This window comes from Ceratotherium simum, chromosome 28, assembly GCF_057802395.1.
Source record: "Ceratotherium simum simum isolate JZ-2026a chromosome 28, ASM5780239v1, whole genome shotgun sequence".
NCBI lineage: Eukaryota > Metazoa > Chordata > Mammalia > Perissodactyla > Rhinocerotidae > Ceratotherium > Ceratotherium simum.
In genome coordinates this window covers 10238194-10310282 of record NC_141927.1, presented here as the reverse complement: position 1 = coordinate 10310282, position 72089 = coordinate 10238194, and the positions used below count along the sequence as shown (strand labels likewise).

At 36.0% G+C, this 72089-nt stretch overlaps 1 long non-coding RNA gene across 1 annotated transcript; it reads left to right on the top strand.

Moving 5' to 3' along the window:
- The first annotated feature begins 17547 nt into the window (after positions 1-17547).
- On the top strand, positions 17548-63032 carry LOC147913317 (uncharacterized). The gene is made up of 4 exons (XR_015548793.1): positions 17548-17666; positions 32227-32300; positions 35351-35409; positions 61597-63032. It is a non-coding gene; the product is annotated as an uncharacterized LOC147913317 (long non-coding RNA).
- The last annotated feature ends 9057 nt before the right edge of the window (positions 63033-72089 follow it).

The window sequence follows — 72089 nt, the reverse complement described above, 5'->3', positions numbered from 1 at the left end:
GTATAACAAGAGCAACTTAGAAGGGGAAGAGGAAAGTGACTGAATTGACTTAGTATAAGGAAATAGGAGGCTATCAGATAATGGACTATCTCATACACAAGATTTTTTGCCCAAACCTCAAGGTAAACACTAAACAAATAATCAAAGCAAAACCACATATGATAAACAAAGAGAAAACTAGAAGAATCATAAGACAGAACAACCAAACTGAATTGGCAGTCCAAAACAAATGGGACAAGAAACAAAGGAAATGCAAAAGAACCAGAAAATAAGTGACAAAACAGCAACATTCAGCCCTCATATTTCAATAATTACCCTAAATGTAAATGGATTGAACTCTCCAATCAAAAGATACAGAGTGGCAGGATGGATTAAAAAAGCAAGACCCAACAATATGCTGCCTTCAGGAAACACATCTTAGCACTAAAGACAAGCACAGGCTCAGAGTGAAAGGATGGAAGACAATACTCCAAGCTAATGGCAAACAAAAAAAAGCAGGTGTTGCCATAATCATATCAGACAAAGTAGACTTCAAGATAAAACAGGTTAAGAAAGACAAAGAAGGGAAATATATAATGATAAAAGGGACACTCCATCAAGAAGACATATCACTTATAAATATATATGCACCCAACATAGGAGCACCAATGTACATAAAACAACTATTAACAAACCTAAAAGGGGAAATCAACAACAACACAATAATAGTAGGGGATCTTAACACCCCACTTACAGCAATGGATAGATCATCCAGATAAAAAGTTAATGAAGAAATATTAGACTTAAATGAAAAACTGGATGAGATGGACCTAGTAGACATATACAGAGCACTCCACCCAAAAACAGCTGACTACACATTCTTCTCAAGCGCGCATGGAACATTCTCTAGGATAGACCATATGTTGGGAAACAAAGCAAGCCTCAATAAATTTAAGAAGATTGAAATCATAACAAGCATCTTTTCAGACCATAAGGCTATGAAACTGGAAATGAACCAGGAAAAAAAAACTGGGAAAGTGACAAAATGTGGAGATTAAACAACATGCTACTGAACAACCAATGGATCATTGATGAAATTAAAGGAGAAATCAAAAACTATCTGGAAACAAACGAAAATGATAACATGCCATATCAAACCATATGGGATGCAGCAAAAGCGGTCCTGAGAGGGAAACTCATAGCGATACAAGCCCACCTTAACAAACAAGAAAAAGCCCTAATAGGCAACCTTAAACTACACCTAACGGAACTAGAAAAAGAAGAACAAACAAAGCCCAAAGCCAGCAGAAGGAGAGAAATAATAAAAATCAGAGCAGAAATAAATGATATTGAGACCAAAAAAACAGTAGAAAGGATGAATGAAACAAAGAGTTGGTTCTTCGAGAAGATAAACAAAATAGACAAACCCTTAGCCAGGCTTACTAAGAAAAAAAGAGAAAAGGATCAACTAAATAAAATTAGAAATGAAAGAGGAGAAATTACAACAGATACCATGGAAATACAGAGGATTATAAGAGAATACCATGAGAAATTATATGCCAACAAATTGGACAATCTAGAAGAAATGGATAAATTCTTAGACTTATACAACCTCCCAAAATTGAACCAAGAAGAAATGGAGAATCTGAATAGACCAATCACAAGTAAAGAGATTGAAATAGTAATCAAAAACCTCCCAAAAATAAAAGTCCAGGACCAGATGGCTTCTCCAGTGAATTTTACCAAACATTCAAAGAAGATTTAATACCCATCCTCCTCAAACTATTCCAAAAAATAGAGGAAGATGGAACACTTCCTGAATCATTCTATGAGGCCAACATCACCCTGATACCAAAACCAGACAAAGACAATACAAAGAAAGAAAATTACAGGCCAATATCGCTGATGAACATAGATGCAAAAATCCTCAACAAAATATTGGCAAACCGAATACAACAATATATTAAAAAGATCATACACCATGATCAAGTGGGATTTATACCAGAGACGCAGGGATGGTTCAACATCCGCAAATCAATCAACGTGATACATCACATCAACAAAACAAAGAATAAAAACCACATGATCGTCTCAATAGACAACAGAGAAAGCATTTGACAAGATACAACATCCCTTTATGATAAAAACTCTCAATAAAATGGGAATAGAAGGAAAGTACCTCAACATAATAAAGGCCATATATGACAAACCCACAGCTAACATCATACTCAACAGGGAAAGACTGAAAGCCATTCCTCTGAGAACAGGAATGAGGCAGGGCTGCCCACTCTCACCACTCCTGTTCAACGTAGTACTGGAGGTTCTGGCCAGAGCAATTAGGCAAGAAAAAGGAATAAAAGGAATCCAAATAGGTAACAAAGAAGTGAAACTCTCACTATTTGCAGATGACATGATTGTATATATAGAAAACCCTAAAGAATCTGTTGGAAAACTGTTAGAAACAATCAACAACTACAGCAAAGTTGCAGGGTACAAAATCAATCTACAAAAATCAGTTGCATTTCTGTATGCTAATAATGAACTAACAGAAAGAGAGCTCAAAAAGATAATACCATTTACAATTGCATCAAAAAGAATAAAATACCTAGGAATAAATCTTACCAAGGAGGTGAAGGACCTATACAACGAGAACTACAAGACATTATTGAGGGAAATCCACGATGACATAAAGAAATGGAAAGATATCCCATGCACGTGGATTGGAAGAATAAACATAGTTAAAATGTCTATATTACCTAAAGCAATCTGCAGATTCAATGCAATCCCAATCAGAATCCCAATGACATTCTTCACAGAAATAGAAAAATGAATACTAAAATTTATATGGGGCAACAAAAGACCCCGAATAGCTAAAGAAATCCTAAAGAAAAAGAACAAAGCAGGAGGCATCACAATTCCTGACTTCAAAACATACTACAAAGCAATAGTAATCAAAACAGCATGGTACTGGTACAAAAACAGACACACAGATCAATGGAACAGAATTGAAAGCCCAGAAATAAAACCACACATATACGGACAGCTAATTTTCGACAAAGGTGCTAAGAACATGCAATGGAGAAAGGAAAGTCTCTTCAATAAATGGTGTTGGGAAAACTGGACAGCCACATGCAAAAGAATGAAAGTGGACCATGTGTTATCACCATTCACAAAAATTAACTCAAAATGGATCAAAGACCTGAAGGTGAGACCTGAAACTATAAAACTCATAGAAGAAAATATAGGCAACACACCATTTGACATTGGTTTTAAAGGAATCTTTTCGGATGACATGCCTACCCAGACTAGGGAAACTAAAGAAAAAATAAACAAGTGGGACTTTATCAGATTAAAGAGCTTTTATAAGACAAATGAAACCAGAATCAAGATGAACAAACAACCAACCAGCTGGGAGAGAATATTTGCAAAACATACATCTGACAAGGGGTTGATCTCCATAATATATAAAGAACTCACACAATTGAACAACAAAAAAACAAACAACCCGATCAAAAAATGGGCAGAGGAAATGAACAGACACTTCTCCAAGGAAGATATATAGATGGCCAATAGGCACATGAAAAGATGCTCAACATCACTAATCATCAGGGAAATGCAAATCAAAACAACACTAAGATACCACCTCACGCCCGTTAGAATGGCTATAATCACCAAGACAAAAAACAACAAATGTTGGAGAGGATGTGGAGAAAGAGGAACCCTCATACACAGCTGGTGGGAATGCAAATTGGTGCAGCCTCTATGGAAAACGGTATGGAGATTCCTCAAAGAATTAAAAATAGAGATGCCCTATGATCCAGCTACCCCACTACTGGGAATCTATCCAAAGCACCTGAAATCAACCATCCAAAGAGGCTTATGCACCCCTATGTTCATTGCAGCATTATTCACCATAGCCAAGAAGTGGAAGGAAACTAAGTGTCCCTCAACTGACGATTGGATTAAGAAAATGTGGTATATATATACAATGGAATACTACTCAGCCATAAAAAAAGACAAAATCGTCCCATTTGCAACAACATGGATGGGCCTGGAGCGTATTATGTTAAGTGAAATAAGCCAGAAAGAGAAAGACAAACACTGTATGATCTCACTTATATGTGGAATATAAACCAACACATGGACAGAGAAAACTGGACTGTGGTTACCCGGGCAGTGGGGGTGGGGGGTGGGCACAAGGGGTGAAGGGAGTCATATATATGGTGATGGACAAACAAAAATGTACAACCCAAAATTTCCCAATGTTAGAAACCATTAAAACATCAATAAAAAAAAAAAAAAAAGAAAGAAAAAAACATAACTGGTGTCCAGGGGAAGGGTGATGAGAGAAGAGGCAGTGACCTTGAAAATCTATCAAAGTTATTACTTAGAAAAAAATTTTTAAAGTGAACAGTCTCAGGTACCTGTTAGATCATATCAAATACCTTAACATACATGTAGTTTGATTCTCGGAAGGACAGTGCTATGGGTTAAATAGTGTCCCCCCAATATTTATATTTTAAAGTCCTAATTCCCAGTACCTCAGAAGGTGACTCTTTTTGGAAATAGGGTGGTTGCAGATGTAATAAGCTAAGTTAAAATGAGGTCATTTTCAAGTAGGGTGGACTTCTAATCCCATATGACTGGTTTCTTTATCAAAAGTAGAACTTTGGTCACTGACATGCACACAAAAAGAACACATGTAAAGATCAATGCAGAGATCAGGGTGATGATTCTACTAGTTAAGGAAAATCAAAGATTACCAGCACTTTTAAATTAATGTGAAAAGGCAATGAACTTGCATAGCCAAAATAATTTTTAAAAGGAGAACAGGTGGGGGACCCTTTCGACTTGATTTTTACATTCACTCTAAAGCTGCAGTAATCAAGAGAATGTAGCACTGGTGAAAGATGGCCAATGGAACCAAGTATATAGATAAGAAATTGACATACTTATATGGTAATTGATTTTGACAAACCTGCCATGGTCATTCAATAGGGAAATTATAATCTTTTTAACAAATGGTGCTAGAATAAATGGATATTTGAACAGTAAAAATTTAGTAAGTAAATTTAGTAAGAAAACTTACCTCAAACCATATGCAAAAATTAACTGGAAATAAATGAATAGTAGGCCTAAACATAAAACCTAAAGCTAAAGAAGTTCTTAAAGAATACTTAGTATAAGCGTTTATGACCTTGAGTTATGAAAGATTTTTTATGCAGGAAAAAATAGCACAAACCATAAAAGAAAAAAAAATAGATGGAATTTTCAAAATTCAAACTTTTGTCCTGCTAAAGACAAATTAAGAAAATGAAAGGCAAGCTTTAGAATTGGAAATATTATTTGCAAAATATATATCTGACAAAAGACTTGTGTTCTAAATATCTGGAAGACCTTTTCAACTCAATAAGACAACAAACAACTCAGAAAAGGGTAAACATTTTCAACAATTACTTTACAAAAGAAGATATATTAATGGTCAATAAGCATATAAAAAGATATTTAAAATCACTAGTCATCAGAGAAATTCAAATAACACCTCAGTGACACACCATTATGCTCCACTTTGGGTAAAATTAAAAGATGTGTTGGTGAGGATGTGGAGCAATTGGACCTCTCATAGTTTGTTGGTGGAAAGAGAAAATTGTACAGACATTTAGGAAAACGTATTAGCATCAGAGATAAAGTTAAATCTAAAATTACATATTGACCCAACAATCCAATTACTAGAGATTTACTCAAAAGCAATGAAAATACATATCCACACGATGACTTGTACACAAATGATGATAATAGCATTGCCCATAATAGCCAAAAATTAGAAATAATCCAAATGTCCATCAACTGATGAATAGCTAAACAAATTCTGGATCTTCTGTGCCATGGAAGACACGCTACAATAAAAAGAAGCAAAGAGCTGACACACGTAACAATCTGGATCAATTGCAAAACATCATACTAAGTGAAAGAATTCAAATACAAAAGAATTCATGTTGCAGGATTTTGTTTATATGACATTCTAAAAAGAGTAAATAACACTGACTGAGAGGAGATCAATGATAGTTAGGGTTCAGGGAAAGAGGGTTGACTGTAATGGGGCTTAAGGGAACTTTTTGAGATATTGGTAAAATTTTGTATCTTGACTGTGGTCATTATTACGTGAATATATATAAGACTCTAAAACTCATCACATCGCTCATTTAAAACAAATGACGATTACTGGTGGTAACTTATGCCTCAATAAAGCTGCTGAAAACCAAAACAGAAGAAACAAACCAAGTCGTGGACTTAGTAAGAGACCCAGTTCATATGTAGAGTTGGCCACTAATTGTGCTGGGTTTTTAGTAAGATGTGTCAATGAAAAATAAAACTATCCAGTACTTATTTTTATGACCTGTGGGAAAGAGAAAAGATGACTAAGACTAGGTATCAACCACCAAACAATATAGTAAAACTAAAAATAAAAACATGGTGGCAGTGGAGGATAATGGTGAGGAGCACAGGCTCTGGATGTATAGAGTCTGAGGTCAGATCTAATCTGTGCCACTTACTGTGTAAACTTTGGAAACTACATGACCCCTCTGTGCTTCAGTTTTCCCTTCGATAAAATGGAGGTAAAAACCAGTTTGTTGTGATGATTAAGTCAGTTTCTCCACGTAAAGCACTTACGACAGCCTCTGCTTTAATCTGAGTAAACAACAAACAGTTATTGGTAGAAAGCATCCATGGCTTTACTTACGTAGCTAACGTCAGTAAGTAATACGCGAAGGAAGCACACGTATAACCAATTTAAATCAAATTTGGTTTTAGTGTCAATACTGATTTAGTTAATTCAGGCCAATAAAGATCCAATTTTTTCTCCAGGATTTCATATTACTCACAACTTAAGGAATTCCATCATGTGGCTGTGAATGACTTTTTTCATGACATTGGTTAAATATCCATTTTAAAGTTATTGAATACATTAAAAACCAAGAATAGGGGCCAGCCCTGTGGGCTAGTGGTTAAGTTCAGCGAGCTCTGCTTCGGCAGCCCAGTTTGGTTCTGGGGCACGGACCTAGACCTCTTGTCAGCGGCCATGCTGTGGTGGCGACTCATACAAAATAGAGGAAGATTGGCACAGACGTTAGCTCAGGGCAAATCTTCCCCAAGCAAAAAGAGGCAGATTGACAACAGATGTTAGCTCATGGCAACTCTTCCTCAGGAAAAAAAAAAAGAATATACTTATAAAGAAATTTTCAAAATGTAGTTCAAGAATAAAAGGTATTATATAAATAATTGAGAATGTTTGCATTACATTTGAGCATTAATCTTGACATTCCTGTGAATGAATTTGCTGATGGGCAAACATATTACCTACCAAATAAGCCTTTAATATTTATTTAAAGCGATTATTAACAAAACATATTATAAAAATAACCTTTATGCATACTCACAATGATGTTAAACATGGAAGTTATAAGACTGAAGACAGAATTTTCAAAATTACTTTCTAAAATACTCTAAATACATTCTTTGTATTCATTGCCATAGAAAAAAAGAAAGAAAATGATTGTGGCGGGAACGTGAACTCCACATAGGAGATGAACTATACAGAATAGTTCTTGATTGTATAAAAACTACTGATTCCAAAAAGTCTGGTCCTCTATAGCAACGATTATACCTTTTTAAATCAATGGGAATTTTAGAATGCAGCAAAAGGATTGAATTGAGCCCTGAGCAATTAATTAAAATGACAAATTGTATAAATGATGAATATAGACCATTGCAATTAGAGACTCACCAGGTGTAGTAAATATGCTCTACTTTCCATTTTCAAAATTGCTTATAGCTTAATGGTAAGATGATTTTCCAGGCTCATCTGAAATCCCAACTCCCTGCAGACAATGGGGGATCTAGTTAGTTTCCCTTGCGACAGTGAGTATGCATCTAAAGACTTACAGAGGTGATAAAAGAAATGTTTAGAATGGCCCCAGAGAATGAGAAATCTCTGTAGGAGGTAAAGAGGTGAATGGCATAATTAACTTGGGGTTGAGAGGAAAGACAATTCATATTTTGCCTTGAGAACAAGGTTAGCTAAAGTATTTGTACCTTTTTTTTTTTTTGGAATTTTCAAAATGTTGCCAAAAAAATCTGCTCAAAGCTCTCCTCTTTTCAAAACTTGAGATTTGTCCAAATGTGATTAATTTGATCACTTAGCCTACCCACTTTTACAAAGTGGAGATTCACAGCTGTTACTAATTACAAGTGTACCCTGTGTAAAATAGTCCAATTAAAAAAATCCAAATTCGCTAGAAGGTTAAGTTCAGATACATTGACTTGAATTAACAAAGGATACTTCTTTTTGTTTTTTATTCAATCTTTAAAAAAAAAAAGAATTGCGTTAATATGCTTAACTGATTTGGAAAATATTTTTAAAATAATTTTGATGGAGGAATTTAGAGAGTAGATATACAGGTAACTAAAACATTATGAATCGTTGTTATTGAATATAAATGCAAATAAAACATCTAGGGGCCAGCCCTGCACCGACGCACTGCTTCGCAAGCCGTGCTGTGGCGGCGTCCCACATAAAGTGGAGGAAGATGGGCACGGATGTTAGCCCAGGGCCAGTCTTCCTTGGCAGAAAGAGGAGGATTGGCACATGTTGGCTCAGGGCAAATCTTCCTCACCAAAAGAAAGAAGAAAACATCTAAAATTCTGATAACGAATGGATTCCTCTTCTTGAAGCATTACAGTGTCAAAGTGAATATTTCCCTCAGCTCCCGTAGGTTGGCTTAAGGGGCTCTACTTAGGATGCACAAAGTTAATTTGATACAATCCCCAAATACATAGCCTTTTATTTTTTCTTTGAATTCAGAGTTTGTATTTTAATTATATAAAGATGAGAAGTCAGTGTTGTAACTTAAAAATACTTATTAAAATCATATTAATACCTTCATAAACTATACAAAAAAGATGAGAAAAATATGTGCATTTATAGAACTGCATGTCAGTCATGCCAGATCCCTGCAGAGAGAATTTCCGGCACGATCTCGTTTGTCTGTGAGGCTGCAGAGCAATCCTTGTTTAGATATACACATACATCTACTTGTCCAGCATGGTCAACCCTCCACTTCTTGATGATTTCTTCCTGCTATGAATGTGCATGTCCTGCTGTCTGCTTCTTAAAGTAGACATTTACCTTCCTCCTTCACTGTTGGTTCTTAAATTGTGCCCCCGTACACAGATGGCAAGGAGAGACCAAAGAAAGAGGTAGACAATTCCATATTGGTAGGTGGCAGGTTTAACTCAGCAAGGGAACTTAGAGTGGCCCCAAGATGAGTAGATCTCTGCACCCGTCCACCAGAATCTTAAAAGTTTGTGTAGAGGCCTTAACAGGGTTCAGTCACTATATACTGTCCAGATGATCTCAACAACACGTTGCTCTCTCAAGACAGCATCCTTGAAAATGGCTCCCACTGTGGGGGCAGAATGTACATTCCAAAGGTAGGAGAAGGAGTAAGAAGCCTCCAATTGTCCAACCAAGTCTAGCTCTAGGGTCAACTGGTGGTCACGTCCTCTCGATGACCTCCTCCAACATCCACCAGCCACTGGAGGAGGACTAGGGCCATGCAGATGGTTAATTTGACCCATTCTTCTGGGGAGGTTTTATTGTCTACTACTTTAAAGGTAAAAATTCTTGAACTGTTAACTTGTTTGGTTTCACGTAGTCAGTAAGTACTGTAGCGAAGATTCCGACAACGGCATGTCTAATTCCAAAGCCTACACTGCTTTCTCAGGTGGACGTCATCCTTAGATATTCTCATATCTCTTAGTGACACTTTGGTATACGCCCCAGGGCTGCTGTGTATGACCACACCAGATGTAAACTGTGCAATTGCCAGGTGTGCCATTCACATAGACAAAAATGTGACTGCTTCTGGGAGTTGCCTGGTGCAAAGGCTCCTATATCTTTAAATGAAACATCTAATCCTTCACCTTATTTACTTTTGATCCCAGTCACTTTTCTACAGGAGATTACTTTAGCATCCAGAACTTAACTACTGAGTGCGTTTTTCCAGAGTGACGTAACACCTATCTGTGATATAAATAATACATATATGATAAATAATACTTATCATATAATGAATATTCACAGGCATTTTCTTTCACACAAAATTTATTTAATTGATATTATCATTTTTCATCGTGCCTTGCATGTAAAAAAGACTAAAATATTTGGTCAACAAATAAATAAATGTTTATATTCTATAGAACTAAACTCTTGGCATAGTTTTACTAATTTATTAATGTATGTACGTATATATGCATGTATATAGATGTGATTTATTTGTGGGGATTTAAAGTGAGCATGTAGCCATGGTATATCTCATTTTTTAATAGAAAAAATGCCCAATTACAAATAACTGACTAATAAATAAGCTTTTAGATAATGATCTGTCTTATACCAGGTAATTACAGAATTCTAGAGAATATGTTGTATAGTAAATCATAATTCATTTTTAAGGAAACTTGAACTTTCTAGGGCAAAGCAAAGGCTGGTTGGAAGAAGTTCTAAGAATATAATGTTTAATGCAGTGTTAAGATCTTTGTAACAGCGAGACTTGTCCAATAATGGTATCAGCTTCTTGGGAGGAACTGACCCCACTCACCAAAAGCGGGAAGATATAGGATAGAGATCAGCTTTTTGGTGTCTGTATAAATTAGGATTCTTGCTCTAACAGCTGGGTGCTGGCTTAAACATGCTCCAGGCATAGTTGAACTCCAGTTCAAAGTTTTGTGATTTTGTAAATTGCTATTATTTTCATGAATATCATGCCAATTTATATATTTTTCTTTTAGGTCGTTGATTGGTTAGAATCAATTGATTGGCTAGAATTGGGAGAAATTTAAAAATAAGCTTTGACCATGTGATTTTCTAAAAATGAAAAAAATCCTTATTATTAAATTCTTTTATAATGAATTTTTCTTATGGCTTCTTTTATTGATATTTAACTTCGTACCTTTCCTTGAGAATAATTCCCAGTTGTCACAACAATGGATTTTTCAATTTCTCCATAATTAACACTCTTTCACCATCTTTCTTGAAGTCTACTGGAATACTATTAGATTCTCTAGTGCTAAGATATACTGTCATTGTTAAACATTTATAGATAGGATTTCTGCCAATTAGATAACAAGGGAATGAATATATATACATAGTAGCCCTTTGGTATCATTTTACTGTCATAACTCTCATTCTTTGAAAGTCAATTTCAAAGACTTTTTGAAGACTTTTCAAAGACTTTTTCTACTCTACTTTTTCTACTATATCTACTATACTATAGTAGAAATATACAACTGGTTTTTGAATGTTCTGGAAAGAAAGCAATGTAATTAAATTCTTGGTAGTCATGTTGAGTCAAAAGGCAAAATCTAGAAAGCTATGGTTTTCCATTTCTTTTAAATATTCTTTTTTTTTTTTTTTTTTTTTTTGCTTTTGTTTATTGCAGTAACATTGGTTTATAACGTAAAAATTTCAGGTGTACATCATTGTACTTCTATTTCTGCATAGATTACATCATGTTCACCACCAAAATACTAATTACAACCCATCACCACACACATGTACCCAATTATCCCTTTCACCCTCCTCCCTCCCCTTCCCCTCTGGTAACCACCAATCCAATCTCTGTCCCTATGTGTTTGTTTATTGTTGTTATTATCTACTACTTAATGAAGGAAATCATACGGTATTTGACCTTCTCCCTCTGACTTATTTCACTTTGCATCATGCCCTCAATGTCCATCCATGTTGTCACAAATGGCTGGATTTCGTCGTTTCTTATGGCTGAGTAGTATTCCATTGTGTATATATACCACAGCTTTTTTATCCATTCGTCCCTTGATGGGCACTTAGGTTGCTTCCAAGTCTTGGCTATCGTGAATAAGGCTGCAATGAACACAGGGGTGCATGTACCTTTGCAAATTGGTGTTTTCAAGTTCTTTGGATAAATACCCAACAGTGGAATAGCTGGATCATATGGTAGTTCTATCGTTGATTTTGAGGAATCTCCATACTGTTTTCCATAGTGGCTGCACCAGTTTGCACTCCCACCAGCAGTGTATGAGAGTTCCCTTCTCTCCACATCCTCTCCAACACATGTTGTTTCCTGTCTTGTTAATTATAGCCATTCTGACGGGCGTGAGGTGATATCTCATTGTAGTTTTGATTTGCATTTCCCTGATAGTTAGTGATTTTGAACATCTTTTCATGTGTCTGTTGGCCATCTGTATATCTTCTTTGGAGAAATGTCTGTTCAGGTCTTTTGCCCATTTTTTAATTGGGTTGGTAGTTTTTTTGTTGTTGAGATGCATGAGTTCTTTATATATTTTGGAGATTAAGCCCTTATCAGATGTATGGTTTGCAAATATCTTCTCCCAATTGTTAGGTTGTCTTTTCGTTTTGTTGATGGTTTCCTTTGCTGTGCAGAAGCTTTTTAGTTTGATGTAGTCCCATTTGTTTATTTTTTCTATTGTTTCTCTTGCCCGGTCAGATGTGGTGTTTGAAAATATGTTGCTAAGACTGATGTCGAAGAGCGTACTGCCTATGTTTTCTTCTAGAACTTTCACAGTTTCAGGTCTTACATTCAAGTCTTTAATCCATTTGGAGTTAATTTTTGTGTATGGTGTAAGGTAAGAGTCTACTTTCATTTTTGCATATGGCTATCCAGTTTTCCCAACACCATTTGTTGAAGAGACTTTCTTTTCCCCATTGTATGTTCTTGGCTCCTTTGTCAAAGATTAGCTGTCCATAGATGTGTGGGTTTATTTCTGGGCTTTCGATTCTATTCCATTGATCTGTGTGTCTGTTTTTGTGCCAGTACCATGCTGTTTTGGTTACTATAGCTTTGTAGTATATTTTGAAATCAGGGAGTGTGATACCTCCAGCTTTGTTCTTTTTCTCAGGATTCCTTTAGCTATTCGGGTCTTTTGTTGTTCCATATAAATTTTAGGATTCTTTGTTCTATTTCTGTGAAAAATGTTGTTGGAACTTTGATAGGGATTGCATTGAATCTATAGATGGCTTTAGGAAGTATGGACATCTTAACTATGTTAATTCTTCCAATCCAAGAGCACGGAATGTCTTTCCATTTCTTTGTGTCTTCTTCAATTTCTTTCAGAAATGTTTTATAGTTTTCGTGTACAGATCTTTCACCTCTTTGGTTAAGTTTATTCCTAGGTATTTTATTCTTTTTGTTGCAATTGTAAATGGGATGGTATTCTTAATTTCTCTTTCTGCTACTTCGTTGTTAGTGTACAGAAATGCAACTGATTTTTGTATGTTGATTTTGTATCCTGCAACTTTACCATATTCGTTTATTACTTCTAAAAGTTTTCTGGTGGATTCTTTAGGGTTTTCTATATATAAAATCATGTCATCTGCAAATAGTGACAGTTTCACTTCTTCCTTTCCAATTTGGATCCCTTTTATTTCTTTCTCTTGCCTGATTGCTCTGGCTAGGACTTCCAGTACTATGTTAAATAGGAGTGGTGACAGTGGGCATCCTTGTCTGGTTCCTGTTCTTAGAGGGATAGCTTTCAGTTTTTCACCATTGAGGATGATATTAGCTGTGGGTTTCTCATATATGGTCTTTATTATGTTGAGGTACTTTCCTTCTATACCCATTTTCTTCAGAGTTTTTATCATAAATGGATGCTGGATCTTGTCAAATGCTTTCTCTGCATCTATTGAGATGATCATGTGATTTTTGTTCTTCATTTTATTAATGTGGTGTATTACGTTGATTGATTTGCGAATGTTAAACCATCCCTGCATACCTGGAATAAATCCCACTTGATCATGGTGTATAATCTTTTTAACGTATTGTTGTATGCGATTTGCTAGTATTTTGTTGAGGATTTTCGCATCGATGTTCATCAGTGATATTGGCCTGTAATTTTCTTTTTTTGTGTTGTCCTTGTCTGGTTTTGGTATCAGGGTAATGTCAGCTTCGTAGAATGAGTTAGGGAGCTTCCCCCCCTCCTCAATTTGCTGGAAGAGTTTGAGAAGGATAGGTATTAAGTCTTCTTTGAATGTTTGGTAGAATTCACCAGGGAAGCCGTCTGGTCCTGGACTTTTATTTTTGGGGAGGTTTGTGATTACTGTTTCGATCTCCTTACTGGTGATTGGTCTATTCAAATTCTCTACTTCTTCTTGATCCAGTTTTGGAAGGTTGTATGATTCTAAGAATTTATCCATTTCTTCCAGATTGTCGAATTGGTTGGCATATAGTTTTTCATAGTATTCTCTTATAATCTTTTGTATTTCTGAGGTGTCTGTTGTAACCTCTCCTCTTTCATTTCTGATTTTACTTATTTGCGCCTTCTCTCTTTTTTTCTTGGTGAGTCTAGCTAAAGGTTTGTCTATTTTGTTGATCTTTTCAAAGAACCAGCTCTTGGTTTTATTAATTTTTTCTATTGTTTTTGGTCTCTCTTTCGTTTATTTCTGCTCTGATTTTTATTTCCCTTCTTCTACTGATTTTGGGCTTTGTTTGTTCTTCTTTTTCCAGTTCCTTTAGGTGCATTGTTAGATTGTTTATTTGAGATTTTTCTTGTTTGTTGAGATAGGCCTGTATTGCTATAAACTTCCCTCTTAGAACCGCTTTTGCTGTATCCCATAAATTCTGGCATGTCGTATTTTCATTTTCATTTGTCTCCAGGTATTTTTTGATTTCCTCTTTGATTTCTTCATTAACCCAGTCGTTGTTCAGTAGCATTTTGTTTAATCTCCATGTATTTGTGGCTTTTCTGATTTTCTTCCTATAGTTGATTTCTAGTTTCATACCTTTGTGGTCAGAAAAGATGCTTGGTATTATTTCAATCTTCTTAAATTTATGGAGACTTGTTTTGTGGCCTAATATGTGATCAATCCTGGAGAACGTTCCATGTGCATTTGAAAAGAACGTGTATTCTTCGGTTTTTGGATGGAATGCTCTGTATATATCTACTAGGTCCATCTGTTCTAGTGTGTCGTTTAAGGCCAATGTTTCCTTATTGATCTTCTGTTTGGATGATCTATCCGTTGGTGTAAGTGGAGTGTTAAAGTCCCCTACTATTATTGTGTTACTGTCTATTTCTGTTTTTATGTCTGTTAATAATTGCTTTATATATTTAGGTGCACCTACATTGGGTGCGTAGATATTTACAAGTGTTATATCCTCTTGTTGGATTGTTCCCTTGATCATTATGTAATGCCCTTCTTTGTCTCGTTTTACAGTTTTTGTTTTAAAGTCTATTTTGTCTGATATGAGTACTGCTACCCCAGCTTTCTTTTCATTGCCATTTGCGTGGAGTATCTTTTTCCATCCCTTCACTTTCAGTTTGTGTCTTTAGGTCTGAAGTGTGTCTCTTGTATGCATCATATATATGGGTCTTGTTTTTTTATCCAGTCAGCCACCCTATGCCTTTTAATTGGAGCATTTAGTCCATTGACATTTAAAGTAGCTATTGATAAGTATGTACTTACTGCCATTTTTTAACTTTTTTTTTTTTTCCTCAGTGTTTTAGTAGTCCTTCTCTGTTCCTTACTTCTTCTATACAGAATTGATGGTCACTTTAGTTTGACCTCTGTCTGAAAGCTGTACTCTTTAACTACCCTCCTCCCTCCTTTTTTTGTTTTTGATATCATATCCAACCTCTTTTTGTGCATTTGTATCCATTACGTTCTAATCGTGGAAATAGATAATTTTTCCTATTTGTGGTCTTCTCTTTTCCCCTTAAATCAGTCCCTTTAACATTTCTTGTAACACTGGTTTCTTGGTGACAAACTCCTTTAATTTTTGCTTATCTGGGAAAATTTTGATCTCTCCTTCCATTTTGAACGATAACCTTGCTGGGTAGAGTATTCTTGGCTGTAAGTTTTTTCCTTTTAGCACTTTAAATATATCATGCCATTCTCTTCTAGCCTGTAAGGTTTCTGCTGAGAAGTCAGCTGATAGCCTTATGGGGTTTCCTTTGTATGTAACTTGACATTCTCTTGCGGCTTTTAGGATTCTCTCTTTATCTTTAATTCTGGACATTTTGATTATGATGTGTCTTGGTGTGGGCCTCTTTGGGTTTATCTTGTTTGGGGCTCTCTGTGCCTCCTGTACCTGGATGTCTGTTTCCTTCCTTAGGTTAGGGAAGTTTTCATCTATTATTTCTTGAAATAGATTCTCTGCCCCCTTGTCTCACTCTTCTCCTTCCGGGACACCTATAACACGGATGTTAGTGCGCTTGATGTTGTCCCAGAGGTCCCTTAGACTGTCCTCACTCTTTTGAATTCTTTTCTCTTTTACCTGTTCACCTTGGGTAATTTCTTCTAGTCTTTCTTCCAGCTCACAGATCCGTTCTTCTGTATCCTCTACTCTGCTTTTGAGTCCCTCTAATGAGTTTTTCATTTCCAGTATTGTATTCTTCATTTCTGATTGGTTCTTTTTTATATCTTCCATTTCTTTGTTGACATTCTCACTGAGTCCATCTATTCTTCTCCCCAGATCAGTGAGCATCCTTAACACTCTTAGTTTGAACTCTCTGTCGGGTAGGTTGCTCATTTCTGTTTCACTTAGTTCCTTTTCTGGGGTTTTGTCCTGTTCCCTTACTTGGAATGTATTCTTTTGCCTCTTCATTTTGCCTCTTTCCCTGTGCTTGTGTCTCACGTATTAGGTAGGTCAGCTCGGTCTCCTGCTCTTGGATAGGTGACCTTATGTAAGTGATGGCTTAGGAGGCTTCCAGTGTGCTTCCCTCAGTTCTCAATGTCCCAGGGGTGACCCCTATGTGGGCTACGTGTATCCTTCTGCTGTGGCCTGTTTGCCCTCCCTGTAGGCGCCCAGGGAGGCTGAGTTATGCTCCTGGCCAGCTGTTGTAATGCTCAGCTGCTTGTAGTTGTTGTGGGCCCTTCAGTCTCTTTATCAGCTGTGGGGAGCCCCAGCACAGTTGGCTGCAAGTTCTAATACCACATTTGTGTTGCAGTATTTCTTTTAAGTGAGTAGGCCCCCACCGTGGCAGGTTGTTAGGCTCAGGGCCTTACAATTGCTGTAAGCCTCTAGCCTATTAGGTCTCTTGTCAGCTCTCTGAGGATTGCAGCTGGGTGGGGCTGCCCTCAGGCACAGGAGCACCCAATTGTTTCAGGTTTTGGAAGGTGGAGCAAACCTCCTATGTGGGTCTTTGAGAAGTACAAGTCTTCTGTGGCTGAGAAGCCCTGCTGCCCACAGGTCCACACACACAGTCAACACAGTCCTGCCCCGTGTGAGCGCCCCGACCTCCCCAAGTGGACCCAGTCTCTCCAGGGCGGGAGCCTCACACACTCTGCCACCGCCCCACACTCTCCACCCGCTCCTTGTGCACACCCTGCCCCGCTCAAGTCAGCTCAGTTGTCAGGCTGCAGAGAATCCAGTCACCAATCTATGCAGGCCCACACGTTGCCTGAGGGCTTGTTGTTGGGTGGGGCTAGTCTCTAGGGTGGGCTGCCTGCCCTGGCTGAGCTGGATTAGATTGGTGCTCTAGCGGGTGGAGCAGACCCTGGGCTAGCAGGTCTCAGGGAGAACTCCAATGGCGTCTGTGTCAGCACGCTCACACCAGGCCACAACAATGGCCGCCGCCAATGTCCCAGTCCCTGGAGAGGTCTCACCCCTCACCGAGATGCACTCAGGGCCTATTAGGTGAGTCTCTTGTCACCGAAGCACTGTGCACCTTTCTTTCTGGTGATTTTAGAACACTTTCTGGAACGGGTGAGTTTATGCGCGGGCCCTTTAAGAGCCAGTTTTAGTTTCTTTGTGAACCGGGTTTTCTGGGGGTGCTACCCAATGCTTTAGTAGCAGGCAAAGTCAGATATTATGCCACTGGTCTCAATTGTGCTGGGTCCACAAAATGTCCACAGCGGGGGCGCTCCCCGGCTCAGGGCCCCGCGCCTCCAGGGAGGGTGCGTACCTGTGAGCTGCTCCCGGCGGCCGTGAAGCTGGCGGCTTGTGACGGCGGCGTTTTTCCTCTCCGGAAGGGAGTCTCTGCCTCTTCTACCCCAGTTAGGATTGTCCGTTGTTGCAGGAGTTCCTCTTATCCAGTTTTCAGTTCTGTCTCAGGGGTAATTTTTCCACGAGTAGTTGTAAATTGGCTGTGTCCACGGGAGGAGGTGAGTTCAGAGTCTGCCTACGCCGCCATCTTGACTCCCCCTCTAAATATTCTTGATTTTAAATCCTCTGACCCTGAATCAGGCTTTCTCTCTTTAGGTTGTTCAATAGTAATACAATGCTAACTGCAAGCTGCAAAACTGGGAGAAAATTGGTATTTGCTTCATATTAAGTCTTGGTGGCTTGGGGTTTTAATGATAAATCAATTGTTAATTAGAGAAGATATTTTTTGTTTCTCTTTTACGCAAATATTGGAGTTTGAATGTCATTGCACATAGGATTTAGTAATGATACTCAAATTTCAAACTTTCTATTCAATAGCACTAACAAAAGGCAATATAACTATGTGGAGATTCATTTGGATGTCTTTTATTTCACTTATATATTTATCTTATCTTACTCTATCTTCTGTAAACTTGAGCTTAGGGGAAAACAAATGAGCTACTGTAAATTAAGCAGTATGAATGTGATTTTTCAATGCTGTCTGAATATATCACTAATGTAAAATAGTGAAGTAGAGAAAAGTTTCATTAGCATGTGATATTTTCGGAAAACAATTATGTACAATCCATCAAAGGTGTTTCCCTTAAGTTATAGTTGCTTTTGTGATTGCTGTTAAGTGAGTATTTGGGGGATACATTTTAATCTTGATTTGCATTTAATTAAACCAAAATATAAACAAAAACATGTGTTTGTTGAATTTAATTCAATCGCAGTTAATTACCAAACCCACATACTTGGCTATTTTCTTCTCTAAAATTAGTAATTTGCAATTGATGGAACTGCCTTTATGTATATTTCACCACATTTCTGTCACTTTGAGTCCTATTAGCCTCCTTTATCAAGAGAGAAGACTACTTTTTTGGAATACATGAGCACATTTAATTTTTAACCAATTGAGTTGATTTAGAGGCCTACCTAAAGAAGTTTTAAAGTTCACTGCAGTTAGCTGCTCATGTGTCAGGAAGCAGAGCTCTATTGGCTAGCTGACTGCAATGGCTGCAGACAACCTCTTAGAAGTCCATGAGGGAAGACAGCATGGACAAAATCAGTCTTTGTAACTAGCACCAAGCCTGAGTGTAGGCCCCTGGAGAACTGGGCTCAGGTATAAGGGAGCCACAGGGCTGCTTTTCCTAGAGGGCACAGGTGTACAGGTAAACTGAGGCCGCTTACCAAGTGGAAGGTAGCTACAGCCACAGTTTTCTGAACCAACTGCCAAGAAAGGAAAGAATCCAGGAAAGGAAATCTTAAAATGATATTCCCAAGAGACGTGCCGAAGCAGACCACTAAGCAAGAACAACGTTAAATATCCCTATCATTGAGCGATAAAATCCACCACTCCCTGATATATTACTCCTTAATTGTCCTCTTCTATGAACTCCTCCTAAGATTTGAAGATTGTATCCAACTTTCCCTGAATGTTGCATAGGAGTTTATCCCAGCCATGAGTTTTTATTTTGGCAGAGAATGTGTTGTGATTTGAGCTTATAGTCCTCCCCAGAAATCTCTATTTCTGGTCTTAGAATCCATTCTTTCCTTCTTTAGACATTTTAAAATCATCTCTTGGTTTTCCAAACTCAGTAGGTTATGAGCTTTTCAAGGATAGCAGCATGACTTATTTATTTTAATAACTCCCAAGCCGACTATAATTACTGTCATATTTAAAAATTCAAACTCTCAAGTAAGTGGTGAAACATTAAGTTAGAACCCCTTGCTGTGAGTTTTTTTAATAGCTAGTTCGGTGATTGAGAGAGAGAGATTGAGTTTAAAGGCAGAAAAAAGGTCACAGAAAGGGGAAGCAGACATCCTAAAAGCAACATATTTCTTAGTTCTTCTAGGCACAAGATCTCTGGATCCTTAAACACATTCTCCCCATGTCACACAGGGAGGGGAATGTATAGGACAGAAAGAACATGAATTGCTGTGTGAACACGCTCCTCTCAGCTTGCTTTGTTGAGCGACTCTCCCTACAATGGTTTCTCCTTGGTCACTATCTTCAAAAAGATATCCCCCTGCTGAGAACTCATCTCCCATTATTTTAAATGCCTAGGAGACATAGTCTGACCTCTCGTTTTGTGTAACTTCATCTTTTTCTTTAATATTTAATCTGTACCTTAACCTCATGTTCATTTCAAACTACTTTCTTCATATTTCATTGGAACAAGCTGGGAGCCCTTTGGTTCCTACTGCACTGTATCGATAAAATATGTCCTTTATTTTAAATCTATGTTTTATAAAACCAGAAATAGTTATGCAAAACATATGGCACTTATTTATTTTTAAAAATCTACCCAGTGCTCCACTTATTTCATATGTGTGTGTGATTATTTATTTTTATAAAAACATATATTCCTAGTTTGGTCAACATTTTATCAGCAAAATTCCTCTTTTTCTAACTTCCTTGGTTTCATTGTCCTTTAAATCTACCAGATATCAGCCGATTTCTCCTTGAATTTCTATGCATGTAGATTTATATATATTCCCTTCTCGTGTAAACTCCCTGGTCTATATATGGTTTTTGTTTTTATTGTTTTACTTTGTATATGATTTTGCTGAAATATACTCACATACAGAAAAATGCAAAAACTATAAAATTCAACTCAATGAATGATCATAAAATAAACATATCCGTGTGACCTCTAGCCAGATCAGGAAATAGAATATTAACAAAACTCGGACTCCCCTAATTCTCTCTTCCAAACATTAACCTCTCTTTCTTCTCTATCATGGCGTCTAACACAAAGAAGTTAATTTTGTCTCTTTTTGAAAATCTTTCATCTAGAATTACACAGTATTTTCTTTTAAATAGTTTTGTGTCTGGCTTCTTTTACTCAACGTAGTGTTTGTTGAATTCTCTCCTGCTGTTGTGTCTTATTGCAGATATTTTTGGTTTTGTTTTCATCTTTTCCTGTTTAGCTATTACTGCATAGTATTCTTTTGTAACAATATCTTGATTTTATTTACCCACTTTAATGCTTATGGACATTTGGGTTTTTTCCAATTTTGGCTATTTTGAACAATGCTGCTGAGAGCATTTTGTCCATGTCTTTTGATGCACATATATGTGTATTTGTCCTACGTATGATATTGCTGAATCCTTGTTTGTGCTTAGATAACCCTAGTAGATAATGGCACCCAGCTTTCTAAAGAGGTGGTGTAGATTTCAACTATAATTGCTGCACATCCTCCACAAAACTGGGTATGATCAAGCCATTCAATTGTAGCTATTGGAGTTTGTGTGTCTTGGTGTTCCACTTTGGTTTTAATTTATGTTTCATTGATTTTGAATGAGATTGAACAAGTTATTTGTATAAGCTATTAGGACATCAACGTTTCTGAACTACTGTTCTTTCTTCTAGCTCTTTTTTTCTTACTCTTAATTGCTTATTTTTCCCCACTATCAATTTTCATTTGGGTATCTTCTAGTCTGTCTCCCTGTCTTACTATCTTTCTCTGTCTATCCTTGTGTTTCTAACTCTTTTTTACTCTATCAATCTTTTCCTCTCTTTTCCATGTACACTCTCTCTCTAAGCCTACTTATTAAAAAATGATACTATCTCTTCTAGAAAACTTTCTACTTGTGATTTCCAAATCATAATTCTCTAATGTTTACAGCAGTATCTTTGGACCAGGAAGCTAGTTTGAAATTTTATGAGTTACCTTATAATATTTATACTATATGATTTATACTATAATAAATATTCAATTTCACAGTATTTTAACAATTTTCTTTTTAACTGTTAAATGATCACTTTTAATCATATTACATTAAAATGTTATTTTAGTTGTATATCACATACATATTAATACTTTTCTTCCAGTACTCTATGGTCATAAGGTTATAAGTTATGAATGTGATGTTTAAAAAATATATAGAAAAAATATCACCTAGATAAAAAGTACACAATTTATGATAACAAGTACTACTAAATGATAGCAGAACTCATAATTTTAGATGTCTGATAAAGTTGATTTTTTTATCTTGGTGAGTGACAGAACAAAAGCATGTTAACATTAAGAAAAACATAGTAATACAAAGTATATGTCTGACAAGCAAAGGAAATCAATGGCAAAAGAAAGTTGCAGAATAACAATGTTCTTATTTTAGAAATGATTAAGAGATATCATAAAATAAATGGCTATGTGAAGAGAGATAAACTAGATGGCTTGGTAGAGGCTCTTTTAAATTGACAAACTCTAAGATTCTGTGAGAAACTATCCATCAAAAACTCAGGCTCAGGTGGCTACAATACATTTCTCCTCAAGAAATTGAAAGTAATGAAGAAGAGCGTATACTCAAACGACAGAGATGGAGAGCCATTCTTTAGCGAGGTTTTCTTCAAAAATAATAAAGCAAAGGAAAGGCTAATACTGATGATAAAGGAATTTAAAAAGAATAGATCATAGAGTCTACATGCAAGAACAGAATTTTAGGTTTTACTATTGATCCCTCAAATACTGATTTTCTAGAATATGCAGTGGGGGAGGTCCTGACATGGTAATTTTGCTTTTTTTCCCCCCCAATCGTTTGAGGGAGAATATGACTATGATTTAATAAATGCTTCCGTTGAAATATGTTTCATTAGAATGTCAAGCTGTTTCAAAATTTAAGAAAAAAATTACATGCTCATGTCCTGTGATACATCTTTCAACTTATCTAAAAATAAATTGACACACTACTATACACTCGTCTTTGCAAAGTTTCCCTCCTTACAATGAAATTGAGGTCTATTTTTCTAATTTTTTAAAACTAGAATGATCTTGCTTTTTATGCCCAACGGTCAAGCAGGAAAAGATACAAAGATATGTAGATCGTGACTTTTGACTTTTAGTAAATTGCTTAACTTTTTACCAAAATTTACCACAATTTTCTCCTCCATAGAAATTAATATGATGTAAATTCATGATTTGAGTTTTCAGCCTTCTTATGGGAGGGGAAGATCAATTTAAGAAAAGGAGGAAGTGGAATCTTTATGGATTATTGCTGGATAGAACACAGCAGGATACATTTCCTTTTCCTTGACCTTTTCCTGGAGTACCTAAGGGGTATTTGACACAATGAAGATTTGGGGAAAAGTTAGGGAGACACAAGACCAGTGACACTTCTGTATCCTATCAGGACAAGGTCTGGAATTATTTTCGCACCTGCCTCTACTGGGGTGGTATATGATGGTGTTTTAGGAGACACTGATATCTATATACATTTAATGCTAATAGCTAAGATTTTAAAAATGAAAGAATGCTGATGTAACATTTGACACCTTAAAAATATCCTTGAACTTTTAGAATTTTTCATTAAATCAACTTTCAGTTCCCTATATATGTTGTTACTTTGCAATATAGTCAAAACAATTTAGGTGTTTAAAGCGTAGGGATGTGAAAGTAAAATGTAAAATTTGACTTTTCTTTAGAGGAACTAGATGGGGTTGATGACAACCAAAATGCTAATATCTTGAAATGTAAACTCATTGAATGCAAACTTCTTTTTTACATGTCAGATATTTTTTTATTTGTTTTGGTTTTGGTGTGTATACAGTTAAAAATTTTTATAAAATTTAAATCAAATATGAAGACAAAAGTTTCATCAAATTGAAGGGTTATGGAGAAATATCAAAACATACTTGATTTTAAGAAACAAAATTGAAAAGAAAAAACACTGACCTATAAAATAAATACGTTTAAATTTTTGGCTTCTTTCATAGCACTAACTTTTACATTTATATGGTCTTTCATACATATTATTTAGCATTACCTTGCTGAATTAAAACGACATCAAAAAAATCACGACTGGGGCCAGCCAAGTGGCGTAGTGTTTAAGTTCACGCGCTCCACTTCGGTGGCCCAGGTTCGGGTCCTGGATGCGGACCTACGCACTGCTTATCAAGCGATGCTGTGGCAGGCCTCCCACAGAAAATAGATGAAGATGAGCACAGATGTTACCTCAGGGCCAATCTTCCTCAGCAAAAAGAGGATTGGCAACAGATGTTAGCTCAGGGCTAATCTTCCTCATCAAAAAATAAGTAAATAAATAATAATACTGTTGATGATAGCTAAAAATTTTTAAGAAATTATTATCCTTATTATATGACTGAAACTGTTTTAAGTACTTTATGTTTAATCCTAATAGTATCAATATAAATTAGGTACAATTATTTTTTCATTGTATATATAAGGTAATAGAAATTTAGAAAAGTTAAATAACTTGTCTAAAGTCACATGGATAGGATGCTATGTAGCCCAAATCTGACTTCATACCCTGTGTACTAAATAAGTACACTATGTCACGTTATGTTGTATTCTATTGTGTTGGTTATGTTAAGCTACATGTTTACTATAATGAAATGTAACATTAATATAATTTCTGGAATAAAAAACTACACATGATCAAATTCGTAATCCTTGGGTATGATTTTGAACATATTTGAATAGTTTATAGTTTTGCAAAGGGCTTGGCTTCAACACCACACAGGAGCAGAATTGGAGGAGGTGTTGGACTCCTCCACAGGTGGCAGGATTCGTCACTGAGATCATCTGCTTAACGTAGCAACTTCAAAGGGCTACGTTATCCTTCAGAAAAGAGCTGGAAATTTTTCCCCAGCTCAGGGAGAGAACAAAGATGCTCTCTTTTGAAGAATTTCTCTTGCAAATTAAAACTTCAGTTTCCCCCCATCATAGGTTAGCAATTCAAATTAATACTAATTGATGCAAGAATTTTGAGCCAAAAAATGTCTTGAAGATTGTTCATAGGCAGGTAACATTTTTGGGGTACTTAGAGACATGAACACAGAAAGCAATGTGGATCATGGCTTCATATGTAGATTTACAGACAGGGGCACGTATGGGGCAGCAATAACCCGACTTGTTAGGTGAACCCAGGCCTGACTAGCTTGCTTTTGAAGCAACTCTTCCTGCAATGGCTTCTGCATTTAGATTTAATTTAGTCTATAATTTTGAATCTTTGGTAGTCAACCCAACATATAAAATTGGAAATCGCCTTATGTAGTGCATTATTTTTTCTTACCCTTTCAAGGTAACTTTATTTATTTAATTTAATTAATAGTTTGTTTAATTCTTCTCTTTTTTATCCTATTATTAAGTATCTCCCCCGATCTGTGCAGCTAATAGTTAACAGAACTAGTTGCTGCAGATTGGCCATCCAGGAACAAATGTTTTGCCTGTGTTATTAAAGTTTGGGAAAATCCTTAATTATAGGCCTTAACTTGGCTCTAGACCAGGGTCTAGCAATCTCACAATACCGTCGGATTTGGCAATTTTACAATGTGATATTTCTTTTTCTGAAGAAAGGCTGAAGAAAAGGTAGCTCATTTAGAACATCAGGTAAAGCTGAGTAAAAAAGAGAGAGATGGAAGGAGGGTAAATTTCAAAAGTTACAAATCATTAAGAGAGACTTTCTTGAAGCTAGAACTTTATTTTGAGGTCTCAGTACTCCAATTAGGTACTGTGACCTTTGGGTGCTTGGTGTTTTATCCTCTAATTTTTATAGAATTCCTCATAAGTCTATTACTCCATTAATTTTTACATGTCAGAAGTTCTCCCTTAAAGACCATTGATATTCTATGTTGAGTTTGTTTTTGGCTATTTATCAAGGAAAGTGCAAGAGTTAGGATTATAATGAGACTTCAAATAGAAATCAGTTTTTCTTTAAGAAGGAGGTTGAGACCTTGACAAAGACAAACCCACGACAAATAAGAAAGCAGAACCACTACATTTGGTCATCTTGTAGACTTACAGATGTTGTCTTGGGTTCCCCAACAAAGAGATGCTAGAAAAGGGTCATGTGATCTACAAGCTGACAGGACAGAGCTTGCCCCCTGCAGGTTTTGTAAGGGACATAAGGCAAAGTTTGGCTACTGTGTTTTCATGACTGGTTACTGGTCCGACGGTTCCCAACCATTAGCCCTCAGAGTCCATTTTGCATTCTTCTGCTACTGAATTTAAATATTTTCTGTGTTTATTATACATTCCTTTTTCCATTTTGGTGAATTGCCTCTCCATGTCCCTTGTTCATTTTTCTTTAAGCAACAATTTTATTGATTAAAGTGACTTTTTAGCCAGCCCTGGTTGTCTAGTGGTTAAGATCTGGTGCTCTCACCACCGCAGCCCACGTTTGTTTCCCGCTCAGGGAACCACAGCACCATCTGTCACTTGTCATACTGTGGCGGCTGTGTGTGGCTGTGATGCTGAAAGCTACGCCACTGGGATTTCAAATACCAGCAGGGTCACCCAGGGTGGACAGGTTTCGGGAGAGCTTCCAGACTCAGACAGATTAGGAAGAAGGACCTGGCCACTCACTTTCGAAAAAGTTGGCCAGGAAAACCCTATGAGCAGCAGTGGAGCATTGTCTGATAGAGCACTGGAAGATGAGAGGATGGTGTAAAAAGACTGGGCAGGGTTCTGCTCTGCTGTCCACAGGGTCACTAGGAGTCAGAATGCACTTGATGGCACTAACAGTAAACTCACTCTTTACACACCTGTAATAGAACATTTGGTGATCAAATAGGCTGAAAGTATTTTTCTTACTTTGAGCTTTATATTTAATACTTTGCAATTGTTTTCTTATACAGATTTAATATTTGTCAGAAAATCCTATGGGTTTTAGTTTTTATGTTCTGCCTTTGTTTTCCTACCAGAATGAACATCATTCATGACTCTAAAATATTAAAATTACCAAAATTCTTTCTTCTAATTATTTCATTGTTTTTTTTTTCTTAGTTAATGCCTCTGAAATGTGTGTTATTTGACTCTACCTACTTTAAACAATTTTTTTCTTGATGGTTGACATGTAATTTACTACCACTCATTCAGTAATTCTTACTTGCTTTTTTACATGTGATGCTACATTTATCACATTTTAAAATTGTTAATATTGCCTGACACTTGATCTTTCAGTGATCTATTCTATGAAATTTTTAATAATTTGGAAGTCAATTACTCTTCCAATTATATTATCTCATTTTTCTTAGCTAATTTTAATACTATATTGGGTACATATCTATATTTTTTCATAGAATTCTATCCAAAAATCATAGGCTTTTTCATTGAGAATATATCAAATTTATGATTAAATTTGGAGAAAATTGATGTTTCTGTAATTTTGAATTTATTCGCCCAAAATTTTTATTGAACCTCACTAAAGATCTATAGTCTTTTTTGAAAAATACTGTTTTTTAATATTTCAGTTGATTTTTCACATTATATTGATCTTTGCCAATGTTAATGGATTCTCTTTTCTAAAAATATATTTTCTAACTGTAAATTATTGATTGCTGCCTATCAATTTGTATCCAGAAATCTTACTAAGCAGTTTTAGTAATTTTAACAGGTTAGTAGATGATTTGTTTGTTTTCCAGGTAAACAATAAAGTCATATGAATGTAGTGCATATTTTCTTTCTTCCTCTCAATTATTTATTATATCATTTTATTACTTTCAACAAAAATTATGCAAAACAATGCAAACTGAAATGATGACTTGTAACCGTAAAGTTTTTTTCCTCACTTTAATAAGGAGAATATATTTTGTGTTACGTTTTTAAGTGGGATTTTGGCTTTATGTTTCATATAAATATTCTTATAAAGTTAGGGAATTATCTTTCTTCCTATCATGAAGGTTTTTTTTAATACTAATGGATATTAAAATTTTTAAATGCCCTCTTCAATACTTAGAGGCATGTGACTAAGTTTATTCTTCTTTGCCATGTTAATGGAGTTACATAAATTAACAGATTTCTTAATGCTGAATGATCTTTATACCTCTGTAAAAACGCCAACTTGTTTATGGTTCTACTTTTTTAATACCTTGACAGGTTTGACTTTACTAATATGCAATTTGAGGTTTTTCAAATATATGCACAAATAGGATTAGTCTTTAATTTGCTCTTTGAGAACCATCTTTGAAAGACTTGGGGATTCAGTTATTTCAAATGCGTCAAATGATTAGGAATATCTTATCACTTATCAATTATTTTTTAATAGCTAGGGAATCATGGGTCTTTTGACATTTTGATATACTTTATCTATAAAACCAATACAGTTATTATAAGTTGGTTTTGAGCAATTGTTCCAAAAATATTTACAAAGGATTCTTAGATTGGCTCTTTTGTTTCTGAGATCATTTTTCAACCATTCTCCTAATTATAGAGAAGGATGATCTTTTTGAATCGCTTCACTTTCTGTTTGCTTATCTGTCTTACTAAAGAACTTAAGACCTTAAACCAGAGGGTAGTTGGTATAAGTTTGTGACATAAGTTCAGTGAGCTAATATCCTGACATAAGACAATGGAACCCAATGGATAATGGTTAGTCTATAGAAGTATTTACTCAACACGGTTCCTTCTCTATATTGATGAAGCAGGGAGTCCAGTTTGGCTTGAAAACCACAGTTGGTCCATAGAAAGGTTCTGTCCTGCATTGTTATGCCCGCCAAACAGCTGCAATCATGTGTCTGTTAGGTCTTCTGGTATACCTGCTCAAATGGTGTTTATTCAAATTAGCAGTCAGAGTCATGAATAACCACCTCTCCAACTTTTCTGTATCTTGCATTTATCTCAGCTCCACTCCTGCAGAATGATGTGATTCTGACAACACCTGTTTCTCTGACATTGTGCAGTCTTTTTCAGTAAGTTAGAATTTCCAAGTCAGGGAGTGAAAACATCTTTTTCTAGTATCACCTATTTTAAATTCTGAAGAAATTTATTCAAGCTTCTGAAGAGTGGACGGCCTGCTACTTTAATTTCCAGTGCTGGTACAGCTGTTTGCTATTTTTATAGCTGTGTGGTCATTTCAATTGCAGTCTGGATTAGTAAATTTAGATGCTTATTGTTAAAATGTATTGCAGTGAATACTGGAAATCCTAGTATAAGAGAGATGTTAACAAATTCTAATAGACTCAAAAGAGGGTAACTTAGGCAGTTAAAAAGTGTGTAAACCCATACATAACGTAAAAAAGGAAAGATTTAGCTCTGATTAAAAGAGTCAGAAAATGTTAAATATATTCATACATCTCGAACATTTCATATTTTTAAAAAATTAGACTTAATGGAGCAAAATTAAGACCAAGGGAAGAAAGTGACCAGGAGGCAGATTTAGTTTTGATAAAAGAAAAATATTTCTGACAATTGTAACTGCCCAATAGTAGGATTCATTTCATCTTTAATGTAGTGGTTTCTCTGTTACTAAATCATTTCTAGCAGAAATTGGATGACCACCCGCCAGAAGAAAGATTCTTGTATGAGGAAGTATTCCCAACGTCCCTTCACTAATTTATTGTTCAGGTTCAAATTTCAAGTTATACGTTGTTACAGAAAAAAATATTTCCTTTGTTATAAATATTGAGGACTCAGATTTGTTCTCTGCTTGCCTTTAGTTTCACTGTTTTATTTGTACAGAGACAGGTTAAAACCCCACATTTTGGTCTACCTGTAGATTTATATAATTTTATGTTTATGTCTCATCATTTGATAGATTATTTTTTCTTCTATTTTGCAACCAAAGGGGTCCAAATTGGTTTCTGGTAAATAGGAATCTCTATTATGTGGTGAATAAGATGTGCCTCTTTTTCTGGGTCGGAAAAGCAGATCTATGCAAAATTCAAAACCAAATGATAACATTTTTCTTCCCTCAAACTTTATTCAATCTTCAATAGGATGGGTTGTGGTTCCTTTATTATTCATCTACCATATATTAATCAAGCATCTACTGTGTGTCAGGCATTGTTTTAGATGTTGGGGATACAACAGTGAACAAAACCATGTAAAATCTCTTCTCTGATGAGCTTCTATTCTATTTGCAAGGTGGAGACCAACAATAAACATACCAACAAACCGATACAATGTACACATGATGGCAATAAATGTTCAAAGGTACTATAAATCAGAGAAGGAGAAGGGTGGGTCATACTGTTTTAGGAAGCCTCTAATGCATGAGGCAAAGAAATAAGTTAATGAGGGTATCTATGGTAAGAGTTTTCAGGCAAAAAGAACAAGTTCAAGGTCCTAAAGCCATAGCATCTTGAGGTATTGAAGAGACGGGAGACAATAAGCAAAGAGGAGAGTGGAAGGAGATGTGATCAGAGAAGTATCGGGGGTCACGTCCTTTAGGCACCATAAGTTCCAGGAAGGACTTTACACTTTATTGAGTGAGATGGGAAGTCTTTGTGGATATCAGCAGTGGAGATGCAATATCCAACTTTAATTGATTGGATTTGGCTTCACTCCACATTGTTTAGAACAGACTTCATGAGGGGAAGCGCTGACTCAGAAAAATATCTTAGGATGAGATTGCACCATCCAGGCCAGAAATGATGGTGGTTTGGACTAAGATGCAAATAGTGGACAGCTGAGGAATGCCTAGATGCTGGATGTATTTTAAGGTACATATGACAGGATTTTTTGGTTTAACGGATGTCAGGATTGAAATTATTACTGGTATTTTTACCAAAGCTATTGTGGGTATATAATTAAAGTTTACTGAGATGGGGAAAACTGGAATAGGAGAATATTAGAGAGGTAATTATGAGGGTTCCACTTTGGATATCTTAACAAATATGAGCAAAGCATCATGATGAAGAACAGGGCCATCTCGCCAAAATGTCTGGGTTTAAATTCAAGCTCTGCCATTTGCCAGATGACACTTTGAGAAATTTTCTTTCTCTCTGCTTCAGTTTCCTTATATGCAGAAACGTAAAAATACCTTTCTAAATGGTACGTACCCAATAGCATTTTTGGGGGACTATGTGCCTAAAAACAGAAAGTACTTGGTAGAGTGCCTTGTATGCAATGAACATTCTATAAGAGTTGTTTCTACATACAGGAGGAGATGTTGAGTAGACAGCTGGATACACAAATCTGAATTCAGGAACTGTTACAGTCAGAAATACTATTTAGAGAGTGCCATGGTCTGAAGCTTGTGTCCCCCCAAAATTTATATGTTGAAATTCTAACCCCCATAGGAGATGGTATTGAGAGATGGGGTCTTTGGGGTGTGCTTAGGCCATGAGGGTGGAACCCTCATGAATGGGATTAATTCTCTTATAAAAGAGACTCCACAGAGCTCTCTTACCCCTTGCCCCGTGTGAGGACACAGGTAAAACGTGCTGGCTATGAACCATGAAGATGGCCCTCACCCTTCCATTCTGGCACCCTAATCTCATACATTCAGCCTCCAAAATTGTGAGAAATAAATTTCGTGGTTTCTAAGCTACTTAGTCTGCAGAGTTTTTTTATAGCAGCCTGAATGGACTAAGAGAAAGAGAAATTATCAACCACCTACATATTATATTGAAAGTCACAGAACGGGATGAAAATATCTATGGACTAAATGTAGGTTGAGGAAAAACAAAACTTCAGGAAAGTCAGGAATATTAAAAGGACCCAAAAAGGAGATGGATAAGAAGCTTCCAGTGGAATGGAAGAAGAACCAAGCGAGAAAGAGAGAGAGAAAGTCCTGTAATATGGGTAAGAAATGTGTTTCAAGAGGCAGGAAGTGATCAATTGTGTCAAATAGTGCTTAGAAGTTGAGTAACATGAAGGTTGAAATGACCATTTGGTTTGGGCAAATTATACGTCACTGGTAGCTTTGTAAGAATGATTCCTAGAGGTGATTAGCCTAAAACTGATTGGAGTAGATTTCAGGGAGAATTGGAGGAGAGGAAGTAGGGCCCATGAGTTCAGAGACTCTTGAGACGTCTAGGAGAAGAAAAACAAGGCAATGTCTGGCCAGTATGTAAATCTGAGAGAAGGTTTCAGTTTTTATTTTAAAGATGGTAGGTTATCTATCTCAATATCTATCTATCAATCATCTTATCTGTCTATATGTGTAGATATACATATATGTATGCTATGGGAATTAGTCACAGGAGGGTGAGAAGTGTATCTTGCAGGAGGAAGAGGGAATAACCTCAGCAGCCAGGGCCTTGGAGAGGAGAAAGGAAACGCAATCTGTTAGATTGTTCAACATGTGACAAGAAAGAAGAAAAATAAGAAAAAGCAAAACATAAATGTCCGGTTTGCATACAGGTTAATATTCAATGTGTGGGAGGCTATGGATGTTCTGTTCTGATTATTTCTCTTTTCCTAGTGAAAGAATCAAGATCATCACCTAAGAATGAGAAGGGGTGACAACGTCTGAGCAGTTGAAGGAGAAAAGAGAAGGTATGAAATAGTCGTCTACTAAAGCAGAAGAAAGCATTTTCTAAGAAAATGTGTCACTATACAAAGCAGTTGTAATGCTCACTTTCAGTTTGTCTTTGAGAATAAAGCCAACCAGTCAACTGAGTTGTGTTTCCTCCCAGTGTCCTTCATGGTATGAGCAGATAGCTGGATTTTAAAACACAGATGAGATTTTTCCAGGGAGAGTAGTAATAGAGAGAGAGAGAGATAAAAGGGATGGATTGTACAAGAAACCGTGGGAAGCTGGAAATCTCATGTCACATTCGATGGTTTATTATTCACCTGTTGAAAGGGCTTTACAGTATTTCAAATAACCATTTATCTATTATTGTTAATTCTACTTGGAGCCAAGCACTAGAAATTGATGAAAAAATACATATTGGTATTTTGTTACTAAGATAAATTAGATTTTTTGTTATGAAATGTAATTGAAAGTAGGTTGCATAACATATTCTCCAGAAAATATACATGAAGTAAAATCAAGAAATACGTTGTCTAGGTATTTGAAAACTGATATATGAGTAGATTTTATATATAATTAAAACTACAGGTGGAGTTTGAGGATATAAGAGTTAGTGTAGAACCCAAGCGCATTTTTTTCTAACAAATGCATGACCTTTGGAACTTATTTAACTGCAAATTCCTCTTATTGTCAATGAAGAGAGTGGGACTAAATGACCGTTAAGTGCACACAGGTCAAATTTCTGACAGCATCTAGTTTCAGAAACGCCCATCTTTCGGGTGGTGGGATGAAAATCTCTAAGTCCTAACTCAGTAAAAAACTGTCCAGTAAATCTAATTAATTTTTTTTTCTGGAAATGTTGAAACTCTGGGGAGAGAGAAGAAAAGGGTGAATGACCAATTTGACAGTCAGTGCAAATGTTCTCAAGTTTTAAGGAGGCCCACAGAGAAAACTCTAATCCTTAAAAGAATTCTTTATTGCCCACTCCCCTGGAGTTAGGCCTAGACAAAAGATTGGTGGATACAGATACAATGTCATTCCTTCTCCCTAATATTTCTCTGCAGCCTAATCTTGAGGTCTAATTAGTTGAAGAGAATCTGAATTTAAGTTAAATACAGTAATCAGTCAGTAGGAGCAAGATAGTTCTTGAAATCTTGTTCCTAAGCTCATTTTTCTCTTTTATTATTTTTAAATTATAATATAAATCACCCTGTTTTATATAACAATTATATATTAATGCAATTTATATAGATTATTTATGGCATAGTGATACACACACACAAATGGTATGCTTGATCTCATTCACTATTTATCCCAATTTGGGGAAATGAGTCACACGGCTCTGAGGCTACTGGAACTTGGCCCAACCCCCTCAAAAACAAAACTGTCCCTCTCTGTACTTATTCAACACATGGGGATATTGTTATTTAGAAATAAAAACATTTTAGAATTTAGGAGTGCACCATTTGAATTCAAACTATTTTAATGACTTCAAATTTCATAGCAACAAATGTTTGATAGATTTCAGTCTTCTCAAAGACAGAAACAATTTAGTCTTCTATCTTTTGAATGCCATAAACAATACTAGAAAGCTAATAGGCTCTCAATAAAAAAATTGTAAATATTTCTAAATCCATTATCACTACCTTTTTTCTCTTTCAACCAAGATTTTTAAGTTTCTGAAATTTTTTCTCTTCCTTTTGATCGTATTTTTTATTTTATTTATAAAATACAGTGCATGTCTTACAAAGCAAACTACATTATACATGCTGCAAGCAACTTTGGAAACTTGAGTAAGAAGCAAAGCAAAGCTGTCAGATATTTCAGTAATTGAATTTCTTTGAGAACTGCCTTGGTTTGTCAGCTTTGACTTTACTGTCAAAAGAAAATGAAATAGCTAGGGAATTCATCTGATATAGCACCAGGGGTATTTTGATAATGCCAAGGCAAGAACACTGTTTTCTCAGAAGCTCTTGGCACTAGGATCCCCCCACCTACTGTGTGTAGGTTCATCTTAGCCTTGAGTCTCTATTATTTGATGCTGAGGTCTGAGATTAACGAATGACCCGTCAAATAGCAGTACATGAGCCTTTCTTCCGGTATTAGGGTGCTCACCATCATTGCTTAAAATGCTAAATGTACCCTTTGTCAATTACTTCATAAGTGCAGTTTATCTCTTACTGCTTCCGTACTTGGATTGCTTGTAAAATGTTTAGTGGATAATTAGCCTGGAAGGAAGTCCAACTTATGAAAAACCAGGTAGAAGGAAAAAAATGCCGTAAAATTAATGGCTCATTCTCCAGTTCTTATTTGATAGAGCATGTTAATTGGATCCCTTTGGAAATTTACCTTCAACTACCATTCAGCCTTCTCTATAATCAGCTTCAGAAATTTTCCACTGTGCGTTTTCCCTTTTGGCCTGTGCTTTTCTCCAAAAGACTTGAATGTATCAAGAAGAGATTGACAGCTCTCCTAACAACTGCAGGTTGTGCTAACACGAAAAGGAAATATAGGTCTTGAGATCTTTCTGTTTTGAGATCTGAAATATCAAACATGAACATTTATCCATGAAATGAAACCAACACTCGTTATTATGTATGAGTAGATTGACCTTGAGTTTCCCTTAATCAGTTAGAGGAAAATTTATAGAAAACCCATAAAACTACAAATATAGTAATATTATAAAATCGTTCTCATAGTCATGAAGATATCAAATTAAAGAACTTCAATACAAAATACCACGCCAGCATATAAACTACTCATTTACTGTTCAGTTTTATTTTCATGTCTAAGAGTACTAGAAAGTCCTTAAATTAACAAAAATGCTTTCACATATGTTTCACTTTATTCTAAAAGGGAGAAATATATTTTTTATAATGTACATATTGGTGAAATCAATTCATACAATGTTTGTTAGCATAAATATAAAGAAATTCTTAAATTATGTTCTGTAGCAGACATTTACATAGTCATTAATCCCTTCTTCTGATATGAGAATGGTTATATGAAGACCATATAACTAAATTCAATTTATGTAAATGTTTTCAAATTGTGTTTTTTTCTATCCTAGTTCAGTTGGTTGTTCATATTGAGTAACTTGGAGTTGGGAAAGGACTCTTTCCTGCTGTGGTAGGTATTGTTCTACTCTCCTCCTCATAATTTTAGCTACCTCAGTCCACTAAGGATCTGCTTTATTTTGTTTATAACTGAAAAATATGAGGATGTGCTCTAGAGGGTTCAGATAAATCCAGAACATGTTTCTTCTTAGGTTCATGAGGAGGCATAATTTTCAGATTGTCTCCAAAGGAAAATTAATGTAGAAACTTTGTTTTATTAAGCTGGTAGAGTTCTATACTAAGTTAATTTAATCTTGTTCTACTATTTCACAGTAAAAAAAAAAAATTATGCATCTGAAAGAAATCCAAGAGGTTTGTAAATTCATTTGATTGTTCTTTATTCCGTGGATGAATCTTCATTTCTTCCATCGGACAGATATTATTTAGACCACTTTTTCCATGTCACCTAGCCATCAGATGTCTCGAATCTCATATAGTGAAAACATATTGGAGAATGCATTAGTACTAGTTAGCACATTTACATGAAATAAGTTTCATGTTTTTATCAAATTCCAAGTAGCATATTGCTACTTAGTATTCATCAAACATTGAATCTAATGGCTTTATATGATGACAGGATAAAATTGTGGCAAGATTTATATCCTTCCTTTAAAGAGAAGACATTTCTGATTAAAGTACTATCTCACATGAAAAGAAATAATAGATGACTATTAAGGCATATGTATGCTTTATAGGTCTACTGTAAATTTTTAAAAGTAAGTAATAAAATGTAGCACATTATTAATTTGGGTTTCAAAAAGAAGTTTAAATCACCCTTTGCCTGTTTCACATAGCGATGCAAGTTGAAAAAAATCAAGATAATTATTTGGATAAATGTCAACATTCTACATTTGTGTATAACAGCAATGATAGAATAATGCTATTATTTTCTGATTATAATGAGCATGACTTCTTTGTGTTAAATATTTTTTAATATATTAGAAGATAAAATGCACCTATAATGTCATTCTGAGAGATATTTCAATGTGTCCATCTATAACTTTAAATACTACATAATACAAATAAATTCTACTTTCCACTTAGTTTTGGATCCTCACTTTTTTTCAGTTCAGATTTTGAGAAAAATAAGTTCTAAAACTTAATTGATTCTTTGGTGTTGGTCCAAGTAGAATTCTGTGGAGGATTAAAATAACAGAGCAGTACTGTTTGGATATATCTCCAAGAATCAGGAAAGTTCTATGACTAAATGCTGAGTCTATTTCTTGGGCTATTTAGGATAGTCCCCAGCAGAGAGCTCAGCTGAGTCTTCTCAAGTTTGCACTTGAGGGAGATTGCACTCTCCTGCATTAGGGACTTACCGCTAAACCGAAAGGCCCGAGCCTTTGCGTTTTTTTTTGGACTTTGGCTCTCTACCTGGTATCTATTCAGGTTCATCAAAATGAGACCTCAGGCGGTGATCCCCTAGGTTGAGGATGCAACTGCAGAGAACACTTGAGTTGTTTATGAAACCCATAACTTAGAGAGCACTGCTTGCTCCTCTGTGCAGAGTTTAGCCCATAGACTTATGCTGTTTGCCATGGAAATTGTATCACTTTATCCATTCTTAGTTTGTATATTTAGCTAATGTACTTTATTATCTGATCTCACTTATAAATGTTGAAAAAAAAGTACTTAACCCTCAGATGGACTGGAGAGAAGCAGAATCACTCAGCTCCTTAAGTAGCACACACCTATTTTTTCTCCTTCCTTCGTCCTGGGTGAATTCTTTGACAGTAAAATCAGCCTCAATGAAATCTGAGGAATCTGTTAAGCAGTATAGTGCAGTGTGACCAAAAATCTTCCCCTAAAAACCAGCGAGCAGGAGGAGGCAAGAGCGAAGGGGAAATTCTAAGCAATTATATTCATGGTCATACATACTTTTTATAATCGTCTTATGTGTGTGTAATAGCATTATTCTCATTAACAGATGGTAAAAATGAGGCTTACAAGTTGCCCATAGTTACTGTGCTAGCAAATAATAACGCCAGTATTAAAATCCAACTCTTACCTGACGTCAACAGTACAGCTTTCAACCACTGGCACACATTATCTCCTCACCCAGGAACAGTCCAGTCTCGCTGTGAAAACACGCAGCATCTAATTTTGTAAGGAGCAGTCCATATCAATACAAAATAGAGAAATGGGAAAGAAATCCGTTCCAGGGAGGAACACTTCATTGTAAACGATAGCCTCTAACTTCTGTAAATTACCAAGTAGTTCTGAATCAGCCAATTCCTTCTTGGAAGGTAAACAACAGGGTCCCAAATCAGTTCCTGGATTACTTTGACGCCAGAATGCTGCAACTGACCTGTTTTCAAACTGAGTGATCTGGTGAATTAGGAGAAAGAATAGACTTTAGAATCAATGTAAAATAGGTTTTAACCTTGCACAGGCTCTTATTGGCCTGTGGGATATTAATTACTCTGAAGGGACTTAGACATTTACAAGATAAAATAATATTTATCTTTCAGACTTATAAAGAACAAAAATAATAAAGCACACAATAGGTTTTCAATAATTGAGAGTTTTCATTATTTATAAATTGTTATTGTTACTGTTCTTATTTACCTTCTAATTAAGTCAGTCTTTGGGAGGAAGATCCTCTTTACTCTACTTTACATGGAATTTAAGTGGAAATTGACAAGAGCTTGAACTATTTCAAAGAGATTATTTAGGAAGATATATATATATAGGAATACATGCAGTAATATATATATATACACATTCTACATATATATATATATGTAAAAGAGTACGAAATTGCAAATAAAAAATTAGTGCTTTGAGTGGAGCCTGATATCTCATCAGCTTCCTTTAAAATCTACCTGAGCCTTCAGAGTCTACCATATTGAAAATTCTCCCCATATGTAGAATCTGTTAGGTCCGCACTTCCATTAATTGATAAGTATTACTTACAAAGGCTTTTCTTCCCAAATCTCCTGTTTGTTTTCTCATTAAAATCCAATCCCACTTTCCTCATCATATTGTTATACTATGCATCCCCTTCATTCCACTTTGAGTTTCTCCTTCCTCATGTGATCATCTGTCGAAAGTTCCTAATCGTTCTTACCAAAGCAATCATCACACTAGCTATACCTCATTATCTGGACCAGCGCCATCCAATATTTTACTGGCCCTCTAACTACATAGCAATTAACCCCCTGTGAAATGTTCAGAAAAGGTGTCTTTCACAGAGGAAACATTTGATCATTGTCTTTATTTTTTTTAAACATTTTGTTTATTGCAGTAACATTGGTTTAAACAATGTATAAATTTCAGGTGGACATCATTATACTTCTCTTTCTGCATAGATTACATCATGTTCACCACCCAAATACAAATTACAACCCATCACCACACACATGTGCCCCATTATCCCTTTCGCCCTCCTCCCTCCCCCTTTCTCCTCTGGTAACCAACAATCCAATCTCTGTCTCAATGTGTTTGTTTATTGTTGTTATTATCTACTACTTAATGAAGGAAATCATACGGCATTTGACCTTCTCCCTCTGATTTATTTCACTTTGCATAATACCCTCAATGTCCATCCATGTTGTCACAAATGGCTGGATTTCATCGTTTCTTATGGCTGAGTAGTATTCCATTGTGTATATACACCACATCCTCTTTATCCATTCGTCCCTTGATGGGCACTTAGGTTGCTTCCAAGTCTTGGCTATTGTGAATAACGCTGCAATGAACACAGGGGTGCATGTATCTTGATGCACTGGTGTTTTCAAGTTCTTTGGATAAATACCCAGCAGTGGAATATCTGGATCATATAGTAGCTGTAGCCTTGATTTTTTGAGGAATCTCCATACTGTTTTCCATAGTGGCTGCACCAGTTTGCACTCCCACCAGCAGTGTATGAGAGTTCCCTTCTCTCCACATCCTCTCCAACACCTGTTATTTCCTGTCTTGTTAATTATAGCCATTCTGACAGGCGTGAGGTGATATCTCATTGTAGTTTTGATTTGCATTTCCCTGATAGTTAGTGGTTTTGAACATATTTTCATGTGTCTGTTGGCCATCTTCATATCTTCCTTGGAGAAATGTCTGTTCAGGTCTTTTGCCCACTTTTTAATTGGATTGATAGTTTTTTTGTTGTTGAGATGCATGAGTTCTTCATATATTTTAGAGATTAACCCCTTATCAGATGTATGGCTTGCAAATATCTTCTCCCAATTGTTAGCTTGTCTTTTCATTTTGTTGATGGTTTCCTTTGCTGTGCAAAAGCTTTTTAGTTTGACGTAGTCCCATTTGTTTATTTTTTCTATTGTTTCTCTTGCCCGGTCAGACATGGTGCTTGAAAATATGTTGCTAAGACCGATGTCGGAGAGCATACTGCCCACATTTTCTTCTAGAAGTTTCATAGTTTCAGGTCTTACGTTGAAGTCTTTAATCCATTTGGAGTAAATTTTTGTGTATGGTGTAAGGTAAGGGTTTACTTCCATTTTTTTGCATATGGCTATCCAGTTTCCCCGACACCATTTGTTGAAGAGACTTTCTTTCTCCATTGTATGTTCTTGGCTCCTTTGTCAAAGATTAGCTGTCCATAGATGTGTGGGTTTATTTCTGGGCTTTCGATTCTATTCCATTGATCTGTGTATCTGTTTTTGTGCCAGTACCATGCTGTTTTGGTTACTATAGCTTTGTAGTATATTTTGAAATCAGGGAGTGTGATACCTCCAGCTTTGTTCAATTTCTCAGGATTCCTTGACCTATTTGGGGTCTTTTGTTGTTCCATATAAATTTTAGGATTCTTTGTTCTATTTCTGTGAAAAATGTTGTTGGAACTTTGGTAGGGATTGCATTGAATCTATAGATGGCTTTAGGAAGTATGGACATCTTAACTATGTTAATTCTTCCAATCCAAGAGCACGGAATATCTTTCCATATCTGTGTGTCTTCTTCAATTTCTTTCAGCAATGTTTTATAGTTTTCCGTGTACAGCTCTTTCACCTCTTTGGTTAAGTTGATTCCTAGGTATTTTATTCTTTTTGTTGCAATTGTAAATGGGATGGTATTCTTAAATTCTCTTTCTGCTACTTCGTTGTTAGTGTATAGAAATGCAATTGATTTTTGTATCTTGATTTTGTATCCTGCAAATTTACCGTATTCATTTATTAATTCTAAAAGTTTTCTGGTGGATTCTTTAGGGTTTTCTATATATAAAATCATGTCATCTGCAAATAGTGACAGTTTCACTTTTTCCTTTCCAATTTGGATCGCTTTTATTTCTTTCTCTTGCATGATTGCTCTGGCTAGGACTTCCAGTACTATGTTAAATAGGAGTGGTGACAGTGGGCATCCTTGTCTGGTTCCTGTTCTTAGAGAGATAGCTTTCAGTTTTTCGCCATTGAGGATGATATTAGCTGTAGGTTTGTCATATATGGCCTTTATTATGTTGAGGTACTTTCCTTCTATACCCATTTTATTTAGAGTTTTTATCATAAATGGATGCTGTATCTTGTCAAATGTTTTCTCTGCATCTATTGAGATAATCATGTGATTTTTATTCTTCATTTTATTAATGTGGTGTATTATGTTGATTGATTTGCGAATGTTGAACCATGACTGCGTACCTGGAATAAATCCCACTTGATCATGGTGTATAATCTTTTTAACGTATTGTTGTATGCGATTTGCTAGTATTTTGTTGAGGATTTTTGGATCAATGTTCATCAGTGATATTGGCCTGTAATTTTCTTTTTCTGTGTTGTCCTTGTCTGGTTTTGGTATCAGGGTAATGTTGGCGTCGTAGAATGAGTTAGGGAGCTTCCCCCCCTCCTCACTTTTTTGGAAGAGTTTGAGAAGGATAAGTATTAAGTCTTCTTTGAATGTTTGGTAGAATTCAGCAGGGAAGCCGTCCGGTACTGGACTTTTTTTGGGGGGGAGGTTTTTGATTACTGTTTCGATCTCCTTACTGGTGATTGGTCTATTCAAATTATCTACTTCTTCTTGATCTAGTTTTGGAAGGTTGTATGATTCTACGAATTTATCCATTTCTTCCAGATTGTCAAATTAGTTGGCATATAGCTTTTCATAGTGTTATCTTATAATCTTTTGTATTTGTGAGTTGTCTGTTGTAATTTCTCCTCTTTCATTTCTGATTTTACTTATTTGTGCCTTCTCTCTTTTTTTCTTGATGAGTCCAGCTAAACCTTTGTCAATTTTGTTTATCTTTTCAAAGAACAAGCTCTTGGTTTTATTAATTTTTTCTATTGTTTTTTTGGTCTCTATTTCATTTATTTCTGCTGATTTTTATTATTTCCCTTCTTCTACTGATTTTGGGCTTTGTTTGCTCTTCTTTTTCCAGTTTCTTTAGGTGCATTGTTAGATTGTTTATTTGAGATTTTTCTTGTTTGTTGAGATAGGCCTGTATTGCTATAAACTTCCCTCTTAGAACCACTTTTGCTGTATTCCATAAATTCTGGCATGTTGTATTTTTATTTACATTTGTCTCCAGGTATTTTTTGATTCCTTCTTTGATTTCTTCATTGCCCCAGTCGTTGTTCAGTAGCATTTTGCTTAATCTCCACGTCTTTGTGACTTTTCTGATTTTCTTCCTATAGTTGATTGCCAGTTTCATACTGTTGTGGTCAGATAAGATGCCAGATGCTTGGTATTATTTCAATCTTCTTAAATTTATGGAGACTTGTTTTGTGCCCTAATACGTGATCCATCCTGGAGAATGTTCCATGCGCATTTGAAAAGAACGTGTATTCTTCGGTTTTTGGATTGAATACTCTGTATATATCTACTAGGTCCATCTGTTCTAGTGTGTCATTTAAGGCCAGTCTTCCCTTATTGATCTTCTGTTTGCACGATCTATCCATTGGTGTAAGTGGAGTGTTAAAGTCCCCTACTATTATTGTGTTACTGTCTATTTCTGTTTTTATGTCTGTTAATAATTGCTTTATATATTTAGGTGTCCCTACATTGGGTGCGTAGATATTTATAAGTGTTATATCGTCTTGTTGGATTGTTCCCTTGATCATTATGTAATGCCCTTCTTTGTCTCTTTTTACAGTTTTTGTTTTAAAGTCTATTTTGTCTGATATGAGTACTGCTACCCCAGCTTTCTTTTCATTGTCATTTGCGTGGAGTATCTTTTTCCATCCCTTCACTTTCAGTTTGTGAGTGTCTTTAGGTCTGAAGTGTGTCTCTTGTATGCAGCATATATGTGGGTCTTGGTGTTTTATCCAATCAGCCACCCTATGCCTTTTAATTGGAGCATTTAGTCCATTGATGTTTACAGTAGCTATTGATAAGTACATACTTACCGCCATTTATTAACTATTTTTCTCAGTGTTTTAGGAGTCTTTCTCTGTTCCTGTCTCCTTCTGTACAGAATTGATGGTCTCTTTAGTTTGACCTCTGTCTGAAAGCTCTACTCTTTAACTCCCCTCATCTCTCATTTTATGATTTTGATATCATATCTAACCTCTTTTTTGTGCATTTGTATCCCTTACACTCTTATCATGGAAATAGATAATTTTTCCTATTTGTGGTCTTCTCTTTTCCCCTTAAATCAGTCCCTTTAACATTTCTTGTAGCACTGGTTTCTTGGTGACAAACTCTTTTAATTTTTGCTTGTCTGGGAAATTTTTGATGTCTCCTTCCATTTTGAATGATAACCTTGCTGGGTAGAGTATTCTTGGCTGTAAGTTTTTTCCTTTTAGCACTTTAAATATATCATACCACTCTCTTCTAGCCTATAAGGTTTCTGCTGAGAAGTCAGCTGATAGCCTTATGGGGTTTCCTTTGTATGTAACTTGTCTTTCTCTGGCAGCTTTTAGGATTCTCTCTTTATCTTTAATTCTAGACATTTTGATTATGATGTGTCTTGGTGTGGGCCTCTTTGGGTTTACCTTGTTTGGGGCTCTCTGTGCTTCCTGTACCTAGATGTCTGCTTCCTTCCTTAGGTAAGGAAGTTTTCATCTATTATTTCTTTAAATATATTCTCTGTCCCTTTGTCTCGGTCTTCTCCTTCCGGGACACCTATAACACGGATGTTAGCATACTTGATGTTGTCCCAGAGGTCCCTTAGACTGTCCTCACTCTTTTTAATTCTTTTCTCTTTTACCTGTTCAGCTTGGGTAATTTCTTCTAGTCTTTCGTCCAGCTCACAGATCTGTTTTTCTGTATCCTCTACTCTGCTTTTGAGTCCCTCTAATGAATTTTTCATTTCCAGTATTGTATTCTTCATTTCTGATTGGTTCTTTTTTATATCTTCCATTTCTTTGTTGACATTCTCACTGAGTTCATCTATTCTTCTCCCCTTCTTCTTGAACTCCCTGTCAGCTAGGTTACTCATTTCCATTTCACTTAGTTCCTTTTCTGGAGTTTTGTCCTGTTCCCTTACTTGCAATGTATTCCTTTGCCTCCTCATTTTGCCTCTTTCCCTGTGCTTGTGTCTACATATTAGGTAGGACAGCTATGTCTCCTGCTCTTGGATAGGTGACCTTATACAAGTGATGCCTTAGGAGTTCTGCAGTGTGCTTCCCTCAGTTCTCAATGTTCCAGGGGTGACCCCTATGTGGGCTACGTATGTCCTTCTGTTGTGGCCTGTTTGCTCTCCCTGTAGGCACCAGCTAGGCCGAGTTATGCTCCTGGGCAGCTGTTGTAATGCTCAGATCTTTGTAGTTGTTGTGGACCCTTCAGTCTCTTTATCAGGTGTGGGGAGCCCCAGCACAGTTGGCTGCAAGTTCTAATACCACATTTGTGTTGCAGTATTTCTTTTAAGTGAGTAGGCCCCCAGCATGGCAGGTTGTTAGGCTCAGGGGCTTCCAATTGCTATAAGCCTTCAGCCTTTAGGTCTCTTGCCAGCTTTCTGAGGATTGCAGCTGTGTGGGGCTGGCCCCAGGCACAGAAGCACCCAATTGTTTCAGACTTTGGAAGGTGGGGCCAACCCCCTATGTGGGTCTTTGAGAAGCACAAGTCTTCTGCAGCTGACAAGCCCTGCAGCCCACAGGTCCACACACACAGTCAACACAGTCCTGCCCTGTGTGCGTGCCCCGACTTCCTGATGTGGACCCAGTCTCCCCACGGCGTGAGCCCCACACACTCTACCACCACCCCATACTCTCCACCCGCTCCTTGTGCACGCCCTGCCCCACTGAAGTCAGCTCAGTTGCCAGGCTGCCGAGAATCCACTCACCAATCTATGCAGGCCCACAAGTTGCCTGAGGGCTAGTATTTGGGTGGAGCCAGTCTCTAGGGTGGGCTGCCTGCCCTGGCTAAGCTGGATTAAATCAGTGCCCTAGTGGGTGGGGCAGACCTGTGCTAGCAGGCCCCAGGGAGAACTCCAATGGCGTCTGTGTCAGCACGCCCACACCAGGCCACAACAATGGCCGCCGCCAATGTCCCAGTCCCTGGAGAGGTCTCACCTCTCACCCAGATGCACTCAGGGCCTATCAGGTGGGTCTCTTTTCACCAAAGCACTATGCACCTTTCTTTCTGGTGATTTTAGGATGCTTTCTGAAACGGGTGAGTTTGTGCACGGGCCCTTTAAGAGCCGGTTTTAATTTCTTTGTGAACCGTGTTTTCTGGGGTACTCCCCAATGTTTTAGTAGCAGCAAAGTCAGATATTATGCCACTGGTCTCCATTGTGCTGGGTCCACAAAATGCCCACAGCGGGGATGCTCCCGGCTCAGGGCCCCGCGCCTCCAGGGAGGCTGCGGACCTGTGAGCTGCTCCCGGCGGCCGTGACGCTGGCGGCTTGTGAAGGCGGCGTTTTTCCTCTCCAGAAGGGAGTTTCTGCCTCTTCTACCCCAGTTAGGATTGTCCGTTGTTGCAAGAGTTCCTCTCATCCAGTTTTCAGTTCTGTCTCAGGGGTAATTTCTCCACGAGTAGTTGTAAATTGGCTGTGTCCGCGGGAGGAGGTGAGTTCAGAGTCCGCCTACGCCGCCATCTTGACTTCTCTCCGGATCATTGTCTTGAATAACATACAGGAGTTTTCTAGAAAGACAAAGGAGAATATGCACATAAATAGAGGAAACATTGAAAAGCTGAGGCAACAAGTGATTCTATAGTTTCCATATTGTTGGTATTTAAATTATGTGCAGGTAAAGTTAGGGTCTGAGACTGGAGACGTTATCAGTCTTTAAGTGTCTGGGGTGCTGAGCTGAAGACCTTGGACATAGGCTGGGGGACATACCTCAGTGAGTGCCGATAAATGGCTATGTCTCAAAAAGATCTCTGATGCGAAGATGGAGCAGAGATTGAAAAGAAGTGAGGAGAAAAGACAGGATGGTCAGTTAAGGGTAATTAAAACTGAAGTTTCAATGTGGACTGTATAAGTGAGGAAAGAGGGAAGAAATATCGTAAACACATTCTTAAGAGAGAAACTTGGAGGAGCTTGGATATTGATTAGAAGTGGAGAATGAGGGATGGGGAAATTTAGAAAACTAAATTATATTTATCATGTTTCTGTCTTGAGGATCTAATTAGAAAATGGTTCCAGCAAATGATACCTGGAATTTAGAAAACATTTTGCAGTTTTGCAAGTAGAAGAAGTTTTGTGGGAGCCACTTTAAAGTTTGCGTATGATTGAGATATTTGTCCTCAATATGTGTTCTAGCTGGACACATTTCAAAATGATCTAAAACTGATTTAGAAAAATCTGGCCCTCCTCTCTGCAGTACGCTGTAGAAACTATAAATTATAATTCTCAATCTCTATTGTAAAATGCTTCAGGAATCCAGAATCCCTATGTTCTTGGCTCGTATCAAAGAGTTTAAACTTGAAGTTATTTTTCTTTATACAAAGAATAAAATGCAAGGAAGATAACCCAAGCACAAGGGTTCTACTATCCATCACATCTCAAATTAGTGTAAACTCTACCATTTTATCAAGTTGGGTTATCAAAATGCTTACCTGACTGTCTCAAACTTGTACAGAAGTTCCTTCATTGCATTATTTTTAATGTTATGCCCTTGGCTTTTATTAAGGGTAGATTTAATAAGTGGACAGATGAAGAATGCTTCAAGCTTTGCTGATAAGCTGCTGTTGAAGACATTGTCTGTTACCCTGTTCTTTGTCATTCATATAAGTACACAGGGAACACATTACTTTTAGAATGTATATTGGAAAACTTCGATTTTCTTAAAAAAGCAGGTTTGATACTTAGGCCAGACCATAGAAAGTGCATAACTCAATTTGGTTTTGCCCAAATTCTCAGAGTTAGAATTTGTGAATAAAAGTAATAACTACATTTAGTTTAAGTTTAGCAAAAGCCGTAAACCTATACACACCTATTTTATATAGTTCTCATTATTCCAGCTTTAAAAATCATTCTAAAGTATGTATATATTCTCTCTATAATAAAATATTTCAAAGTTTTCTGAAAGTGTGTGTGTTCTAAATAATAAATGAATAAATTATTAAAAATTCAGTGATCATATATTTGCTTAGAAGTAATCATACTTATATTTTTATTTCAATATTTTCTACCTCAACCTTCAAGAAAGAAATGTCCAATTTGTAGTAAGTATATTGAAATACTTGCCCTCAGAATTTTGATATTGAGAGTTTTTATTTTAATTTTTTCTTGATTACAACAGATATCTTTCCATTAGGATTCTACTCTGCTTTCATCAGTTTTTCTATAATAAATGAAGATATAATATCTTTTTTTAAAAGTTTTATATGATGACATCATAGATTTTTATACTACCTAAATATACCTATATACAAGACTACCATATATATATATACATTTTGTTTCCATTATGTTTCTTCTTAAACTATACATATATTTATGTTTTCATCTTTGCCATACAGTTCCAATTCTTTCATTTTGCCTATGAAACTCACGGTAATTGAGTGTTTCTAGTTCAGATTTGTGGTAGCATTTCAATACATGTAACTCTTCTGGAGGCTTTGGAAGTCTTACTTTTGGGCCCTAAGTTATAGAAAAATGCTAAGCAAAAATTTTTGGGAGAGGGGATTTGTTCTATGAATTATGATACTAATAATCAAAGAAGAAGCAATTACATAGAAGACAATGGAAAAATGTCTGTAAGTTTTAACAAGAAATAGAAGAGGTCTTAGAATGATGTATTAGTCTGCCAGGGCTGCCATAACTAAATACCACAGACTGAGTGCCTTAAACAACATAAATTGATTTCCTCACAGTTCTGGAAGCTGGAAGCCCCAGGTCAAGATACTATCAGGATTGGTTTCTAGTGTGGCCTCCCCTCCTAGCTTGTAGATGGCCATGTTCTTGTGGTATCCTCACGTGACCTCTTCTCTGCACATGCACAGAATGTGAGGGAGGGAGGGAGGTGTCAATCCCTGGTGTCTCTTCATCTTATAAGGACATCAGTTCTATTGGATTAGGGCCCCACCTTTTTGACCTCATTTATGCTTAATTACCTCCCTAAAGAAACTTGACTACAAATACAGTCACATTGGGTGTAAGAGCTTCAACATATGAATTTTGGAGGGACACAGTTCAGTCCATCACAAATGGTAAAATGGGGGAAAACAGAATAATAAGCATAATCCAATCTTGCTGTCTTGAGTTTCATGCCCACTCCATGTTGTCTAACTCTGAGACTCTCACTTCCAGCACAGAAGGCTGCAAGGAGCAGAGGATAATGCCTAATAGGGGACCTCAGTACATTGTTTTCTTTTTCCAAGTTTTGAGCCTGAAGTTTTGAACACCTGATTTCTGCCCGCCTTTCCATTTTGATTTCAAATATTCTTTGGGGAGTTGATTACGGATACAAACATTTCTATCAGACTTATACCAAAATTGGTGTATTGCATTTTCACTGAAAATGTGTGTTCTCCCAATGAAATTAAGCCAATTTCACTTTTCTTCTACTTTTTTTTTAATAGCACATTTTGTGTTTTCAGTTATTCCATGTTGATTTCATTGAATAATTTTCATCAGGGTGAATTACTTTTGTATAAATTTCAAATACTTGATTTGTTAATCGTTTCTTTAGAGCATATCAATTTTTACAAAATATTACTCTTGCCATTGTAAGTCTCCTTGGTGCCATTATTTCAACCAAATAGTTTCTGTGGGTTAAAATTTGCCAATCCAAATTATGTATGGGATAAATCCTCTCATTAATTTTCAGTCAATAAAAATTTTTAATGTGTGTATTTTCAGTCACTGCTATTTTGCTATTGATTTTATTATTTGTACCAAATCTAGGTTTTTCCAAATTTTAAATTTGCATATTTCAATGTTACCAAAAAGATATATTTCAGTTAGTTGTTTTGTTTGTAGAATTTATTATTTACCCTGAGTTTTCAGGCAGAGCAAAAAAGGGTAAAAGCTAGTTTTTAACCTTAATACAACTAAGATTGTTGTTTCAAATTTCAAAATACCAAGGTAAATGATAACCACATAAAATTTTCCATAATTTAACAAATAGAAATGTCTGGCTATTTTACTGTTTATAGGCAAGCTAATTTGAGAAGCTTTTAGAAGGTCATTTTCTGTGTCTATTTAAAATAACAATGAACAAACACTATGATCTAGCAATTTGATTTCTACGAATCTCTCTAAAATGATAAGTAGGTAAAAATGTACATGCAATATTATCTTTAATAGCATAAATACAGAAATAATTTAAATATCTATCATGCTAAGAAGAAAAAATAAATTTGTTTGGTTCATACACTGTAATTGTATCCTCCCATTAAAAGAATAAGAGAGATACAGATGAGTAACTTCTCGTGGGGAGTTGCTGTTCAATGGGTATAAAATTTCAGTTATGCAAGATGGATAAGTTCTTGAGATCTGATGTACAACTTGTGTCCATAGTTAACAATAATGTATTGTACACATACTTTTGTTCAGAGGGTATATCTCATGTTAAGTGCTCTAACCACAGTAAATTTTTTCTTAAAGAGATATAGATGAGGAGCCAGTCCTGTAGCCTTGTGGTTAACTTCGGTGTGCTCTGCTTTGGGAGCCCAGGTTCAGTTCCCAGGTGTGGACCTACACCACTCACCGGTGGCCATGTTGTGGCAGCGACCCACAAACAAAATAGAGGAAGATTGGCGCAGATGTTAGCTCAGGGCAAATCTTCCTCAGGCAAAAAAAAAAAAAATCAGATTTTCATTTAAAAAAAGAGAGATAGATGAAACATCTTAGAAAGTTAATCTTGATATATTAACCTTGTTTCGGTGGGGGTGTGATGGTTATTCTTATTTTTCCAGTGAAAACTAAAGATAAAGATGAATATATATTTTCCAAGTTTGGGATTCAGAGTCATGGGGAGTCATTAAGATGTTCACCAAATATTTCAGTGCAAATGGTAGCATTGAACTTCCCTATAGTCATTGATTAAGTGTGACTTTGCCACTTGTTTTGGTAAATGACATGTAAATGAAAGTGACTGGTATTACTCTTGTATGGAACTTTAACATTCAGTGCATGGTTCATTATAGTGCCCTCTTTCTGCCTCTACAATTGTACAAACACAAATATAGAGCCGATCTCTGCAGGAATAGAGTTGGCTTGCAACAGACATAAGGCATGACAGAAAGATAAACCTGTGATCTTACGTCCCTGAGATTTGGGGATTAATTTTTACTTATGGCATAAACTAGCTTATTCTGACTGATACTGATCTTAACAATATTAAATATACTCTTACCCCACTGGGCTTATAACAGATCTGTAGCTACTTTGTAAGGTTTCTGTCTCTTCTTGCTTCCTTTACTCTGTCTGGTGAATAGCTTTACCAGCACACAATAACACATTCTTGTTAATTGGCTTTACCAGACCAATGAAATTAATATTTTAATATTGCTCTTCTGGTTCATTTATTCTAGATTTGATATAAGCTCTTCTTCAGTCCTTATTCATTTAATTGGCAGGAGTATGGTGACAAATATCCTTTGTATCTCTGATAATATAACCCATCAATATCAGTTATCAGTGTGACCCTTCTCTGGGACATTCTGTGACTTTTTGATATTCCAAAGTACTATCATAATTGACCTAAACATATGAATGCATCAGAAAACATTATTGTCTCTCTCCCTCTTTCTCCACGTAGGGGGAGTGATAAGTTGCCTATCTTGTTCCCAGTTTAGAGTATGTCATATTCTTATCAATAGGCAAAGTAATAGAAATATGGACAGCAAAGCAAAACACATATCAACAACAGTCTCTCCCAAATGATTCTATATGAAAGTTTTTTATTGTTGTTTCTAAGAAGGGAAATGTAACCACTTACCTAGTACTATCCTGAGAGGTCGCTACAGCCTCTAGGACAAAAGTCAATAGAATCTCTGTCTGTATTTGTCTTTCAGCAGAATCTTTGTCTTTCCAGATCCAAAACTTTTCTGTGATTACAGATATATGAGCAGATCATGGCTCTCATTCAGGAGGTTCCACCAGAAGCTGGAAGCTAGGAAATTAAGAGGGGCCATAAGACATATTTATTGCTTTGATTTTCAGCTTTACATGTATTTTGCCCACAAAAACACTCTACCAAATAACTTTGTAATTCTTTCATTTCACATGGATTCATTCTGTAAGCATTTTTGAGCATTACTACAAACCAAGGACTAAGCCAGGTGAGGGGACTTTCTTCAGGAGCTTATCCTCTACTGAAAAAGACAAAAATGCAAACCAATAAATACAATTAAGCATTATGTGCAATGTGACAGAAGTGTGCATGGAGCCCAGGAATGGAAAGTACCAACTGAGAACATGAGTTCTGGTTTGCTTCACTGTGGTAAAGCCTATTTGTAGACTACGGAAAATCCAGTGGCACAAAATTCTGGGAGCTAGCAAGCGAGAAATGTGATTGATCATTTCCACTCATTCTAATTCAGATGCAACATTAAACACTAACTGCCTAAAATCAGAAATTGGCAGAGATGGGAATAGATGACAAATTCAAAAGAGGGTTCAGCCCACTAGCTATGACAGGCAGTGGGAAGAGACACACTCAACCCACTGCAAGACCTAGGAGAGATACAGTTGTGACAGCTGACAGCCAGGAATCAATAGTACTGTCTCCACAGAAGCAGTTTTTAGGTATCATTAATGTATTTAAAATTAGGATGATTCTAATTCCTGAAAAAGCCAGTAGGCTGTAGCCTTAGGAAAGAGACCTTTAAACATCCAGCTTCAAGCCAGGTAAAACGAAACAGTGAGGATGGGACAACAATTGAACAATTGCTAACTCATCCAACCTTTCTTCTCCCCGCCTGCTATAGAATAATTTAGTTCTTTTGCTCATCCACATTTCAAAGAAGATGCTACCTTCCCAATGCAATTTGGGGGCAGGGGATTTCATAACAAAGAATGGGAGGAGAGGATGAGGAAAGAATGAAAAGTACAATGACTAGGACTAGGGAACAAATTTTTAAAGTATTGCTGTGGTCAGTTTATCTCCTCTATGCTCTTTGAGGAAAGAAGTAAAGAACTTGAGTTGTTCAAAACTGCTTTCTGTTTGTTGAGATGCCCATCCCTGATACTACATTTCTCTAATACTAGAATTTATGAGTGTCATCTTCACTGCGGTAGCAAATGATATTTCTTTAATGTCTAGTACGTTCTAGTTCTTCATAGGTATTTCATCATAAGGTCATCATCACAATTACTAACACTTGTATAACACCTAAGTGCCAGCCGTGATTCTAAGCACTTTGCATCTATTGATCTATTTAATTCTCACAACAACTCTCTGAGATTGATGCCATTATTATCTCCATAAGGAAACTGTGGCATTGAAAGATTAATATCTAGGGTCATATAATTGGTAAGTGGATTCACACCCAGGCAGTCTAAATATAGAGGAATGTTCTCACCCAGTATGCTACAATGCCTATCAAAAAAAAAATTCATCCAAGACAAGCATTATTAATGATCTAGTGTTCAAGGAAGAAAATGGAATAAGCACAAGCTGAAAGACTGATTTAACTCACCAGGAATAAAGAAATGCTGAGATGTCATCCTAGGGACGTATTGAAATATGGCAGGGGGCCACAAGAACCAAAACCCATGTGAATGATAAAATTTGATTTTTATTTTAAAATTGTCCCTCCAAGCCACAGTCTTTTGCTTAATCTTCCATTAAGTTTCAGGCAACTGGTGTTTGATCAGTTACTCTTATTGACAGAGTCTTATCTAAAAGGAGCTTCAATAATTCCTCACATACCTGGCAATTCCCTGGAGCAGAAAGCTACCTAAGTGTCAAATCTGTTAGCCCAAGCCTCACCAGTCAAGCTTGGACTGTCCACAGCAGATGTGTCCCATGAGTTCTTGAAACAGATTGTCAGCCATGTTCTTTTTCTTCAGACTTGCCACCTTCATTGATGCTCCCTTCACATCTGCTTCAGTGTTACTCATCACTCTTAATGATATAGTGCCTAACATGAGAATATTAATTATTTCACAAGGATGGTATCTCCACGTGCTCCCAAAATTTCAGGTGATAAATCCATCCTCTAATTTGTCCACAAGTAGAAAAAATACCATTGATTTACATTTTGTCACACTTACACCTTAGCGACTCAGTTTCCTCCAGTCCCTTTGTGGTCCCCTCCCAGAGAATTTCATTATAAGGATTTCTTGAGTTTCACTCTGTAGCCTCTCTCCATTGGTCTCAAACTCTAGGACATACGGTTGGGTATGGGAAAGATCACGTGTTGTTCTGCAGTCCCTTCTATCTCTACCCCCTACCCATGCTCCTTAAGAATCTCCACAAAGATATCCTCTCTTTTCTTCTGGATCCAAACCAAAAAGTCTCTTACAAACCAACTGACACCAATTGATTCTTTAAGCACTCCAATGTTTCCAGATAATTGGAAACATTGATCAGCCAAAATTCTCTCTAGAATAACCTGGGATGATATACCTGCCTTAATTTGGAAAGACCAAATGCTAGATTTCCTTGTGGATTCTTGAAATTGCTCTTAAAAATATTTCTTCAAACATGGCAAGAGAATTGATCATATTCTATCTTTTAGTTTAAATTTACTCAATCAGACCAATTTGATTACACTTTTAAGCCAACATCTCCAATTGCTACCATTCTGCTGCAAAGGGAATTCTTTTTCTAATCCTGATTCTCAAGATATTTTGATGCAAAATTTCTCCTGCTGAGTCAGCTAAGCAACACATAAAACTACACTGTTACTTTGTCATCAGGAAGGACTCTTGTAATTGATTACATTTTGAGGTAACATTCCTCTCTGACCAATTTAAAATAGCATATGCTAGCTTGTGATACAAAAAACAAAGATTGTAAACCAATATATAAAGAAAGATTTCCATATAAGCATATTAGGCTGAAATAGTTACCACTTCCTCTTTAAAGGCTTAACATTAGGCCTGACATAAATACCCAGAAAAGCATGATCTGTTCCTCTTTGTCATTATCCATCATTCTCAAGCACGGTATACATACACATAGCACAGCTGGGAGTTATGGAAGTGAGTTCATGGTGGGGGGCAGGGGTCTTCTATTGCTTATTTTTATATTTAATATAAAGAGTTAAGGCTATAGCTGCTTTTTATTGCGAGAACCTTGTACAAGAAATCACTATTCTTTATTTCCTTTCCTGCCAACCTTAAGTCCTTAATAGCAAACTATACTCTATCAAGTTTTATCTTGGTAAAATAAGCTTTGTTTCTTTCGTTTTTCTGCCAAAATTTCAATGCAAGAAAATGAGTGTACTGCTATTTAAGTGGTGAAGAAAGAAACATAATGTCGAGCTGCACCCTGAAGACATTTCTTTTGTATTATAATGCTTTTTAGCCACAGATGTTAGTTGAAAATTGATATAATGGTGTTTCTTGTAAGTCTATCAGAAACAAAACAAAACAAAAAACATTTTAAAAGTAGAATAGATGTAATTGTATGTGATAAATGAGCCTGGTGGATTGTACTAGAAACCCACAGGGAGTAATTATCCATCAGTGGCACCTGCAGAGGAATTATAAGCAGCTGCAGAATTTGATTTTTGAACAAGAAAATAGAAAAAATAACTTAAAGATTGGTATTAAGAATTGAGAAGTTAGAGAACAGAACAGAATATAGAATGACAAAAGGAGAATTTATCCAGGATTTCAATCCAAAGATAATAAGGTGAAATACAGCTGGAGATAAATTTTTTAAATTTTTATGGAAAAATGTACATGGCCAATTAGGAGAGAGGTAGAAAAGACATTGAGTTTGAATTTCACACTCAAAATGTGACCTACATTTAGGAACGCAAAAGTGTCTAAATTTAGAAATTGGTTTGTGAGGCAGTGTGCTGTAATAAAAAGTAAATAAACTCTGAAGACAAAGATGTTTCTAGTCCCTGCTGTGTCACCTACAAGCTAGATGGTCTTTGAAAGTTCTTTGATGTTTCTGATCATTTGTTTACATAGTCGTGCTGTGAAGATCAAAGTAATTTGCGGTTGTTTTATGCTTCGTGCATGCTAGGGACTTAGAAAATGTGAATTCTCTTTTTACCCCTTTTTATTATTTTGGTAATTTCACAAAGCTTAAAAAAGTCTTTTCTTGAATATAGATAGATAGACTGACACAAAGTCAATTCTCATTATTCACGGTAGTTATGTTCTATAAAGTTGCTGTTGTGAAAGATGACATGAGTGGAGCCATATTAAAATAGAGCCAGAGTAGCCATTTCAGAGGAATTGCCTTCCACATCTTGTTTTCTTTATCTTCCAAACTGGACCAAACCACTAACATTCCAAAGAAGTCAATGAGGACAAGAATATCCTCTTTGTAGGACTGATGGAACTGAACTTGCTGGTGACCCATCACTAACCAATCAATGAAGTACAAGTCTGGCCTTGAGCCTAATGATCAACCTCAGGCCAATCTATGAAGTACAAACCTAGCCTTACCTCATCCAGCACCAATGAACTCTTCTTTAATACAACTCACCTCATTTTCCCTTTTTCCCATGAAAACCCTAAGCCCTTCTCATGTAATCAGCACACTGTTTGGGTTTCTACCTGAATCTCTGCTCTTGGAAGTGCAGTTCTTTGATCCCAAATAAACACTTTGCCTCTTAAACTGGTTTCTGCTTTTGTAGGTTGACACTGTGAATACTGAGTTAGCGAATACTGAACCATTGCTCCAAGTTGGGAATACAGAGTTAGGTTCCTGTGAGCATCTGGCCACATTTCATCAACCTATCAATACGTGACGTTGTGATGTATGTGTGTCTGTTTAGACACCTTATATATGCATATGTAATATACCTAGTATCAATTTGTTAATTCATCCCTGAACAAAGTCTAGCTAACACATTTTCTCCATAATGCACCTCACAGCCTTCTTACACTTAGGAACACTAGACAGCATTTCAACACTATATTTCGGGGCCATTTTGAACAATAAAATCACCAACCAAAAGCACAAAAACGCAAAAAACGTGAACCTAAATGCACTGCCAAAAGGACACTTGTTTACCTCATGAGATCTGAAAGAACAAGGCAGAGCATCGCCTGTTAGACCTCAGATGGAAAAATGCTCATTCAGTAACTCAAATTTTTCACTGCTCAGCATATGTCCACAAATAACCACAAAAGTGCTGTGAGTATTGATTTTGGATAGGCTGGGTTTTTTTTCCCTCAAATGAGAAAACCACCAAGGAAAAAATTAGAAAACATTTGGTACCCTAGTTTACACATTCATTTTTATTATTGTTCAAGGCCACAAAATTGAAAATGGTCTCAGCCTCTTTAGAACTCTTGGAGAGGCTAAAGAAGGTAGACCATCAAATACTTGACGAGTATTATTTTTTTATTTTTTTTTGTGAGGAAGACCAGCCCTGAGATAACATCCGATGTCAATCCTCCTCTTTTTTGCTGAAGAAGATTGGCCCTGGGCTAACATCCATGCCCATCTTCCTCTACTTTATATGGGATATCGCCATAGCATGGCTTAACAAGCAGTGCACCAGTGCGGGCCCGGGATCCAAACCTTTGAACCTCAGACCATCGAGGTGGAGCACGCACACCCAACCGCTTGTGCCACCGGGCCAGCCTCGATGAGTATTATTTTAATTGAGAAGAGTGATGGGAATTTTCAGAAATGTTTTGAAATTAGTCTTACTAATATGAAAGTGATCTAAGTGAATTATTTGAAAATTAATTACAGGTGCTTATACTAGCTGTAAAAAGAAAATATTGCAGCAAAAATAATTGAAAATTATTTTTGATCATCAACAGGAAAATACCAAATCACTACTGAGAAAGTAGCATTATGATAATGCTGAAATAGAGACAAAAGAAGAAATGATTTCTTCTCCGTAGGAATGGAGATCACTTGATGTTGGATTGTAGGAAGATGAGTATAGGTTGGACACCTTTTTTGGTATAACCTCATCCCATGAGACTATTATGGGATATACCTTTCCTGTAAACCATGCTACACCACTCTTCTTGAAACTGTGTTGGCTGAGTCACTCTCTGATAATTTTCTACAATTGAATCATCTAGAATAATTTGATTCCTAAGAGGAATGTACCTACTCAATGGTTGTTTTACTATAAACCTCTCTAGAGCTCTACATGTTAGTGAGGCAGGATAAAGATTAACAGCTCCACAACTGGGGGTCACTATTCTTAGAAAAAGAAGAGAAACGGGGCCAGCCTGGAGGTGTGATGGTTAAGTTTGCACACTCCTCTTCAGCAGCCTGGGGTTTGCAGGTTTGGATTCCCTGCACAGACCTACACACCGCTCATGAAGCCATGCTGTAGTGGCAACCCATACACAGAAAAATAGAGGAAGATTGGCACAGATGTTAGCTCAGGGTCAATCTTCCTTACCAGAAAAAAGAGAGAAACAAACAGTTCAGGCATAACCCCTCCCTACCTCACTCAGTCTGCTTAAATCTCATCATCTGTGCTATAATTGAACGTTATATATCTCGATTCTTGCCCTCCTCCCTTTTTTCTCATTCTATACTGTATTCCACTGTCTATTGTCCACTTATCTATTTTCCCATTTAAGAATCAAGTCCTTGAAAACAGATACTATGTCTTATTCATTAATGTGGTTTAAGTCTTTAGCGCTATACTTGATATATCAAACTTTCTCAAAGAAGTTTGTTAAATAGGAGTGGGAAGAGATCTAGAAAGAGCCAGAGATAGGGCCAGAGACTGAAATATATGAAAGCATCTGTAATAACAAGGTAAGGGAGCCCCATTGGCTGTCGCACAGGAGAAGAGAGAGTATCTGTTTCCATCAGTGCAGCCAAGTCAGCCTGGCTGCCCTTCTCCCATCTCCTCTTTGGTGACACCATTTATATGCCAATTTTCACTCAGAAACAGCATTATTTCTACATCATTCTATTTATAAGAAATTAGGTTTCTTAAATCTGTTTTCACTACCTTTATAGAGAAGAAAAGGCTAAGGTGAGACTTTTTTAATATCACCTGCTGATTATTATTGCTAGTGTCACTCAAAACCAATAGGCCTAAAGGGTACTTTTCCTAATTGGTGAACTCTACATGAAAATTACATAGGCTTCTGTGTGTGTGTGTGTGTGTGTGTGTGTGTGTGTGCAGATCTGTGTTTATGTGTATTTTGAATCAAAGAATGTGTCCAAAGACCATGCATGAATCAAGAAAGCGAAAAGTAGAGACAGCACTTGTGGAAGAAGAATCTCAGAAATAGAACTGACTGTAAGAACATATGGTTCCTTAGGAATCTGCCACATATTAACAAGGATAGTATCAGATATTCCAAAGAATGTAGAATAGGGATTTAAATCAGTGTGACGTTTACCTTAAAGGGCTGGGAGACAGCAGGTGATATCAATTGTTAACTTATAATAGCAACCCCACACAGCTCCTTACATACTAATGATATATCACCCACCAGAAAGTAAAATATTCCCAATCAGTAACAAAGGCAGAAACTTTACAACTTGACACGTGGGCTGATAATTATGGGAGAATAGATATCTGCGGGCCTAGCCAGTTCCAATGTCTAATTTAGCACTAAAACAAGACAAATATGGAAGTTTCCAAACTGATAATTAAGGAGTTTAGAGTTAAACACCTGAAATGTTAATTAGGCTGTTCAGTACCCAAATCAGTCATCAGAAAAATTATTTAAATCACAGAAAATGCCTAGTTATGAGGTTATGGGCAACTTGAATTGACAAAGGTGAATGGCTCGTGTCACCCCTCCACAATTTCTAGTTTCTCCAAATAATGCATTGTCTATTGTCTTTTATAACAATATTTTTGTCTGAAAGTATTTTCAGATGCATTCATGTCACATAATGATTTTTGTGGCTGTTGACTATTGTGTTTATTACTACTTCAGAAAAAGTACGTAGTTTCTCTTCTGATAATAACATCTCTTAACAAAAAGAAACAAGGATTGCTTTGTTGGGGTTCTTTTCTTTCAAGAACAAATCATCACAGAGTAGCCTTTCGAACTTAAAGAATCTAAGAAAAGTTGTATAATAAATTCACTATTCGCTGTCTGTCATTACTGGTCAGAAATGCTTACAACATTCTGACAGGTGTGAGGTGATATCTCATTGTAGTTTTGATTTGCATTTCCCTGATCGTTAGTGATTTTGAACATCTTTTCATGTGTCTGTTGGCTATCTGTATATCTTCTTTGGAGAAATGTCTGTTCAGGTCCTTTGCCCATTTTTTAATTGGGTTGGTAGTTTTTTTGTTGTTCAGATGCATGAGTTCTTTATATATTTTGGAGTGTTCATTGCAGCGTTATTCACAATAGCCCAGACTTGGAAGCCACCTAAGTGCCCATCAAGGGACGAATGGATAAAGAAGATGTGGTATATATACACAATGGAATACTACTCAGCCATAAGAAACGATGAAATCCAGCCATTTGTGACAACATGGATGGACATTGAGGGTATAATGCAAAGTGAAATAAGTCAGAGGGAGAAGGTCAAATACCGTATGATTTCCTTCATTAAGTAGTAGATAATAACAACAATAAACAAACACATAGGGACAGAGATTGGATTGGTGGTTACCAGAGGGGAGGGAGGGAGGGAGGAGGGCAAAAGGGATAATTCGGTACATGTGTGTGGTGATGGGTTGTAATTGGTATTTTGGTGGTGAACATGATGTAATCTATGCAGAAATAGAAGTACAATGATGTACACCTGAAATTTTTACAATGTTACTGCAATAAACAAAAAACTTTAAAAAAATAAAGAAAGAAAGAAAGAAAGAAATGCTTACAACACTTCTGGGTATGAATTCAGATCTATCCTACAGACCTATAAAATAATCAACAACAGTCAATTTCATTACTTTGCATTATTTAGGAATGGGATAATGCAATAACCATACATACCATGCATCAATAATGATTTTGATATTTCAGACATTTCTGGATATTGTTAACACTTCATTGTCATATTCCAAAACTCAGTTTTAATCACATTTTCCTTACAAATGTAGAAGGTCATGTAGGAAAACAGGCCGTTTTAGCCAACTGCATGACTATTGCCTTATTTATGCCCTTTTATCTTAAAAATTACTATGATGAGCCAGCCCTGATGGTCTAGTGGTTAAAGTTTGGCACTCTCATCACTTTGGCGGCCCAGGTTCACTTCCTGATCACGGAACCACACCACCCGTCTGTCAGTTGCCATGCTGTGGCGGCAGCTCGCATAGTAGAACTAGAAGCGCTTACAACTAGGAGATACAACCATGCACTAGGGCTTTGGGGAGAAAAAAAAAAAGAGGAAGATTGCCAACAGATGTTAGTTCAGGGTGAATTTTTCCCTGCAAAAAAAAATTAATATGAGAATTTTTATTTTAAAAAATATATTATTCCAGTTAAAATTATGTTCACTGCAAGAAATTATAGGGATTGTATTTATTGATAATTGATAATATTAAAACTTCATTTTGTTCAAATTTTTAAACAACTTTTTCTTTTTTTAAGGATCACATCTTTTTTTTCCTATGGCCCTGAGCCAACATTAGTTGCCAATCTTCCTCCTTTTATCCGTTCTTCTCCCCAAAGCCCCAGTAGAAAGTTATATGTCATAGTTTACATCCTTCTAGTTGCTCTATGTGGGATGCCACCTCAGTATGGCTTGATGAGTGGTGGGTAGGTTCTCGCTCAGGATCCAAACCATTGAACCCTGGGCCAGCAAAGCAGAACGAGCAAACTTAACCGCTATGCCACTGGGCCAGTCCCTTCAACAACTTCTCAAGGTGGAAGCTTAAGATCATTGATTTGAGCCCTTTCTTTGATGCGTGTGTATATGTGTGAAAATAAATTTCCTTCTAAACTCTAATTTAGGTGCATCCAAGAGAATTTTACTTTATGTGTTCAGTTGAAATGTTTTCCATTTTTCTTGTTTATTCTTAGATGCATATTCTGTGGAAAGCATATTGTTTAATTTTCCCCATATTTGGACATTTCTTAGATTACTTTCTATAACTGACTTCTAATTCACCTCCCTTGTGGCCAGAGAATACACTATGTATGATTTCATTCCTTTTACGTTTATCACCTTTGTATAATGGCACGGTATATGGTCTATGTGAGCGTTCATGAGCCTTTGAAAAGAATGTGTATTCTGCTGTCATTGGGTGTAGTGTTCTACATCAATAAGGTTAACTTGGTTGGTAGGGGCGAGCCGTGGAGTTAGGCTGGGATAGGGGTATGGTTGACCGGAAAGGAACAAGAGGAAACTTTATGAGGTGAAAAGGGTTCTATAGCTTGATTGTGGTGCATTTTATCATAGTAAATTATACTTTGATAAAGATAATTTAAAATTAAAAAGTCAACGAACTTCCAGCTACTGCTCCGTTTCTTGGTCATTCATGATGCTAAAACCATCAACAGAGTTGTCTACACTCACTGCTTCTACTTTCTCTCCTCCCATTCTTTCTTATATCTTCACAAATAAGGTTTCTGCCTCCACTACCACATTGTACCATTTTGACAGTCCCCAAAGACTTCCACATTTGTTTCTTGGTCTGCTGTTATGAATCCATTGTCTCAGCTCCATGCCCGTCTTCCTCCCTGCCTCTCTCTCTCCCTGCCTCCCTCCTTCTGTGATACTGAGGCTACGACTGACTCCCTTGCCAGCAGGGTTTTCCTATTGTGTCCCACTTGCTGAAGATACTGGAGGGAAATGGAAAATTTGAGGAAGGGAGATCAGACTTATTTGCTATTTTTTTGTTCCTAACAGAATTAATTCAGTAGTAACAAATGGTTTCCTTCCTCCAGCTCCCAGCTTCCTCGGGTGTTCCCAGCGTTGCCCCAAGAAGCTCCTCTTCCAAGAAAGAAGCACCAGCCACATAACTTCAAGCTCTGGTCACAGCTCCCTCCTCTGTACTCCTATGTCTCATTCAGCCCACCTCTCCCCTCCTGCTCCGACAGACCCAGGAGGTCAGCTGCTTCCCGCAGACACTAATCTGTGTGCCATCTTAGCATCCCATGTCTCGTTTTACAGCACTATGTAACCAAATTAAGTTCTCTCTCTCGGAAATACTTAGTGTGACTTTTGCTTTTCCAGCTGAGCCAGAATAATATAAAACTTGGTACTAGGAATGATACCAGGAAACCTACCTTCAAATTTGGAATTACGGCATTCGTTTTGTAAGAGCTTGGACTCAAATTGAGAGCTGCGATTTTTGAAACTTGTAGAGTATGTACCTATTTTGAAAGGAGCCATTCCTGGTAATTTCAGAGGCCTCCGAACAAGTTTCTGGAAGAAAGTGGTGTTTTGGAAAGGTCAGATGGATATAAATTTATTGATAACATGTCATTTAAATAAATGAAATTCATTACCTTAATTATTTTCCTTATTAGATAATATTAGGCATGTGTCCATATATTTAAAATTTCTCTTTTGGAGTAGACAAATTTAAGTTAAATTAAGTTTATACGTTTGGATATAAAAAGCACATAGCACATAACTATAAGCAGGAACATGGACTCTTGTATCAGACTTGGGCAAAAAATTGTAGTTCGATCTTGGACAAACATTTAATACCATTCGATTACACATTCCTCATTTGTAAAACAAAGAAATTGCACTAGCTGAGTCATATGTCCCTGTCCAGTTCTGTGGTCTCTTCTAGTACAAATTCAGAGATGTTTAGAACAAATGAGGGTCAGATGCAGATCACAATAGTAGCCCAAACCAGAAGGAACAATTTGTGTAACGGGAGAAAAAAGTAGGTATCTAGGGTGAAAAAAGCCTAAGTTTTCCACGGTAACAGACTACTCAGATTCTTGACTAGAAATGAAACAAAAAGCAGTAATTTAGAAGATAAATCTGAGGCATACAGAAAGGACAACCCAGATCAAAAGTCCAAGACAGGTAAAATCTGAAACTTGTAAATATTCAGATATAAAAAATTCAGGGGGCCAGCCCGGTGGTGCAAGTAGTTAAGTGCGCGTGTTCCCCTTCAGCAGCCTGGGGTTTGCACTCGGATCCCGGGCGCACATCGATGCACTGCTTGTCAAGACATGATGTGGTGGCCTCCCATATAAGTAGAGGAAGATAGGCACGGATGTTAGTTCAGGGCCAATCTTCCTCAGCGAAAAAAAAAAAAAAGGAAGATTGGTATCAAATGTTAGCTCAGGGCTGATGTTCCTCACACACAAAAAAATTTAAAACTTTAATATTTCTTATGGAACTTCTAATGTTATATGTAGTTGCACATATAGCTATTTCATTTGCTATAATATGGTATTCTTTTTCAATATAAGGAGTCCTTGCTATCTATGTATAATTAATGTGGCCTCTTCACATGAATATTGCAAGAGAGCATTGTATTTCAAACAAGATGGGGAACAAAGTTTTACTGGGGATTTAGTTTGGAAACTAAAATTACATAGTATAAAATAAATATATTTTCCTTATATTTAGGAAAATGTTACAATAGCAACTATTAACCAATTCATAAAAACAAAAATAAATTGTAAGATTTTTAGCAGTAACTTTTCAGATAAAAATTATAATATTCTTGGTCAAAAAAAATATAAGTCCATTTACATTTGAAATAGCAAAATAAAGACTAGGTTTAGCAACCCCAAGGGAGCAGCAACTCAGAAGCCTGTATGCCTATATTCAAATCCCAGTTTGGTGTATTAGTTAAATACTGCAGAAGTTCAGAGATAATGAAGGAAACATACTCTTGAAAATCTTCCCAGATCAGAGGTAGTATAGATTAATCAATACTACATTCTTGAATTCACAGTTGATTTTTGCATCCTAATAGTAATAGTATTTGGATATTTCATCAGCTTTTTCTAATGGCTTCTCAAAACTCTTTGATGTTTTAATCATTCCCTTTTGCCCCAACTTTCTGTCCCTCTATTCTATTTTCCTTAACTGAGAAGCTGATCTAATTATACCAGATCATCATTTGGGATTTATGCCATTTTCCACATTACATTAATAGACTTTCTGTAATTTTCATTTTTCTAACATCCATGGTTTCATATAGATACTCCCAAATTGCATCTACCTTATTTATTCCACATTGTTACTTGAACTCTGAATGCTATTTTTCAGAATAACAACCACCAAAGTAAACTATTTCACATTATGAAGGTCATTTTCAATGACCATATATTAGTCCCTTGAAATCTGGGTGTGCTTGGTTTGAACCCATTCCACACTTGTGAAAACAAGAAGCCCTGGGTAAATACCTAATAATCAGTTCAGGACCTGTAATAACATGGTCTTTCCTGTACTTTGGTTCTACCTTCTATAATTACTAAATTTATTTCGCATTGTGAAGCCCCAAACAATAAAATTTAGTTTCATCTAAAATTTGTTTCCTTCCAAAAGAGAAAATACTTTTTAGAAATAAAAATAAAACTTCTCATAAAAAGCATTTATGAGAGTACTAGCTCCTATAGTATAGTTTACTGAAAAAATTGAGAGGAACAGCTTGAGTTTAAAAATAATGGTCTCGCCTACCTCACTCTCTGAAACATCCCCACTATTCATTTACCTCGTGTACTGCTGAGCCATTTCCCACTTCACTAATTCCACTCCATTCTCTCCCTCTTGTACTCTCATCTCTCACCTTCACCCGTCCTTGATTGCCCTTGAAACTCTCTATTAATTTCTATTTAAACCAGTTCGCCACCTTCTTTTCCAGTACTCATTTTATTTTATAATTGCATATCCAAATTCATCAAGATGCTTAACAGTTTAAAAGTATTCACACTCCTTCTAAGTCAGCTATGTTTAAAATATCAGTTTTGTTCTTCATTCCGAATCCAAATACTTTCTGTGAATATTGTCCTGCTATAGGATCCAAATATTGCCATGTTCTCCTGTGTAATCCCCCATCACTATCAAGAGACACTTTTCCCTACCTGGGGCTAGAATCAGTACCATCCCTGTGTTACCATTCTTTAGTCTGATTCTTCTCACCTACATGGTGAAAAAGAGAGAAAATTCTCTGATTAAGAAACATCCTTCAAAATAATTTGAAATACTCTATTTTTGAAATATAACTTTCAAAAGCTTTCAGTGAAGTTTCAAATAATTTATCATTATTTACAAACTTTCTTTTTTGGTACTATCCACCAAATGCCAAAGTGATGATGTTTCCTGTTGATGAGGTTTAGGGCAGGCTGCCCCATGATGCACCACTCTGATATGTGGACTATTTTAAGCTGAAGACAATAAAGGCTCAGAAGACTCAGGAAGAACATCTGATCTTCCCCCAAATTGCCTAAAAGCATTTAAGATAGAAGTCCTGTTCCAGGAAGGAGCTTATACCATGAGATAACTATAGTATAATGTAAAATAGGTGTGATAAGAAAGGCACCAACAAGCCCATCTTATGGGAATTCTGTCTCTAGGGCCAAGTTCTCTATAGGTGGCCCAGTAAACAGTTGTCTAACTAACATTTGCTTCTCCAACTCCATGTGAATTGCCTTCCTCCTCTTTGAAGTCCCAAACCACTACCCGCAACATCCTCCTTTGTCTTTACCTGAAGATGCTATTTAAGATGACAACCTCAGCAAGAATGCTGAGTTGCTCAGTTTTCTGGGTTTCTCCCATGTATACCTGTTATCAAACTTTGTTTTATTTTTCTTCTGCTAACCTGTCTTTTTAATGATTTGACCAGCCATAACAACCTTAAGGGAAAAGGTGGAGGGTGGGGGTGATTCTCCCTCTTTCTCTACCCTATTTTACAGTGAGATCAAAATTGTAATGGATTCCAATAGTTTCAAGAAGTAATAAAGTGAATGCATCAAAAGATAAATTGCTTCAGAGCTGAGTAGTCACATTTTTTAAAAAATCAGTAATATGTTCTATAGGAATGTTCTTGCCGTTGAGCCCACTGAGCAAGATGGCTACAGCTGTGTTGTGTGAAGAATAAATACCCACTAGGTAAATGTCTGATAGCTCTTGCTTGTGTGCTGTCATAAAACTGATACAAAGTGTCTCTAGTCTTAGCAAAAATGTTACCCAGCGGCTCTTTGTCTAGGAAAATAAGTATAACTTTGCATGATTATAAATAAGAGAAGTAGGTATCAACTTTCTTTTGGAGTGTGGTGTTGAATATTATTAACATTCAAGTTAATTAGATGATATGAAAAAAAATCATTGTTTGACGCTTCCATGGATTATATTACAAGCCTCCTATGGGACAATATATTCACAACTAAAATTTCTGTTTTAGTGCCTAAAGACTGAAACCTATATTGGAGAGCATCATTACTTCTCAAAACCTTTACTCAGTAAATGTAAGGGTTTTTTGTTTTTTTTTTCTGTTTTTGAGAGGACATTGGAACGCCAAAATGATTTTTTGGAAAAGGAGTGAAATGAAACATAGATAAAATGAAAGCTACGCTGAAATTAGTTTAAATCGAGGCTTTGGGTCACTGTATGTATCACACATATTTATACAACAAAGTGCTTTTTATCTCTTTTCCAGTAATCACAAAACTATGCAATGAGGATTTTAATTTCAGTAGAAATGCTTTACATAATGCTGTTATACATTGAATTTATCCACCTGATATAAAGTACTTAATTCAGAGACATTCTTTTCAATTTGACAGTCTCAGAAGAATGTTTTTTTCTGTTAATACAATTAATACTATACTTTATGCATATTTTCCACCAAGTGCATGATCCATTCTAGTCTAAGTTTGAAGATAACATTTGCATATGATAATGCCCCAATTTCAAGTTTACAATAACAGGCGAGAGCAGTAAGCTCTGTCTGTGAGTGGAGATCCATATTTAAAGCAATTGAAACTGCTTTATGAAATGTTTTTTGTCTACTGCTGTTACTGGAATTTACTGGCAGAGTTTATCAAATTTGTTCTTCACTAACACATCTGAGGGATAGGCCATGAGGATCCCTTGGTGATTTTCAGTATTCTTCAGAAGAAAGAGGGAGGCTACCCATCCATGGAGGGAGTGTCAGAGTCTTGCCTGGGGAGGGCAGATGGGCAGATGGATTAAAGATCACAGGTGATTCTCTAATAGTATTACAAAACTATCCTAACTTTCCTCCCCACCATTGTGTAGCTCTTGAATTGACTTACTTTCTATTAATAATTATATAACAATATTTCCTGACATTTGTCAAATATCTATAATGTGCCAAATACTGTGACAAAAACTTTATTTCATTTAATTCTCATAACAACTCTATGAGGCAGGTATTTTTCCCATTCTCATTTTACAAACGAGTACATTGAAATATTAATAACTTCTTCAAGTTGAGTATTGTTAGAGCCAGATCTCAAAGAGAGGCCTATATGACATCAAAGTCCATAATCTGAATTATTATTACTCACTATGTTGTCTAGTTTTGCCTCAGTTTAGCATTAAATATATCTTAATGAAATTGTTTATTTTGAGAATATTCAATGTATGTTTACATATAGTAATGTGATAGTGAGGAAAAAGTATTTTCTAAAATGACTGTAGTGATAAATAAATGACAAGCAATAGGATATATTGGACTATATGAGGAAGCCATTTGGTGTAAACTAATTCGGCCGGACCTTGTTTTTCCAAAAGAGCCTGACGTGGCTGTGGAGCATCATTGTATATCTGCTTTTAAGCATTTACTATGTCCCAAAGACAAGAACAAATGCCCTTAAGATAAAGATGTAACTTCCCCCACATTGGCATTTCCTCAAGGATAAGCATATCTCCCTAGGCTAGGAATTGATTGCTGTGCTCACCCTGTGACCACCCAGCTTGAGACACCAGACCTACTACCTGCTGTGCCCATCAATTGCTGGGCACATCTCATAACTATTGTAAAAGGGATGTTGCAATCATATGTGATACATGCTCTTTGACAATATATAACCACTCTGTACACCCCCATGTCTTTGGAGTGCTCCATTCCTTTGTGAAAGGACTCTCTTAGGCTATATGGTCCTCAAATCTGGCTCATAATAAACTCACCCCAGTTGTGATTTATAGATTGGTTACAAATTATTTGTGTCGACATAGCTATGCATCTAACCAAAGGCCAATTGATTTAATCTCGGCAGTGAGAGCACTATAAAAATTGCACTGCACATTAAAATACTTCAGATAAAATATATGCAACCCCAAACAAACTTATTTCATGGTGTTTATTGCATTTCAAACTTAGTATACTTTATTTTCCAAGAATATTTTAAAATAATGATGCAAATTGATATTTTTCAGTCAGAAATTGTAAGGGTCAAAACTGATTGAGGTATAAACCTAGAAGCAAATGATCTGTACAAAGAAGCAAAGATAAAATTATGAAATATGAAAGTAGGTTTTAATATCTCTGTAACCTCACACTATAAAGTTACCTTTAAGATATAACACTTGTAGTTTATAAATTTATATTATTATTTATTATATTATTTAGTTCATAAATTTTATTTATTTTATTCATTATTTATTAGCTTGTTTGTTGCTGTTTGGTTTTTAAAGAATGTGCCCTAGGGTTTCATCAAATAATAATGAGAATAAGCTATTTCTAAAATAGTGCTGCTGACATTTTTTAGAATGCTTGTTATTTAGAAGATATTTAATGCTTAAATCTATTTCATTAAATGCTTATGCTTTCCAAGTACATTCATCTTAAAATGCTGTGGCCTCAATTTTTTCCATTTAAGTCAAATGTTCCACCTCATGTAAAATGGCCCCTCAAAATTCTTTATCCATAGCATGAAGTTTCTAAAAAGTGAAGAATTAAACATTATATGGTTCACTTGATTATATAGAGAGGTAAACAAAAAATTTAGCTTAAAAGTTAAAATTCTCTTTAGAGGCCTGGATTCTCTCATTTTAGATGATTCTACTAATAAAATTTAAGACATAATTGTTACAGCTAATTTTTTCTGGTCTCTGTAACATCACCCTTAAAATAGAAGCATTTCTTGAAATCTTTGCTGAAAAAGTTAAATAGATTAGTTTATAAGCTGTATTTATAGGTTGAAATGAACATATTATTTTGGTAGCCAAAGTCATAGTTATAAGAGAAAATGTGAATATTTACTCAGCTTGGCCCATAAAGGATTTTGGCTCTAATATTAACATCTTATATTTTTATAGTACTTTTAAGGCATCAAACACTTTCACAGCTATTATGCCAATTTATTCTCTGAAACATTCTAAGAAATTCCAGTTAACAAATAAGGAAAATGAGGGAATAAACAGTTAAGTAGTTTACCTGTTCATATAACCAATGTGTGGGACTTAGGTCACTTCTCGACAGAATTATGCATTAATTTGTATAAAACTATATCATAAGTATAGATAAATATAGTCAGTAAATGCTAGTTGATGGACCAATTTTCACATCTATTTATAAAATTTATTGTTCCCAATATAGTTTTAGAACATAGTAAGTATGGTTTAAGTAGTCTTTTACAATGTTATACACTGGTTTTCCAAACTTCTTAGGCATTTAACTATACAAGCAAATAACACACACATAAAAAAATCAGTTTTACCATCTTACCCTTTGTGAGTTGTTTTAAACTTATTACTAAGTGTGAATATTTGCATTTATAAAGAATTATAATGACCACTAATAGCTTTGTCATTTCACAGAAACAGAGTACCATAGGCTAATTATTCCAAGTTAAAGCAAAAAGATATGAACATTCTAAATTGCCAGCAAAGTGAGTTTTTAATATTTTGACACCATAAAATGTTAAAATTTTCACCAGTATCAGATTCAAAAAACAAACAGTATTTTAATCTCAGAATAATTTGAATAAAGGAAATAAAAGAGAGCAGAAATGATTGAAAAGAAAAACATTATAAACATTAGAAGTAGTTGACAAAGACAAAAATTACTTCTTTGAAAAAATTAATACAATTATTAAATTCTTAAAAACAACTGACCAAGAGAAAAATGTGAATAAAATTCACAAATTACAAAAAGATACCAATAATCATCCTAAAGCTGTTAAAATGATAATCATTTATGCCAACAAATTCAACATCTTAGAGGAATTGTTTTCAAGTTACCGAAGAGAAAAACCAATTTAAAAAAACAGACTGAAATGACAAAAATAATAGAATTATTGTAAAAAGACATTAAAACAGGTGTTACAACTATTTTTCACGTGCTCGAGAAGATAGAGGTATGACAGCATGTTTCATAGACACTGAAAGATATACAAAGACACAAATCAAACTTTTAGAGACACAAACTACAAGGACTGAGATGACAACTTCACTGGATAGCATTAACAGCCCCACACTGCAGAAGAAAATATTAGTGAACTTGAAGATGCAGCAATAGAAAATTTCCCAAATGAAAGACTGAAAAAGTCTGGAGAAGAAAGAGAACCAAGCATCGGTGACAACTATAAGCAACCTAATGCTCTTGTGATTGGAGTCACAAGAATAGGACGGGCAGGGGAGTTTAGGAAATAACGGTCAATATTTTTCCTAATTTAGTGAAAAGTGTAAACCCTTGGATTAAAAAAGAGAGCCCAAACAATCCTGAAAACAAAGAACTAAGTAGGAGGACTTATACTGCCTGATATCAAGACATTTTAAAGCTACAATATTGCAAAGGTTATTTAAAGGTAAAAGGTGATAAGTCATGGATGGATGGATGGATAGATAGATAGATAACAAAAATGGATACCTGTGGCAAAAAAAATGAACTTCAGACTTTACCTTACATCCTAAACAAAAATTAACTAAAGTGGATCAGAGACCTAAATAAATGTAAGAAGAAAGAGACCTAAATAAATGTACGAACAAAAACTATAAAGCTTCTAGAAAACACAGAAGTTAGTGACCTTAGGTTAGGTAAAAATTTCTTAAGTTTGACCCAGAAACTATGAACTGTAAAAGAAAAATATCAATAAATTAGACAATCAAAAGTCAATACTTTGGCTTCTCCAAAGTATTAAAGATTTAAAAGACTTAAAAATTTAAGAGACTAGAAGAAAATATTTGCAAAACATATATCCAACAAGGACTTGCACTAGGAAATGTATATATATACACCTAAATAATCAGACAAACAACCCAATTAAAAGTGGGCAAAATATTTGAACAAATACTTCAACCAAAAAATTTCTGGGCAAAATATTTGAAAACATACTTCACCAAAGAAGATATCTGTAGTGAAAGAAGCATATTAAATAATACTCAATATCATTTGACTCTATGGGAATGCAAATAAAATCTCAAATGCACTACCACTACATATCCATTAGAATGGCAAAAATTAAAAAGATGAATCATAGCAAGTTTTGGAGAAGCTATGAAACAACTGGAACTCTCATACACTGTAGTGGGAATGTAAAATGGTACAACCATTTTCAAAAACAGTTTAGCAATTTCTTAAAACATTAAACATACACTTACCTTATGACTCAGCCATTATTACTATTATATATTATATATATCTTATATTATAAATTAGATAACATACATTATGATATATAGTAATAATGGTACAATATTACTAGCTATTATTACTAGCCATAATTCCTAGGTATTTGCCTAAGAGAAACAAAAGCACATATAAACCCAGAACTTGTACAAAAATGTTCAAAGCAACTTTATTGCAATAGCCTAAATGCCTATCAATAGGTAAACGGATAAATAGATTGATACACATATACAAGAGAATAATGCTAACCAATAAAAAGGAATGATCTACTGTTATACCCAAAAACATAGATGAATCTCAAAATAATTACATTGAATGAAATACCCCATACCGAAAAAGCATATGTGTTGCATGATTCCACTTGTTAAAAATTCTGAGAAATGCAAACAAAATTGACAGAAAGAAAATTGTTTTTTGCCTTGGGATAGACAAGATGGGTGGAGAGGTATGAAAAAAGGGATTACACAAGGACACTTTGGAAGTGATGGATATGTTTAGTATCTTATTGTAATGATGGTTTCATGGGAGTAAACATATGTCAAAATGTATTAAATTTACACTGATAAACGTATATAATGAGATGCTCCTGCATATCTATTATAATAGATAAAATTAAAAAGACTTACTACTAATTTTTGGTGAGGATTTGGAGCAACTGGAACTCGAGTACATTTCTGATAGGAAACAGTTTCTTATAACGTGAAATATATATTACTGATGCAACTGTTCCACTTCTCAATATTTACCCGAGAGGAATTAAAACAAACGAATTGTAGCTGCTTTATTCATAAAAATTTCAAACCAGAAAACAACTTAAATATTCATGAATGGTGAATGGATAAACAAATTGGGTCATATCCACACATA